The sequence below is a fragment of the Lepidochelys olivacea genome (genome assembly GCF_965140295.1).
Source record: "Lepidochelys olivacea isolate rLepOli2 genome assembly, chromosome: 23".
NCBI lineage: Eukaryota > Metazoa > Chordata > Testudines > Cheloniidae > Lepidochelys > Lepidochelys olivacea.
This window is the reverse complement of record NC_140433.1, coordinates 6,968,545-7,029,492: the sequence shown is the minus strand read 5'-3', so window position 1 is coordinate 7,029,492 and position 60,948 is coordinate 6,968,545. Positions and strand designations below refer to the sequence as shown.

Here is a 60,948-nt window from a genome sequence, read left to right as displayed (position 1 = left end):
GAGAAGAGGAAAACAAGTGGAAGGAAATTCTAGCCCTATTAAAGTCAAAGGGAAAACTGCCATAGACTTTTAATAGGGCCACAACTTCACCCCTAAAGATTTTCTACAGGGCCTGGCTGACTGTAGAGAGCTTGGGGTTGGCCTGTGGAGATGATCTGTGGTATGCTCAAGCTGTATGGCCTGTTAAAGAAGAGGCAGTTAAATAGGCCTGGTTTGCAGATCCCATTCCCCGCTCACTGAGTATGGCTGGCAAGGGACTTGACTCATCCCGCACATACAGGCGTAAAGCATGAAGGGTTGTGAACAATTATTCTCCAACATTCTTTATTCAGACTGACAAATTACTAGCAAACAAAGAAGACATCTGTGCCTTCTCCTGGGTTAGATGTACACCCTGTCTCACGGTGTACTACCAGCGTACATACAGCTATCAAAATAAATATTTTCTTGTATAAATTATGTAGTTTAAAAGTGTGTTTCACTATGGATTGGATACTTTACATGTATTTACAGAAATCACAAGGCTTTGCTTTATTTGCTTGCTTAGTTTTGTTCTCTAAAAACAAAATTGCTATATTTCAGCTGAGACAATCATCATATTACATCAATGCACCCTCTTCCATCGGTTTTTAAGGCCAGAAGGGACCATTGTGATCACCTAGTCTGACCTGAATAATAACATGCCAGAGAATTCCATTCAGTAATTCCTGCAGACAGCCCAACAACTTGTGGATGAGCTAGGACAGATTGTTTGGAAGGACTTGATTGCAGTCTATGTGTACCCACATATGGAGAAGATATTTGATAGGAAAGGGCCTTTTAATCTAGCAGGCACAATCATAAGAAGATCCAATGGCTGGAAGATGAAGTCAGCAATGCTCAAACAGGATGTAAGACACACATTTTGAACTATGAGCATAATTAACCATTGCAACAGTTTGCAAAGGAATGTGAGAAATTCTCCATGACTTATGTCCTTTAAATTCACATATGGGGGTAACATTTTCAAAAGTGCCTAAGTGATTTAGTAACCTAAATCCCATTTTCAATGATATTATGGGTAAAATTTTCAAAAGTACCCAAGTAATTTAGGATCCCACTCCCCACATATTGAAAATGGGACTTAGGCTCCTAAGTTACGCAGGCACTTAGCAAAGTTTTACCAATTGTCTGCTAGATTAAATATCTTCTCATGTAGAGGCCACGGTCAAATCACGATGTGACCTTCTTTTCAATAGGCTAAGTAGATTGAGTTCCTTTAGTCTCACTGAGATTCTTATAGCTCTTTTCTGAACCCTCTTTAATTTTTCACCATCCTTTTTAAAGTGTGGGCACAAGAACTAGACAAAGTATTCTAGGACTGCTCTCCTCATTGCTTTATACCACCTCCCTCTTCCTACTTGAAATTCCCCTACTAATACATCCACACGTTGTGTGATCTCTTTGCCACAGGATTGCACTAGGAGGTCATGTACACAAATCTGTACATCTGTGACCTAAATTTTCCATTTCCATGCTATAATATTATATTCTAATACCTGACAAGTTCTATGCAATGAAATCAAGAGAGCCTTTATTTGAATGCACGCACTCAGCGAGTTGAGACTGATCATTTAACCTTAACTTTGTATTTCCTGATTGTAACATGCTTCCTCAGCAGTGCCCTGCCACAATGGACAATGGGAAACCTGCAAAAAAAAGTTCTTTAACAGAATCACAGTTCTCTGCTCCTCCTGGGTGAGTGTAACATCCCCATAGGGGCAGCACTACTCCACAGAGGGGACAGGCTGCTGGTGCTCCTCAGATCTGTACCAGTGGAAGATAAACAGTCAAACATCCAAAGGCTGGGAAACTGATTGTTGGAACAACAGAGAAAACGAGAGTATAATAAAGTAGTAAAAGAGTAGAAAAACTTGGGGACGGAGCTTTGTGTAGCTTTAAATCAGCAAAATAACCGGCCACATGATGGCATTATAAGGCAAGAAATGAGACACTCTGGTAGGTGTTCTATACAGAAGCCTGACTGAGACTTGTTTCACTCTATTCATCTAAATTCAAAGGGAGAGAGATGCAGAGATGGAGCTAATAGGTGACTATAATGTTAAAACCAGTAGAGAGCTATAATTCCATGCACCTAATGCCACACTACGACACCTCATGCCTACGGGCTGCGCAAATCACTGATGCCAGCTTACGTAACTCATGGTGGTGCGCGTGCACACTCAGCTCATACCTTCACAGCTGATCATCATTCGACCAGCACACTCGCACCATAATTACAACACTTGGCACCTTCATCCTGTACCTGCATACTAGCATCCCTTCAAATTTACCAACCTTCGTAGTCACGGACTTACTTATCACCTTTGCTATTACACACATGGATCACTGCCTCCTGCTCCATTGCAGGGACACATCTCCATACACCGTACCCGGTAAACTGATTCCCATTGACACAGTGCTCTGGCAGTGTAAAGGGTCCTTATCAGTTTCTCCCACTTTAGGCCCCTTTATACTGCCAGAGCACTGTAAAGTGGCCTGAGTATACATGAGAATTCAGACAAGTTACCGCTCACTTACACACCCCACATCTGGTCAAGGGCACGTTCTGCTCAATACTTCATCCAAGAGGGCCAAACTGTGTGGGAGTGGCTAAGGGAAGGCTTCGGCTTAGTATTTACAATACTAGAGGAAACAATTGGTGTTTGTCTAGAGCCTGGTTTTGAAAAGTTGCTTCCAAATTTACATCTGCAATTTTGTGGGGGACAAGAATTGTGAGTGAAATTTTATTGCACGTAAATATTTAGGGAAAAGTTTTCAAAAATGGGCCCTGACTTTTGCTACCGCAAGTTTTGGGTGCCCAGCTTAAAACACCTAAAGTTGAACACTCAAACATCCGATGAAGTGAGCTGTAGCTCATGAAAGCTTACGCTCAAATAAATTGGTTAGTCTCTAAGGTGCCACAAGTCCTCCTTTTCTTTTTGCAAGTACAGACTAACACGGCTGTTACTCTGAAACCACTCAAAAAAATGTTGGCTTTAGCTATGTGGCTGCACGCAGGTAGTTAGAATCACTGTGCTGAGATGAGGCCACAATTATCTGGGCCTGCAATGTCAGAGGCCAGCTTTAGACTCTCTTAAAAAGGAGGACTTAGTCTGTTATTTTGGCTCAGATGAGCACTGTATTCTCTCAAACGTGAGAGATGGCAGCATTTAAGTAGTTTTGACTTAACTACCTAGGTGAGGGTAGCTGCAAATTTAGTCAATAGAAGCACCGGACTGATTTTCACTGAATCATTCAATAGTTCATAGATGGTAACTTTTTCCTTTTTTCCTTTCTAAGGCAAATAAGGGAAGTCTTTTCAATTGTTTAACTGCATTCCTCTAAACCAGAACACTGCACACCCTTAGACACCTGGGCAGACTTAGTTACGTTTGTATCATTGGCCTTATTCAGTGAATTAACTGCTCGAATTAGACCCAATTTTTGCCTTATTGAATGGTCCAGATTGATTGTGGACTTTAGAAAGGTGTTGGCCTCCTGTACTGTGAAAGGAAAATCATGAGACAAAAAATTCTCAAAGAGTTCTGGGTCCCCATCCAAGGCCAGGATATTCTCGAGGACTTTGTGCATGGAGTACAGCTCTTTACAGTTTTCCACGAAGATTCCCCATAGGGACTGGTACCTGAACTCCTCCTCCATTGGTCGAATCTGCTGCCTGTCCTGAAGGCACTGCAGCACCCAACTCAAGCGGCATGGCCATTGATTAGCCATGACCACCCATGCAGCCACGGACCTTGCAGACATTGTGTGTCTCATAACGTTCTGCTGGAGCATGAGTCTGATGGTGATGGGAATTGTGTTGACTATCCTTTTCATTTGGATAATGCTGTCTGGAATGTATGCATAGAGACAATCAGTCTCATTGTGCAGAGCATGAAATGCTTCATGAATATACCTCATAGCATGAGCATCGATTTGGCTTTGGTCCATTTCACTGGACATCTCCATATCTTCCAGGTTTATCATTTCCCCCTTTACGTTCTTGACTCCCCTTTCCACGTTTTTTGTGATGATTTTGTACATCAGGTCCTCCCGGCTCTGGACAGCATCCTGCAATTGCTGGATTTTGGACTTTGTGCCCATCTCTGGCATTGAAAAAGGCAAAGTCACCGTGCGGTTCAGGAACAGGTACCCATTGTCAGCCATTCCTTTCATGCAGCTGGTTTGTTCCAAACACGATGCAATGATGCTGGGATCTATCACCAGGATGAAAATGAATGGGGCGTTCGTGTCCGAGAGCAAAGTGTTTATTGCATTCAAAACCCCAACGACCCTCTCTGGGTAGCACATATCCAGACTGGTGATCTCCAGCACTATGCGCAGCCGCCGTCTCTGATAGATCTCCATGTAATACACAAAGCTGGTCAGCATCTCAATTTCCTTCTTCACTTGGCTCATGAAGCCTAGGTGGCTGCTAAACTTCTCGCTGTTTGTCATCTTCTCAATTTTCTGCTTCTGGCTGATAACCACGTTCTTAACCACAGAGATAACAGTCACTAATATTCCTGATCCAGACAGGGTGGTGGTAGTACTACCAATGACCTTTAACGCCCTGCTGTCTTTTAGTCCTGGTACAAAGATTGCCACTGAGAGCAGACTTATGCCTGCCACTAGGACAAACACGAGGCCTCCTAGTGTAAGGCAGGTCCGCCTGTTGAGAAGCCATTCGTCTTGGCTAAAGCCAGAGGCATATCTGGGCCTTTTCCCCATCACGTGGTAAAAGCTCAAAGGCAGGGCACCAAAGTGCTTGCGGATGCTTTGACAGAGCGTGGTGACCAGCCCTGCCCACAGCTTGTCGCTGCCAGCATATTGCCAAGCACTAAACCTGATGAAGATGAACTGAATGTTCTCCCTCCTCAGGTGGACCTCAGTGATCACAGGCTGGTAGAAGACCAGATACCACAGGAGAAGAAAATAGCCCCAACCTTCAGGTCTTCTTGGCTTTAGTTGTGATTTTCTCAGCTCCTCTTCTTCTCTCTGAAGGGATTCTTTGAGCATGCAGGCTGGAGAAGCAGAAAAAACAACTGGTTACCCTGCTGTATGGTACTGTGTCTCATTAAGGGGAGGTGGGGAGGCCCTACCAAACAGGTCATGTGGCCCGGATTTGTTGTCTTGCTGGGTATCTGAAATAAATTGTTTAATAGGGTGCCATAGGGATCTGTGCTAGCTTTGGTCTTACTTAATTTAACATCTTCATTAATGATCTGAAGAAAGGGGGCATATTAGAAAAAATGGCAGATGATTTTAAACAGGGAGGCGCTGCAAACTTGGAGGCCAGAGAAATAACATGAAAGGAGCTAGGGCGATTTGGAGAAGAGTCAGAAAAAATAAAATGGATTCAGCTTGAAAGATGCAGCCAGTGCATCCCAGGGAAATTATCCCAAACACACATACTGCAAGGGTGACAAGGAAGGTTGGTGTGTGGCAGTGGGCAGCAAATTAGACAGGAGCTTGAAATGTTATAAGGCAGTAGAAGAGACCATTGCAATGTGGTGGGCAGCATACACAAAGAATCACACTGCAGAGCAGGGGGACATGGCTTTGATGCAACTGTCCCTGGGACATTGTGTTCAGTTCACAGGTGTGCAAAGTAGCTGAATTAACTTTGCTGCTGGAATCTTAACTGTGGTGTTTCCTGACCTTTTGGAGTTTTAATGGAGGCTTTTTAAAAATATTTAACTTCCTTGTTTTGCTTTTGAGGAAATTGCATGTAATATGTGAGGTCCTGGGGTCTTGGACTCCAGTGATTATTTGTCTGAGTGAAAATTGAAAGAACTGAAGTCTCCAGGATCTGGGTCCCAGCATAGTATTTCCATGGCCCCATATAGCTCTGAAATGTGCATTTTATTCAGGTGAGAAAGGTGGGATGAGCTCCTGTCTTTGCTGCTGAAATGTGATGTCTTTGGGGACAGATTGCTGGAAGGCAGCTGCCCAAGTAGTTTCCATGGGGATCCTGGCAGTAAAGAAGGCAGAACACAGTTTGTTTATAGAAATGAAAACAGAGACTTTGCAGAATATAGTAGGTTGAAACAAAAATCACTGAAAAACCCAGAAAGACTGGGGGCTGTGATTGTCACCTGACTCCGATAACAGGGTGTTTAGGGGACTGTTAGTTATGTATTACAATCCTCCCCATGCGAAGTGTCCGAGTAACCTCCTTTCTCTGTTCGGCCCCCTTGCCAGAGACTGCAGCATCCCTGAACCTTTCTAACTGGGCAGGAAGAACATACGTTGTGGCGGCACAAACCCAACCATGCCAGCTCACTAGCTGTCTGTGTATGGGAGCACGAAGGGGCATACAAATATTTAGTATATCTGGCACGTAAATACTTTGCAAGCCGGCTACACCAGTGCTGTATGAATGCCTGTTCTCACTTTCAGGTGACATTGTAAATAAGAATCATAGGCCTTGTCTACACTTGCAAGTTGGAGTGCATTAAATCAGTCCTCGGTGCCCTGACTCATGAGGTGTCCACACTGGCAAGGCACGTAGAGCACCTGGACTCCACGGCTGGAGAGCCCTTGGTAATCCACCTCCACAAGAAGCATAGAGCTTTCTGCGCTCCAGTGTGGACGCCCTGGTCTATTAATGCACTCTGATCGGCCTCCAGGAAGTGTCCTACAATGTCTGTTCTAGCCACTCTGGTCATCACTTTGAAGTCTACTGCCCTGCCCTCAGATGACCAACCATCAGACCCGCCCTTTAAATTCTCTGGGAATTTTGAAAGTCCCCTTCCTGTTTGCTCAGCAAGGCGTGGAGTGCTGTCAGCGCATCTTTCCAGGTGACCATGCCTCCACGCGCCAGGCGATCCCCAGCGTGGAGCTATGGCGAGGTGCTGGACCTCACCAGTGTTTGGGGGGAGGAAGCTGTCCAGTCCCAGCTGCACTTCAGCCATAGGAATTACAATACCAATGGGCAGTTATCAAGGGCCATGATAGAAGGGGGCCATGACCAGGATGCAGTGCAGGGTTAAAGGGAAGGAGCTGCAGAACGCCTACCACAAAGCTGTCCCCACGACCTGCCAGTTCTACAAAGAGCTGGACGAGATACTTGGGGGTGATCCCACCTCCACTCCGAAGAGCACCATGGACACTTCAGAGGCCGTGGCAGCCCAGAATGCAACAAGACAGAAGGAGGAAAGCGGGAGCGAGGGTGCAGAGGAGGACGGGGGCCAGGAGCCAGAGGACAGCTCGGCATCCATAGATGCATGCAGCCAGGAGCTGTTTTCAAGCCAAGAGGAAGGTAGCCAGTCACAGCAGATGGTGCTTGGGGAAGAACAAACAGCAGAGGATGTGCCCGGTAAGCAGCTTTTATTTTGAGAAGGGAGTTGTTGGGTGCGGGCTGTTGGGGCAAGGAGGGTTGCAGAAAGAAGGGTTAGGTCTGCATGCATGCCTAGATGCGGAATAGGGCAGTGGTGTAGTCTCTCACATCGCGGTAATCGGCCTCAGGGATCTCACTGAAGGTCTCATCCAGAAGCTGGGCAATCCGCTTATGCAGGTTCCTTGGCAGAGCTACCGTGCTCCTTGTCCCAGTAAGGCTAACGTATCTGCACCACTGTGCCATGAGGGGGTGGGGGGCACCATCGCTGCACACAGGCAAGCAGAATATGGGCCAGGGCGGAAGCCGCTTTGTTGTAGAAGACCCTCCCTTGCTTCCCAGGTCACCCTCAGCAGTGAGATATCTTCCAGGACGAACCCAGCCTGTGGAAAATGTGGGGACAGTGTTGAGTATAGGGGCCCCCTGCAGCTGTTGGCTCTCCCCAAGGCACAGGACCCCAGAAGACAGTATGGCCCTGGATCAATCAGTCCCCCCTGTCCCTGTGGTTACTCACCATTTCGGGGCTCTTGTGGGTTATGTGTGCTCACTTTGGGATGGGCAAATTATGCTGTTGTGTGCACTGTGCTTGTCTTTACGTTCAGCCAAATCATTGCTCTGACTAGTGTGACCAATGCTGCCTCTCTTAAATGTTGCAGATGCAACCTTGAGATCCCAGCCGTCCTTGTTATCAACGGCTGAATGGCTGCGCAGCCTCAGGGAGCGGCCACTAAGAAGCAAGGACCTTCTGCATGAAGTCATTACTGAAAATCAAAAAGTACAGGAGTGGCGGGAGACCAAAAGGAGGGTCCGCCAGGACAATGCGGATCGCTGGCAACAAACCACAGAGCGGCTCTTAAGCATTACGGAGCGCCAAGTGGACTCAATGCAGGCGCTCATAGCACTGTGAACAAAGCAGATCTGCGCCCCCCCCCCCCACATCCCTTACCCCAAAACTCTTTCCCTTACGCCCCCATGTCACCTCCAACCCATTTTCCCCAACATCCGGTTTCTTATCGCCACCAGCTGCCTCCAACACCTGTAGCTTCACCACCCAGCCCTGAAAACTAGGACCCTGAGCCACTGCACTCAACCCCCATCACCATGCATTTTAGCCAGCCTGAAGAGCAGCACTCATTGCACAGCACTCCAGACAGGAAGGCTGAGTATGATAACAGGATATACACAAATCTGTGACTCTTCCGTTCCCCACCCCGCCCCCTTCTCTCCTCCCACATAGCACAGATGTGTCAGGCCATGTGTGTTTCTCCAGCAGTTGTGTTTCTTTTCAATAAATGAATTATTTTGGTTTTGGATACATTCTTCATTAAGTAAAAGATAGCACAGCCCAGGAAAGCAACAGGTGCTGCTAGTCAGTGTATCGTACGTAGCAAACACAGATGCCTACTAGCATTGGAACCACGGCACTTCACTCCCGTGCAGGGCACCAAACATTACTGGTGGCTTTCAGCATTGAATTGCTCCCTCAAGGCATCCCTAATCCTTACCGCCCTGTGGTGGGCCCTTCTAATAGCCCTGGTCTCTGGCTGTTCAAATTCAGCCTCCAGGTGTTGAACCTCAGCGGTCCATGCCTGAGTGAAGCTTTCACCCTTCCCTTCACATATGTTATGAGGGGTACAGCACGTGGCTGTAACCGTAGGGAATGTTGTCATTGGCCAGGTCCAGCTTCCCATACAGACAGCGCCAGTGGGCCTTTAAATGGCCAAAAGCACACCCAACAGTCATTCTGCACCGACTCAGCCTGTTGTTGAACCACTCCTTGCTGCTGTCAAGGCTCCCTATGTAGGGTTTCATAAGCCATGGCATTAAAGGGTAGGCGGGGTCTCCAAGGATCACAATGGGCATTTCCACTTCCCCTATGGTGATTTTTTGATCCGGGAAGAAATTCCTGGCTTGCAGCTTCCTAAACACGCCTGTGTTCTGAAAGATGTGTGCGCCATGTACCTTTCCAGACCAGCCTACGTTAATGTCCGTGAAACACCCACGGTGATCCACAAGTGCCTGGAGAACTGTCGAGAAATGCTCCTTCCGATTTATGTACTCAGAGGCTAGGTGGTCTGGTGACAAAATTGGAATATGCGTGCCATCCATCGCCCCTCTGCAGTTAGGGAAACCCATTTGTGCAAAGCCATCCACAATGTCACACATGTTGCTCAGAGTCACGGTTCTTCTGAGCAAGATGCGATTAATGGTCCTGCACACTTGCATCAACACGATTCCAGCGGTAGACTTGCCCACTCCAAACTGGTTAGCAACCGATCGGTAGCTGGAGTAGCTAGCTTCCAGATTGCGATTGCCATGCACTTCTCCACCGGCAGGGTGGGGGTGAGCTCAGCACACAGTCCCATAAAAGTGGCTTTCCTCATCCGAAAGTTCTGTAGCCACTGCTCGTCATCCCAGACTTGCGTGACGATGTGATTCCCACCACTCAGTGCTTGTTTCCCAAGCCCAGAAGCGGCGTTCCATGGCGGTGAGCATGTCCATGAATGCCACAAGCCATCTCGTGTCGTATGCATTCTGCGAGTTGACATCATCTTTGGACGCCTCACTATCACTTTGGAGCTTAAGGATTAACTCAACTGCAATTCATGACGTGCTGGCGAGACCGATCAGCATGTTCCTCAGCAGTTCGGGATCCATTCCCGCAGACCGAAAGGGAAGACAGAGTGCGCCGTACAAACGCCGTTGAAAGATGGCGCCAAACGTGGACGGAAGCACAGGGATTGCTGGGATGCAAAGCGATGCATCATGGGACATTGGGACAGGAGCCAGGATGCCCTCCATCCCCCTTCCCACAAGCCTCAGCGCCAGAATGGGAAGAGGTGCTCTCTAAAAAAGCGGCCCATAATGCACCACTCCGAATGCCGCTGCAAATGCTGCAAATGTGGCCACGTCACTGAGCTTGCAGCTGACAGAGTGAACATACGGAAGCGCTTTCCCTGCTGCTGTCTCTGAGGGCTGGTTTAACTCCCAGCACTCTACATCTGCAAATGTAAACAAGGCCATAGAAGATTAGGGTTGGAAGAGACCTCAGGAGGTATCTAGTCCAACCCCCTGCTCAAAGCAGGACCAACACCAACTAAATCATCCCAGCCAGGGCTTTGCCAAGCCAGGCCTTAAAAACCTCTAAGTATGGAGATTCTACTACCTCCCTAGGTACCCATGCTAGTGCTTCACCACCCTCCTAGTGAAATAGTGTTTCCTAATATCCAACCTCCCCCACTGCAACTTGAGACCATTGCTCCTTGTTCTGCCATCTGCCACCACTGAGAACAGCCAAGCTCCATCCTCTTTGGAACCCCCCTTCAGGAAGTTGAAGGCTGCTATCAAATCCCCCCTCACTCTTCTCTTCTGCAGACTAAACAAGACCAGTTCCCTCAGTCTCTCCTCATAAGTCACGTGCCCCAGCCCCCTGATAATTTTCATTGCTCTCCGCTTGACTCTCTCCAATTTGTCCACATCTTTTCTGTAGTGGGGGGCCCAAAACTGGACATAATACTCCAAATGTGGCCTCACCAGTGCTGAATAGAGGGAAATAATCACTTCCCTCGATCTGCTGGCAACGCTCCTACTAATGCAGCCCAATATGCCATTAGTCTTCTTGGCAACAAGGGCATATGGCTGACACATATCCAGCTTCTTGTCCACTGTAATCCCCAGGTCCTTTTCTGCGGAACTGCAGCTTAGTCAGTCGGTCCCCAGCCTGTAGCGGTGCCTGAGATTCTTCCATCCTAAGTGCAGGACTCTTGAACTGGTCTTTGTTGAACCTCATCAGATTTCTTTTCGCCCAATCCGCCAATTTCTCTCGGTCACTTGGATCCTATCCCTACCCTCCATCATATCTACCTTTCCCCACAGCTTAGTGTCATCTGCGAACTTGCTGAGGGTGCAATCCATCCCATCAGCCGGATCATTAATAAAGATGTTGAACAAAACCGGCCCCAGAACCAACCCCTGGGGTACTCTGCTTGATACCAGCTGCTAACTAGACATCGAGCCGTTGATCACTACCCGTGGAGCCCGACAATCTAGCCAGCTTTCTATCCACATTATAGTCCATTCATCCAATCCATACTTTTTTAATTTGCTGGCAAGAATACTGTAGGAGACCATATCAAAAGGTTTGCTAAAGTCAAGATATATCATGTCCACTGCTTTCCCCATATCCACAGAGCCAGTTATCTCATCATAGAAGGCAATAAGGTTGGTCAGGCATGACTTGCCCTTAGTGAATCCATGTTGACTGTTCCTGATCACCTTTCTCTCCTCCAAACGCTTCAAAATGGTGGAAGTGGGCAGCATTATCTCTAAAGTTTCACACTGTTTTGTTTTTGAGTGTGGTTATGTAAAAAAAATTCCTACATTTATAAGTTGTACTTTCACGATAAAGAGATTACACTAGAGTACTTGCATGAGGTGAATTGGAAAATACTTCTTTTGTTTCTCTTTTTTACAGTGCAAATATTTGTAATAACAAATATAATATAAAGTGAGCACTGTGCACTTTGCATTCTGTGTTGTAATTGAAACCAATATATTTGAAAATATAGAAAAACATCCAAAATATTTATAATAAATTCAAATTCGTATTCTATTATTAAGTGTGATTAAAACTACAATTAATTGCAACTATTTTTTAATCTAGTTAATTTGCTTTGCATTAATTGCTGGCCTTAACTGCAATTAATTGACAGTCCTACTAAAAGTCTTTAAAAATTTGGGCCTAGCAACCTATCTGCATGTTTAGGTGCCTAAATAGCTTTGGAAATCTGGCCCTAAGTGACTGAGGAGCCTAAGTCCCATTTTGAAAGGTGACTTGGTAGCTGATTAAAAGTGTTTATATTGGTAGTGTGTATTTTGGCAAAAATAAGCTATAACTAATAAAGAAACTGATACAGAAAAATCAGCAATACCTCCTTTAGGAATGGATGTAACTATATTGATACTTCCCTCAGCACGGCTTCAGTTACACTGATATAAAATTATAACTTTTGTTTACTGAAATAAGTTTTACCATTATGGACACTTTCAAAACCAATGTACACTGGAACACCAGAGTTACAAACTGAGCAGTCAACCACATACCTCAGCTGGAACCAGAAGTATGCAGTATTGTGTTTCATTTGTCTGGTGAAGCCATCGTGCCCAGGGCAACAGCACCTTTGTGCCCAGAGTCCCAGTCAACGTTCCCTCTAATTTTTGACAGGCCGTGTGCACAAAAAATTTCTTCTGTGCAAATTGCTGGTGTTTCGCTGTGTGTGCGGGGTTGGGGATCTGTGGGCGTGCGCACACACACAGAGCTTCGAGGGAACAGTGGTCCCAGGACAGTACAAGTATATCAGAGCGATAAATGCCGGGGAGGGAGAGGAATTCTTTAAGCTCAGTACCAATGTGGACACAAGAACAAATGGATATAAACTGGCCATCGGGAAGTTTAGACTTGAAATTAGACGAAGGTTTCTAACCATCAGAGGAGTGAAGTTCTGGAACAGCCTTCCAAGGGAAGCAGTGGGGGCAAAAGACCTATCTGGCTTCAAGATTAAACTCAATAAGTTTGTGGAGGAGATGGTATGATGGGATAACATGATTCTGGCAATTAATTGATCTTTAACTATTCATGGTAAATAGGCCCAATGGCCTGTGATGGGATGTTAGATGGGGTGGGACTGGAGTTACTACAGAGGATTCTTTCCTGGGTATCTGGCTGGTGAATCTTGCCCACATGCTCAGGGTTCAGCTGATCGCCATATCTGGGGTCGGGAAGGAATTTTCCTCCAGGGCAGATTGGAAGAGGCCCTGGGGTTTTTTCGCCTTCCTCTGTTGCATGGGGCACGGGTCACTTGCTGGAGGATTCTCTGCACCTTGACGTCTTTAAACCATGATTTGAGGACTTCAATAGCTCAGACACAGGTGAGAGGTTTATTGCAGGAGTGGCTGGGTGAGATTCTGTGGCCTGCGTTGTGCAGGAGGTCAGACTAGATGATCATAATGGTCCCTTCTGACCTTAATATCTATGAATCTATGAATCCTCGCTCCGACGCGCAGCATGCCTACGTTCTGGGGAACCCCCTGAGGACAGGGGCCTGTAGAGCCCCTTGCTGGGAACACTCACTGCCCTTGCCTTGGAGCACGCTACCAGACACCGAGGAGCTGACCTCCCATAGCATGCGGGGATCAGGTACAGGTCACAGGCTGCAGCACACAATGACCTGTTCACTACCAGGCTAGGCGGGAGTACACTGGTGTTCCTCTCTCGCTCTCTCCCAGCAGCCTGTCTCGTGCCAGCCTACCGTGTTCCACCCAGTGCCCCCTAGGTATTCTAGCAGGTCTGAAAGCACCAGTTCTCCTGCGGGGAAACCCCAAAGCATCCCTGAGCCCACCTGTAATTTTATCAAGCAGCGAATTAAAACGGCTCCCGACGGGACAGTAGAAGCCGATGGTGACGGGTGTAGCGGTGTGCAGCAGTGTCTTGGAGAGGCAGCAGCAGTAAATATCATCTTCAGTCAGAAAATCTGGGGAAGAGGAGGCATCCATAAACACAGAGAAATAAACATATCTGCTGCCCCTCCTCCCCCCCATCTGTTTGGCTGTTTGCATTGTAATCAGGGAGTGGCTGGGCTGGACAGGATGTGTGAGAGCCCTTGGGAATGCACAGGGCCAGTAGCTGTGACCCTGTTCTCAGTCTCTTTATTAGCATCAGAGGCTCCACGCAGCAAATTTTTTTCCAGGGACACATTTTACTCTTTCTTCAGAGCAACAAATGTTTTTAGCTCATCCTTCAGGGATCCTCAGCTCAGCACCTGCTAACCAGCCAAGGGGCCCATTCTCAGTGCCCAAGCAGTGCAATGGGAGCAGAAGCCTTCAGTAACTCCCCAGCTGGTACAGCTGTCTCCTACACCTCCCTCCCTGGAACCCCCTAGTGCAGAAGGCATGTCAGTAGCCAGGAGGGGCAGGCAGGGAGAGTGGCAGGAGCACAAAGTGCCCGGGCAATCCCCACATGGCGTAAAGTCCCTAGGGAGCCATGACCAGTGGGCTGCACTAAAATGGGCCTGGACCGAGGATCAGGGAGCTGGCTCCTTGACCGCTCCCACTGCTGCTGTACCCAATATAAGCTGGATGTAGAAGAGAATCTGGCCCTGTGGGGGGGGGGGAATCCTCCCCACCAGCCCACACACAGGCAATGGCTGTGCAGCAGCTCTGCAGAGTTTGCTTAAATCCAGAAGCTATGCTACTGCCCTGGGCCTCAGAGCTATGAATTTAGCAGGTGTGTTGTTCTTAGGGAGCCTTGTTTGCTTTCTGGGATAGAGTGAACTTTGGAGCTGATCCCTGCATAGGCAGACAGGCTGGGTACAGAGATCTTTGTTTGCACAGCATTTACTATGGTTATGAAAGTCTATAAATGAACATCAGTTGTAATGAACACCTTGATCTTGATCGCCACTCACCACAGATAGGGAAAGGACTTTGAACAGACTTTTGATTCTTTTCTACAACCTACAGAAACTATATGAGTTATGCATCTGTTGTGTATCTGCCAGAATTCTCCCATGAATGTGGGAGAAGAAATCTGTGTTGTTTTAATATGCAGTTCCACTCTAAAGAGTGACTCTCTTAAATGGCCCCTTCTTAGCTGATCTGCTCCTTGGGCTGCATTTTCTGTTCCTGTTTGGCACAGAAGTGAGTATACTACCCTGCGCCCTGATGTAGGTTAAAGCAGCCTGGGGGCTGCTCCAATCTATGCCAGCTGGCTATAGTCCCTGTGCGACCATATAGAAGCTGAGAATAACTGCAGGGAAGCACAGCCCTGGCCATGCACCCTCTTCACTCTGTGCCCAAGAGGGGTGGCTCAGTGACAGGCTATGCTGGCTGCTTGTCTGCTGAGAGCTCCCTCATGTCTGGGGAATTCTCAGGTGGGCAGATCCAAATGTTTCCTGGATGCTTTGCTTTGTAACTGAGAATCTGGCCCCTTGTGGTTATCAGTCAGCTGCACACTTCAGTAACTCATACTTCTTTATTGTTTTTACCAGTCAGCATCTCCAAGCGAACACAGCTTAAAGGAGACAGTGGGATTCTTCTCCTTGTGCGTCATCAAGAGACTTGAGCACTAAATCTGAACAGACTACACTTGAGCAAACCCACTGACCAGGTGTCACTTGGGGAGAAGGAAAGTGCCCTGATAGATTGTCAGATCCAAGGCTGGCACATTGGATCTAGAGCCTGAGAACTGGGCTGACCCGGCTGGAGCGGAAGACTTCTGCCCTCTCCCCGCAAGAGCTTCTGCCACTGCTCTGAGCTTCCTCCACCAGTGTCTCCAGCCAGGGCAGCCCGGGCTCAGGGCTTCTGCCCACTGCTGCCCAAGCCAGAGCTCAGGGCAGCCCAGGCTCGGGGCTTCCACATGTGCACACACACCCCAGCCAGGGCTTGGGGCAGTCTGAGCTGAGGCTTCCGCCCTGGGGCTTTTTCTGGGGCTGGGGCACCCATTTTTCCAGGGGACCCACCCAGAGTGGCCGGGGACCCCTGCCTTCATCTGTCACTGGCCTGGACTAGCAGCTAGGAGCCTCCAGCTGGGGCTCTCCTAGCAGCATAGGGAAGATCCTACTACCCACCTCCACCTCTGGGATCCTACTCTAACTGCAGGAGGTTCAGAGGCTGCTGCCTAGGCAGCACAGAAGTGAGGGTGGCAATCTTGGGACTCCCCCGCACAACCACTCTGCAACACCCCCCCACCCACACACACACAATCCTGTTTTGGGTCGGGACCCCCATAGTTACAACAGGGTGAAATTTCAGATGTAAACATCTGAAACTGTGAAATTGATCAATGAAAAAACCCTCTGGCCATGACTTTGGTGGGGCCCTATTTACATGTTAACCCTGTAATGCTACTTATTGCTCCGTCAGCCCCGCCCAGCTCACAGGCTTTTCCTTTATATATGTGTCCATTACTGATTGGGGACTAAAGGCAGCTATTGAACTAATTGCCAGGATTGTTCTTTTCCCCAGTCCTCTGCCTACCTGGAAAATCTTTGTGCTTACCCACTGGACGAGGAGCAGCTACTAGATCAGTGGTTCCCAAACTTGTTCCGCCACTCGTGCAGGGAAAGCCCCTGCCGGGCCGGGCCGGTTTGCTTCCCTGCCGCGTCTGCGGGTTTGGCCAATCGCGGCGGCCGCGGTTCGCTGCTCCGGGCCAATGGGAGCTGCTGGAAGTGGCGCGGGCCGAGGGACGTACTGGCCGCCGCTTCCAGCAGCTCCCATTGGCCTGGAGCAGCGAACCGCAGCCACTGGGAGCTGCCATCAGCCGAACCTGCGGACGCGGCAGGTAAACAAATCGGCCCGGCCCAGCAGGGGCTTTCCCTGCACAAGCGGCGGAACAAGTTTGGGAACCGCTGATCTAGATGAATGTCATACCAATATCATCATCAGGCCAAACATATGGTTACTCTGCTCCCCAGTGCTGGCTGGCAATGTTTCCTATCCTGTTAGCAGGGTGTGATTCGGAGTGCTGTCTTGATGAGTCAACAGGTGGCTTATTACCCCATTTGGAGGGGTCTCTGGAGTGAGGGGATCTGGAGTGTGAGCTGAGGGAGGTCACAGCTGAACCCACAGATATCCTGCTATTAATGTCTTCATTAATAAAACCAAACCCAGGGCGGCTGAAGTTGAGAAAGGCTCTTGCTCACATAAGGTGTCAACGGTGGGGTTTGTGTTCAAAATGTCTCTGCACAAAGGAGGAGGGGGAGAGTGGGTGACATCCGGAAAGGATGATGGAACAGCAGAAACAGCATCATGCCCAGACTCTGCAGCATCAGGTGTCACTACAATTTCCGGACAGACAGCAAGCCCAGGCTGTGACCCAACAGGAACAGGAGAGGCAGTTCCAAGAGCGGCTGTTCTAGAGGTTCATGAACCATTAGTCTCTCACTGCCTCTTTGCTATTGGGAATGGCAGAAACAGACTCAAAACCCTCTATATGTCCCCTAGCCACTAGGGAGGGACAAAGATACACATGGTTTTAGCATGGGTTACATAAGGAGATAATTTGGCCCATTTCACCTGAAAGGCAGGACAGTAAAGATTGTGGGTTCTCATTTTAGAGACATGGGTTCTAATCTCAGTTCTGCCTATCCAACCTATTACTTATGTTATCTGTAAGATGGAGAATGAAATGTTTTCCTTATGGCCAGGAAATGAGGCCCTTTCAATAAGGATTGCACAGTGCATAGAAGTAGTAAAAACAGTCACTAGAAGGGCTTGTGGTAAAAGCTCAGGCTTTTAGATCTAGAGATCCTAGCTTCAGTTCCTGCAAATGGCCCAAAGAAGGGTGGCATTACTGCAGATTTAACTATCTTGTCTCTAACCACTGGAACATATTCTGCTGCCACAAGCAAAGCCCAAGAACCCTGGTACCCAACAGCTAGTTCTCCGATCGTGGTGTCACTTTCTCTGGACTGCTCCTTGCAGCCAACAGGACTGTATCACCCACTAAGCTTGAATTAATATGCAATCTAGCTACCATTAACTTGGGTTTGAATAGAGACTGGGAGTGGCTGGGTCATTACACATATTGAATCTATTTCCCCATGTTAAGTATCCTCGGACCTTCTTGTCAACTGTCTAAATGGGCCATCTTGATTATCACTACAAACGTTTTTTTTCTCCTGCTGATAATAGCTCATCTTAACTAATTAGCCTCTTACTCCACCTTTTCATGTTCTCTGTATATATGTGTATATATCTATCTTCTTACTACATGTTCCATTCTATGCATCCGATGAAGTAGGCTGTAGCCCATGAAAGCTCATGCTCAAATACATTGGTTCGTCTCTAAGGTGCCACAAGTCCTCCTGTTCTTTTTGCGGATACAGACTAACACGGCTGCTACTCTGAAACCTAGCACAGAAGTGTAGGCTGTCTATGCTGTGCAGTTGTGGTTTGAACCTTGATGATAACTCATGAAAGTCTCTGTAAGCTACTGTGAAGGCCTGGGAATAATTCTTAAAATGACTTCATGTTACAAAGTGTATTATTAAGTGGGGAATTTGGATGTTGTGTTAGTGTTCATTTTATTGTTGCATTTGTAGTGTCTGTGTTTTGGTTAATGGGAGCTGTCCCTTTAAGAAGAGGACAGGGCAGCTCTGTTACAGGGTTTGTATAATTTGAAGTACTGGGGATGGGTGAGTGTAGGCCCGCCCAAAATTAAAGGTTCTCCCCTTCAATTAAGGGGGAGGAACCGCTGGACCCAGGCATCAATTGAATACGCGGGGGACAATAAAAGAAAAAACAGGAGCGGGGCGAGGTCAGAGGTAAAGAATCAGGGATCCAGAGGGTGACATCGAGCAAATAAAAAGTTGTTCTCCTTTAATGGATGTTTAGTGGCCTCTACATGAGATGTGTTTGGTAGGTTTCAGTTCCACCTCCAAACTCACCACTGGGCTCTGTACCAATTTGCAGACTCAGCAGAGAGGCCAAGAACTGCCGGGGCCATGGGGAGTGATCAACCTTGTGATCCTTAAAGGAAGTACCCCCAGATCAGGGATGGGGCACACTGGGAGGGCCATTTGTGTGGGAAGCTTGCCTTTCTCCTCCCCTGTAGAAAAACCGAGGGTTTCACTCACGAGGACTGCATGAGCACTAAATCCACACAGCTTTCATAAAGCCAGAGTTTATGGTTATGTACAAATTAGTTCATTGACTGATTAGCATACAACGTTGCACATGGAGCTGCACAGAACTTGGCAGCTCTGGGGCTGTAACTCTGCCTTCCCTGTTTTGTCAGTGCCCACAAACCACAGGTGTTCACACCCGCAAACCCCAGGAGGTTCACATGCCCAGATACAGCCTGCAAGGTTCCCAATGAGGGGATGAGATAGCAGAACTCCTGTTGCTTCTTACCCTTGTTGCTTCTTACCCTGGCTACAACCTAAAAATACATTATCCCCCAGGCCTGCTGCTCCCCAGACTCCCCTCCCACCAAAGTAGAGGATGACCGATCATGAACATGGATTCTACAAAACCTCAGAGGGCTTCTTAGTGCCGAATCAGCCAAAATTGTCTCCTAAACTGTCAGCCAAAACAGACTGTAGCTGGGAAACTGAGCACAGAAAGTTTAAACAACTTGGATAAGGTCAAATGGGGAATCAGGCACAGAACTGAAGTGTGCTCCAGAGTGTGGGTGTCTTTAAACAGACCTCAGAAAGATTGTGGTTTAAGTGATTTGCCCAACATCACATAAATAATCTGCAGCAGTACGCCGGGGTTCTGTATCCCCATCCAGTCCCTTCACCACAGAATCATATTTGCAGCCCTTCTCTTCTTCACTGTACACAAGCATTACTTTGATATTCAGTCACAGGTGACTAGCTGATCTAGCCCATGCATTGCAAAAGGCAGTGTGGCTAAGTGGGCTAAGTCTAGGGACTGTCATCCCTGGATTCTAGTCCTAACTCTCCCTCAACTGACCTTGCAAAATCTCTTCTCTGCAAAATCTGGGACTGGTGCTTGCCTTCCTTTGGGAATACAAGATCATATTGGATAAAAGGAATCTTTCTGTTTGCTTCACAGCTAACAGTTGTCAGTAGAAGGACAATCAAACTCACAGTCTCCAAGGCCAGTGGACTTTCCCCAAGGCGAGAGGATATTTTGTAGGTTGCTTGTTGAGCTGGTAACTATGTGGAGTTCAGTGTGGAGCCAGCTCCCAGCCCAAGCCAAAAGTGGTTTGCTCAGCAGAAGTTACCCAAACAACTAGTAACTTTTAATAATGACTGTTTGGAGCTGAGCCTGGTGCGGGCACTAGCTCACCGCAAGGGCAGTCCGGCGATATACGTTTGGATCTTCCCCTCTGTTGTCTCTGAATCCCTCTGCACAATGTGTTGTTAGAAGATGATGAGGTTTGGAGGCCCTGTATCTTGGGAACTCCCTGGTCAAATGACCCTAAATCTGCACCACAAATTTTAGGGCGGCATGGCTATTTTCAAGGCAATCTACCTATGGATGTGGATTTTAGAGCAATTTGAAAAATCAGCTTTAAGCAGAAACCTTGGTGGAGCCTGCACTGCGGAGTCGCAATCACTCCTCCAGACTTGGAGCAGTTTACAAAAGGAAGAAAGGAAAACTCCCTAGATACGCAGGCAAGGACCCATTCGTACCATCTTTGCCCTCATCCTGTCCCCAAGCCCCTGCCTGTATTGTGATCTTCTCCTGTTTGCAAACTTTGCCTTTGCTTTTTCTGGCACTGAGGGTAAGACATATAAATAGTAATGAGAAGAAACAAAGAGTCTGAAAAGTTGATGCTAATGGATGGGCTCTTGCACGTGACAGCCAAAGCATGTAAAGTCACTCAGCTTTCTCCTGGACTCCCATTTCCCAAACACAACAGAGACACGGCATTACAGCATATCTGCATCCTGATGTACCTTGGCTGTTGGTTTCCTGATCCCTGAAGTTGATCTGCCCCTTCGAGCCTTTACATTCCACTCCAGGAGGTTCCTCAACATGTTCTAAGCAGCAGTTTTCTTCATCATTACCACTCATTGGTGTTAGATCAGGAGATCTGTCCGCAAGATTTTCCAGGTAGGCAGAGGACTGGGGAAAAGAACAATCCTGGCAATTAGTTTAATAGCTGCCTTTAGTCCCCAATCAGTAATGGACACATATATAAAGGAAAAGCCTGTGAGCTGGGCAGGGCTGACGGAGCAATAAGTAGCATTACAGGGTTAACATGTAAATAGGGCCCCACCATAGTCACCGCCAGAGGGTTTTAAATTGATCAATTTCACAGTTTCAGATGTTTACATCTGAAATTTCACCCTGTTGTAACCATGGGGGTCCGGACCCAAAACGGGATCGTGTGTGTGGGGGGGGGGGGGCGTGTTGCAAAGTGTTGTGCAGGGGGGTCCCAAGATTGCCACCCTCACTTCTGTGCTGCCTAGGCAGCAGCCTCTGAGCTTCCTGCAGTTAGAGTAGGTTCCTGGAGGTGGAGGTGGGTAGTAGGATCTTCCCTATGCTGCTGGGAGAGCCCCAGCCAGGGGCTCCTAGCGGCTAGTCCAGGCCAGTGACAGATGAAGGCAGGGGTCCCCGGCCAATCTGGGCGGGCCCCCTGGAAAAATGGGAGCCCCAGCCCCAGAAAAAGCCCCAGGGCGGAAGCCTCAGCTCAGACTGCCCCAAGCCCTGGCTGGGGTGTGTGTGCACGTGTGGAAGCCCCGAGCCTGGGCTGCCCCGAGCTCTGGCTTGGGCAGCAGGGGGCAGAAGTCCTGAGCCCGGGCTGCCCTGGCTGGAGACACTGGTGGAGGAAGCCCGAAGCAGTGGCAGAAGCTGTCGGGGGGAGAGCGCAGAAGTCCCGATCCCGGGCTGACCCAGCTGGAGCGGTGGTGGGTGCCCTAAGCCCCAGCTGCCCCAGCCGGAGTGACAGGGAGCAGAAGCTCAGAGCCTGGGCTGCCTTGGTTGGGGGGTGGAAGCCCCCAGGCTGGGCTGCCCCAAGCCCTGGCTGGAGTGCAGGGAGACCCTAAGCCCGTGCTGCTCCAGCTGCAGCTGGCAGAAGTGGAAGCCTCCAGCCCCGGGAGCCACCGGGGAAGGAAGCCCTGAGCTCGGTGCCCGGAGCCATGGCAGGAGTCGCAAGGTGTGTGTGTAGTGGGGCAGAAGGCCAGAGCCCGGGCTGTTCCAGCTGCAGCCGCCGGGAGCAAAAGCCCCCAGCCTGGCAGGAGCTGCTGGGGGAGGAAGCCCAGGCCTTGGCGCTGGGAGCTGCGGCAGGATCCACGGGGAGAGGGGGGAGGGAACGGATGCCCAGAGCCGTGCTGCAGCGCAGAAGTGAGGGTGTTCCACCCTCATTTCTATGCTGCTTCTGGAGGTGGGTCTGATTTCCTCACCAAGAGCAGCCATGCAGGGGAAGGGCAACTCGTGTCCCTCCCCAGCATGTCCAGACTAGCAACTAAGAGCCCTGGGCTCCCAGCAGCAGGGGAGATCAGATTTCACGGTCCGTGACATGTTTTTCATGCCGTGAAATTGGTCGGGCCCTACACATAAACTAGATTGTGACGGAACTACAGTATGACGGCATGAAGGGAAGGCAGTAGCTAGAATGAAACTAGGTTTTAACAAAGTATTTGATACCTCTCCTCACGAAATCCTACCCGCAATGTGAATTCAGACGGGGTCAGCTGTGTGTACTGCCCCATGCTCTGCAAACTGGCTAAAGAGCCAGCTCTGGAGGGATTGAGAACAGTGTGTTGAGTTGGGTGGGAGGGGCCTAGCAAGTGTCAGTGTTGGGCCTGGTAACATGTATTTTGGGTACATCTTCACTTCGAGATGTGGGTGTAATTTCTGGCTTGAGGAGACATACCTGCTGTGATCAAGCTAGCACGCTGAAACTAGACTGTAGCTGCGGCCGAATGAGCAGAAAGGAGCAGCTAGCCGCCTGAGTACGTGGCTAGAGTCTTGGATGGGTATGAACTTGGGTGGCGAGCCCCTCCTGCCGCTTGCACCGCTGTGGCTACGTGGTATTTTTAGTGCATTAATTCAATCAGAGTTACCGAGGGTCTGCCTCCTAGAGCCAGGAATTACGGCCTCAGCTTGACGTGTAGACACACCCAGAGATTGGGGGAAGGGGTGAAATCATAGCAATTACATTTCCAAATGATACATACTGGGTGCAGCTGCAAACAGCAGTGTAAGCCAGGTTGGCAGCTAACAGGCAGCTGCTATTGCGGCTTCTCTTCCTGAGGAGTGTCGTCTCATTTTTCCTTGTGCTCCCCCCTCTCTCTGTCTGTCTCCAGCTATTGTCTCTTGTCTTATTCTTAGCTGCTCATAGAGCAGGAATCATCTTTTGGTTCGGTGTTTTGGACCATGCCTAGGGCCGTGGGGTCTGGTCGATGTCTGGGGCTCCTATGTATTACTGTAAGAATTAATAATAGATAATAATAATACAGTGACAGTGCACTGTCTGTGGGGACCATTGTGTGAAATTTATGAATAGTTTCAGTCTGATTGTGCTCCTACAAGAATGACAAGCAGTAGGGTTGTTTGTGCCTGAAATTGTAAACAGCTCTGGAGAAGCCCCTGTGGCCACCCTCGGGGATGGCTTGCATGTATGAGTTCAGGTTTGGGGCAAGTCTGCCCAGCGCATCTGGTGCATCTGGTGAGGACGTGTTGTGCCAATGGGAGAGTGCGAGAAGCAGAAGCTATGTTGGTGGGAGAGGGTCTCCCACCATCACAGTGTGGTGTGGACACCCGGCTTTAAGTAGATGTAATTTACATCACTAAGCGGGGTGTTGTTTTCACACCCCTGAGTGACATAAGTTACATCGACTTCAGAGGTAGTCTCCTAATTAGAGATGGGCTGGATGCAGTACACAACATCTAACCCTTCCAATTTGGGAAAGACTATATTCTGATTGGGAGTCAGAACCAAACCTCACAACTGAGGCCATATCTGTCATGGCTTTGACTCATAACCCTTGACCTGAACAATCCTGGAAATCTGTACATATTCAAGAAAGAATCGGTATCTAGCTGTGAAATCCACAGCTTGGACCCAAAATATGTTCTAGTTCAAACAGAGCTTGATTCACGGAAATCCTATGGACTCCGTTATACAGGTGGTCAGACTTAAATTCCCTCTAAGCTGCACGACCACGCAGCAGGCTATCGAGGGCTGCACAGGTGCGCAGTGGGGAGAGGCGCCTCTGCCCCCGGCTCAGGCCCCGGCCCCAGAGCTGCCATAGCCGGGGAGAGGGCTGAGGGGAGTCCTCTCTCCCCACTGCAGCCCCAGGGCAGCCTGCACTCCAAACCCCTCATCCCCAGCCCCACCCCAGAGTCTGCACCCCCAGCCAGAGCCCTAACTCCCCCAACACACTCCAACCTTCTGCCACAGCCCGGAGCCCCCTCCCACACTCTGAACCCCTCGGCCCCACCCCCACCACACCACCTCCATATAGGTGCGCATAACAAAATTAATTCCGCACATGGATGTAAAAAATTAGAGGGAACATTGGGTCAGACTAGATGATCACAACGGTCCCTTCTGGCCTTATAATAACTGAATGTATGAATCTATGTCTAGTCCTGCCCACTGATTCTGGAACTGTTCTTTGAAGCACAAATGTGACGAGTTTATGATTGCCAGCCCCAAAGTCCCTCCCATCCTCACATCTACTGTGTTGTAAAATCAGGTCAGCCTCACCCCATGTTGGTTCTCTCATGTTTTGGAATTAGAAATTATTCTTCACTAGGTGTAAAAATATTTTTAAAACAAATCTTCTGCGTTGTATACATGGGCCAAAAGCGTCCTGGCAATTAACAAAGGCCTGTACCTCCTTATAATGTTACCTTCACACTTAGGCATTCTCAGTTTCTGCACCATATGTCTACTTTTCCTATACTCCTCAGCTAGGAGGCCTGTAATGTGCTGCACTTTGGCCTTTATATTTCCATTTGCTCTTTGCATAAAGCCACAGAGTTTGGGCCCAGAATCAGAGTTGACTCTAAATACCCGGTGTGACAAAGTGGGACTGTTCTTAATGTTTTCTCTGAATATTGTGGGCATGGTTCAGTTTCCCCTATGCAGTTCTTAAATATCTAAGTATAATTGTTGCAGAGCCCTAGAGGGCAGGTGTGTGCAGGGGTCTGAACACAGAGACTGGCCGACACCCTGTTTCCTGACAACTGGTGGCAGCGGTGGGATGTACTGCACCCCGTGGATGGTGCTTCCTGCAGTAAGTGACTGGGGAGCAGTAAAACGAAAGGGGATTGATGAGGACCAGGCGTGCTGAAGGCTCAGAGAGGAGCGGTTTCGGGGGGCGGTTAACCCCTGGGAGTGTGTGACCAGCGAGAAGGACTGTGCAGTAATGGGGTCACCCTGGGGACTGCAGTGAGCAGTCTCAGGGGCGGAGGAGCCTGCGGCTTGGCCCTGGGAGAGAGAAGGACTTTTGCAGTAACAGGGTTCTCCTAAGGATTGCAGCAAGCGGTCCCAGGGGCAGAGGAGTCTGCAGCTCGACCCTGGCAAAGAGGTGGTGACCTCGAGAAGGGATGGCACACTAGGGGTTCTCCCTGGAAACTGTGAGGAGCTGAGAGCGCACAGGCCTGTGAGTCCACAGCAACGTGGGAACAGCAAAGTGATGGCCTATCACCGTCTCCTATCACCGTTGTCAGGCAAAAAGAGAGGGTTGAGCGTTGGAAAGTTCACCAAAGCAGAGTTAAATGTGCAGCTGGAGGAGGATGACCGCTCTAAGGAACAGATTCCTGACCCAAATGGGGCTATAGCAGGATCTGGGAGCAGCTGGAGTGGTAGCCAGGCATCCCCAAGACTCCTGTCCCTGACCAGACGGGGGTCTTCACGATCGGATTCCCCATCGGGGGATCGGAGACAGACAGGACTGGAGCTGAGTCCGAGAGAGCAAGAGGACCGTGGGAGACAGCGAGAGCCCGAGAAAGAGCTGCAGAAGCAGCAGCAGCATGAACTCGCGGTGGTGGGGCGGAGAGGCCTAGGGGACCTCCCCGGGGTGAGTGGGGATAGACCCTGGGGGGTCAGTTCCGCAGGGAACCTCGAGACTAAATTGCTGTCCCTGGGTAAGGAGGGGGGGATATGGATGCCCACCTCACTGCCTTTGAGCAGGCTGGCGATTTGAACCAGGGGGACCCTGCGGAAAAGCCCCGGTGTCTAGCTCCCTTGCTGGGTCCCAAGGCCATAGACTCTGTCAGCCAGATGGGTGGGGAGGTGGACAGGCTCCCACTCCTGACCCCAACCTATATGTCTGTGTGGAGTTTCCTGGGGTCAGGCCCCTTGGACCTCCAGTGGGAGTGGAAGGTGATGGTCAATGGGGAGACATTTCTGGGGTGGTGAGATCCTGGGACAGAGAGAGCCATTGTCAGGCCCTGGGTGGTGCAGCCTCAGATGCTGAGGGGCTGTGTGAGCTGGGTGAGGGTCCCAGGGACAAAGCCCCTCACCCTGCCTATGGCCCAGATCCCTGTGCAGACATAGGAGGGGTTGGGCTTGCTGGTCGTTGGGGTTCTCCAGAGTATTAGCTGTGAGACCCTGTTGCGGGGTGACTGTCTGTTTGGGACAGGATCCAGACCCTGTTCCTGTAACAGCCAAGGATTTGAATTTGAATCCAGGGAACCAACTGGCTAAGATGGAAATTGTCAGTGAAAATGCAAATAACCTGGCTGGCATGAGGGAGGAGCTGCTAGGCTCAGGATACCTGCCTGCCTGTAACCAGCCCCCTGAGGCTGGGTGGGACAGAGAGATGCTCCCTGCCCCCTTGCACACCGGAGAGGGGGCTCACGCTGGCTCTGATGCAGCTCGCTGCTTTCCTCCACTGGGACAGCGAGGGCAGCGCTGAGCATGGGGGGAGACACAGGCAGGGCAGGTCGGCTGCCAACCAGGTTTCCCTGGTCCAGAGGCGCTGCTGGGAAGTGAGTCCACGGCAAGGATGGAGCGACCAGGGACAGGGCTCAGCAGAGCTGTGACCCCTGGCCCAGCCAGCGAGAGGGAAGACTGGGTAGCTGAGTCTGCAGAGCAGAACAGCTGGGTAGTTAATCTCTAGAGAATGCAGGGGATGGCAGGTCTACTCTCATCTCTAGACACTTTGGATAGGACTTGTAGTCTCTCAGTGAATTTAACATCTAGTTCCTTGTGGAAGCAGAGGTTGGTAAGGGAAGGACAACAAAACTTTGAGAGCACAGCTTGTAAAAGTGAACCTGAGATGGCGGGGTACTACTGGAGGTTTGTACCCCGCTGGAGCTCCCTAGCTGCCCCCATCACTAAGCTATGTAAGAAGGGGAAGCCAGACGAACTGGTCTGGACCAAGCAGTGCCAGGGGGCTCTCTGTGCATTGAAGGAGGCTCTAATCCAGGGCCTGGTAAATCTGGTAAACCCAGACTTTGCCAAGGCCTTTATAGTGTTCACCGACGCCTCAGACACAGGGCTGGGTGCGGGGCTGATACAAGCCGATGCTAAGGAATGGGAGAGATGTTGGGGCATCCATGGAAACTTCGGTGGGGTTGAACTTCCCCAGGTCACTGGCTAAAGTGACCTCGCTCAGTTCGGGCTCGAAAGGGGGAGAGATGTGACGAAGTGGGACTGTTCTTAATGTTTTCTCAGAATTTTGTGGGGGTGCCTCAGTTTCCCCTATGCAGTTCTTAAGTATCTAGGTGGTGGGATAAGGGTGTATGATCATTGCAGAGCCCTAGAGGGCAGGTGTGTGCAGGGGTCTGGACACAGAGAATGGCCAACGCCCTGTTTCCTGACACCCGGATATTCAAATTGAGCTCTAACTTTAATGATAGATGATTGCCAATCCTGAACTCTGGATCTCGGCACCTTCAGATCCTAGATCTGCTGGATACCCACCACAAAGACCCACTCCTCAACCCCCACACTGAATGTTCCATAGAGGCGACAGCCAGCCACACACTGGCATTTCTCCTGTGTGATTGTGTCAGGGATATAGAAACAGGAGGATAATTGGTGGCTCAGAGCTGTAGGAGGAATATCACTGAACATATTGGGCTGATTGTGGGGGTGCTGCACTCTGGGGGTGAAACATGGACAGGGCAAGAGTTGCTTCGGGAGGCTGAGCTGTGGGACACACTGACAGGGCCGGCGGTACTGCGGGGGGCTCTGAGCTGTGGGACCCACTGACAGGGACAGCGGTGCTGGGGGGCTCTGAGCTGTGGGACCCACTGACAGGGCCGGCGGTACTGCGGGGGGCTCTGAGCTGTGGGACCAACTGACAGGGACAGCGGTGCTGGGGGGCTCTGAGCTGTGGGACCCACTGACAGGGCCGGCGGTACTGTGGGGGGCTCTGAGCTGTGGGACACACTGACAGGGCCAGCGGTACTGTGGGGGGCTCTGAGCTGTGGGACACACTGACAGGGCCAGCGGTGCTGGGGGGCTCTGAGCTGTGGGACACACTGACAGGGCCGGCGGTACTGCGGGGGGCTCTGAGCTGTGGGACCCACTGACAGGGCCAGCGGTACTGCGGGGGGCTCTGAGCTGTGGGACCCACTGACAGGGCCGGCGGTACTGCGCGGGGCTCTGAGCTGTGGGACCCACTGACAGGGACAGCGGTGCTGGGGGGCTCTGAGCTGTGGGACCCACTGACAGGGACAGCGGTGCTGGGGGGCTCTGAGCTGTGGGACACACTGACAGGGCCAGCGGTGCTGGGGGGCTCTGAGCTGTGGGACCCACTGACAGGGCCAGCGGTACTGTGGGGGGCTCTGAGCTGTGGGACCCACTGACAGGGACAGCGGTGCTGGGGGGCTCTGAGCTGTGGGACCCACTGACAGGGACAGTGGTGCTGGGGGGCTCTGAGCTGTGGGACCCATTGACAGAGACAGCGGTGCTGGGGGGCTCTGAGCTGTGGGACACACTGACAGGGCCAGCGGTGCTGGGGGGCTCTGAGCTGTGGGACCCACTGACAGGGACAGCGGTGCTGGGGGGCTCTGAGCTGTGGGACCCACTGACAGGGCCAGCGGTACTGTGGGGGGCTCTGAGCTGTGGGACACACTGACAGAGCCAGCGGTACTGTGGGGGGCTCTGAGCTGTGGGACCCACTGACAGGGCCAGCGGTGCTGGGGGGCTCTGAGCTGTGGGACCCACTGACAGGGACAGCGGTGCTGGGGGGCTCTGAGCTGTGGGACCCACTGACAGGGCCAGCGGTGCTGGGGGGCTCTGAGCTGTGGGACACACTAATAGGGCTGAACTGCAGGACACTGACAGGACTGGGCATGCAGGTTTGTTGCTCTGCTGGATTTAGCGTGTCCACTTATGCATCCCCGGGACATCCCCTTTATACTGCTTCTTCCGCCTGCATGACCCCACCACCTCTGTTCATGTGTGCAGGGCCAAGTTATTGGGAGCATGTGATGCCTTCCACAAAATGACCTTCTCTGTGTGTAATAACCACATCTGGTTTTATAAGTACTGGTCAGGGGACAGACTATTCTAAAACAAGACGGTACATCTTAAAACCAGACAAATGCGCTGCGATGCTTTGCTGATCAGATTGCTGTGACACATCCCTTCTTGTAGCCTCCACCCATGTGTTGTGTGTGAATTGCATCAGCACCCTGAAACCTTCTCTGACCAGTTTCCTGTTGTCTCAGTCTGAACTGGGAGTAGGTTCACACGCACTGTTCAACTGGGCTGAAATCGGGAAAACCAGAGATGCTAAACTAATTCTGTTGATTGACCTGTTACCAAGAAGCCCCCTTTCTCCTGCCACTCCCCCAGTTGTTAAGCACTTGTGTATTTCAAGTATTCCTCTAATCAGAGGCGAGTTTGCCGTGGCATACATTCCAGGAAAGCATTACCGGCTCATTATCAAGGTCAGACAGAAAGCAGCATCTTCAGAAAAGAAAATGCCAGAAAAACACTCAACATCAAATTTCCAAGTGCAAATAAGCAAATAACTTCCGCAAAACTGCTAACTAAGGAAGCTGAACAGAAAATGCTTCCATCGTGAGTCTCCAAAGTGCTGCTACCATCCAGCAGGTGACTGGGGTTTGGATTCTGGCACCGGAAAATAACATTTGCTCTTGTCTCTCTCTGGTATTTGCAGGCGACCATTCACAATGGTATCCAGGGTTGCTGACTGTCTAATGGCACAAACCCAAACACCGTTGCCTCGCCCCTTCCCCCAAGGCCTCGCCCTTTCTCCAAGGCCTCGCCTCCGTTCACTCCAACCCCCTTCTTCCATCACTTTCTCTCCCCAACCCTCACTCACTTTCACCAGTGTTGAGGTGCGGGAGAGGGCGCGGGCTCCGGGCTGGGACTGAGGAGTTTGGAGTGTAGAAGGTGGCTCCGGGCTGAGCCTGGGGTAGGGGGTTGGGGTGCAGGAGGGAGTGCCGGGTGTGGGCTCTGGGAGGGAGTTTGGATGCAGGCCAATGGGAACTGCGCAGTCAGCACTCGGGGTGGGGGCAGCGCACGGAGACCCCCTGCCCCCAACCCCCAGGACAGTGCTGGCTGCTTCCAGGAGCAACACTGCGCTGCCAGACTGTTAGCACCCTAAATCTCCCAGTACGGCTGCAGTAGCCTCTGGGAGAGAGGGCCTGATTTTTGCAGCCCTAAGCTATCTAGGCCTCCATATCTTTAGCTTCTTCCATCCCAGGCTCTGAAAACATTTCACAAACATGAATGAACAGAGTCTCATGATTCTCCTGTTCAGCAGGGAGATATTACAATAACTTAAGACACTTCAAGCAAACTAAAGTCATTGTGGGATAATTTAGAAACTACCTATGCTTGGTTCCTCAAGTAGATCCTTATGGGTGGCCAGAAGGTCCCCAGGAGTAGCTCTGGGATGGGAAACATCAAGGAATCTTTCCTGGCCCATTGAGCAGAGTTTTGTGTCTCTCACTCAATCCTCTCCCATTCTCCAAATAATGTATTATAAAATTAGCAGGGACTCCTTGACGGAGTAGCTGCTGTGTGCGCCTACCTTAGACTTTGGTGTCAGGTGTCTCTCTGCCTCTGAATACATCCAGTGAGCTTTGCTTCTCTTCAGTCTTTCTTCTCTGGCCACACTTACGGTTCCTTTCATGTTTCTGCTGCGCTTCTGAATTTATACATAGTCTCAAGCTGGCGTCTTTTAATTACTATTACACCTTCTTTGTTTTCCCTCTGGGGAATTGTATGACAAACACCTGACAACACTCAAAGGAAATAATTAGCTGGAGTTTAGGTAGAAATTCTGGTTGTGCAAGTGGAAGCATAGAGTGCTGAGCGCACAAAGAATTCCCCTCCTCTGAACTTGAGTCAGGAGACAGAAATGTCTCCATTAGGGGACATCCCCTTCCACACCATGTGCTTCCCACAGCAAGTCCGCACAGGCGGGGCTCCTGGGGAAGCCAGTGGGCCCTGCCCCCCAACTTCGCAGTCAGACGTGACTCTCAGCCAGCCAGTAAAACAGAAGGTTTATTAGTCAACAGGAACACAGTCCAAAACAGAGCTTGTAGGTACAGGAAACAGGACCCCTATGTCAGATCCATCTTGGGGGCAGGGAGGCCAGACCCCAGGTCTGAGCCTCCCTCTCTTTCCCCAGCCAGCTCCAAAACTGAACTCTTCAGCCCCTCCTCTCGCCTTTGTCTCTTTCCCCGGGCCAGGAGACCACCTGATCTCTTTGTTCTCCAACACCTTCAGTTGGCACCTTTGCGGAGGAGGGGCCCAGGTCGTCAGTTGCCAGGAGACAGGGTGTCGGCCATTCTCTGTGCAGACAGCATCACACTGGCCCTCTAAGGCTCTGCAACAATCACACAGCTTATCCCACCACCTACATACTTAAGAACTGCATAGGGGAAACTGAGGCACCCACACAGTATTCAGAGAAAACATTAAAAACGTTCCCACTTTGTCACAAGGGGAATTGCAGTCGAGACTACACCGCTAAATTTGGATACCTGGTTTGGCCCTCTCCTCCTCTGACTTTATGAAGAAAGCTCCTTTCCTCCCACCATTCATCATGGGCGATCTCTGTCCAGAGGGGGGATGTCTGGAATTAACTGGAGTTGTGAGACTTGGGAACAGTGGCCATTTGTCACAAACAAATTTGGGTAAGAAACAAGAAGAATGGGAATCGCTCATTTATTAGCATCGATTGGATCAGGCTGGTATTACTGAAACCGGCTGAGATGAGTCCCATGACTGGAATGTTAAAATCAATGTTATAATGTATTTAGAAAAGATAAAATGGGCAAGGGGGGGCACTGTATATCAAAAATGGTATTACTTGTTTCCAAGTCACTGATAACTCCCAAGAAAATGACCTTGAATGCTTATGGATCCATGTCCTAACAGATAAAGCACAAGATGGGGTATTAGTTGCTGTCTTCTACAGAGCACCAAATCACACTAGGCAACAGGATGACCAGCTCCTTGCATGCCTATCAGTAATGTGTAGGGAAAAAATGTTGAGTGATCAGAGGGGACTTCAATTTGAGTGACACATGCTGGATGTCTCATGCTGCCAATACCAAAACATCTTTAGAATTTCTAAATATTATAGATGACAATTTCCTAATACAAGAAGTATTGCTTCCAGCATGGGGGATTCTGTTAGATCTTCTCTTGACAGATAAAGAGGAACTGATTATAGAGCTAAAAATTAATGGTAATTGAGTTATAAGTGATCATGACTGGATCACATTTAGAACGTGCAAACGGAATAAAGACCAGAACAGTGATATAGATACTAGGTGCTTTAAGAGGGCCAGTTTCACAAAGCTGAAAACAGCTATGAGCCAAATCAGCTGGGAGGAACAATTTAACCAGAAAAAAGTGAATGATAATTGGTAATTGTTTAAGAACACTTAACTAGAGACCCTAAAAGCCACAATTGAGGGAGAAGGCCATATTGGTTAAAATTTTGACCTGGTTTAGAGGGAAGTGAAACCAGCTATAAAAAATTAAAAATAACAAATGCAAGAATGGAGAAGTTGATAGTAAAAAAAAAATCAGAAGCTAAGAATTGTAGAAATTTGATAAGGGAAGCAAAGGGACACAAGGAGAAATCTACGGTCAGCAGAGTCCTTAAGGACCATATGAAAGAGGTTTTTTTAAAGTATATTAGGAACCAAAAGCATCCTAACAATGGTACTGATCCGTTACTAGATGGTGGACCCAAGAACCTCATAATACCGACTGACAAGGGGGTACAGAGGGATTACAGGAATCTCCTGATTCTGGTATGTACATGCTGGTTCACCAAAGAATGTCAAAACATGCCAATGGTTATAATTGCCTGCTGCATCCTGCATAATATTTGTGAGGCAAAGGGGGAGAACTTGCCACAAGGGTGGAGGTGGGGCGGCTGTCTGCTGAGTTTGAACAGACAGACATAAGGGCTATTGGACGGAGCTGAACGAGGAGGTATATGGCTTGGGGAGGCTTTGAAAGAGTACTTTGACGGCAAGCCACAGTAACGTGCTGTGGCTACTGTGCTCAACCTGGTGCTGCAATTTGGGAACCTACTGGGAACAGTTTTGGTGCTTCCAGCACTTCTGTGCATATATCAATGATAGTACAGCTACCACACCCCACTCCAGGAAAGAGGCAGTGAAGGCGGGTTCTCCAGACTTGCCTAGAAAGACTTCAGGGAAGCAGGGTGAGGAAAGAGAGGAGTCGAGATCTTCAGCCCTGAGTAAGGGTGAAGAGGAAGGGGCTACACAGGAAGTGGCCCAGGGAATAGCAGCAGCAGCTATTACAGGAAGCAGCACTTGGCTGCTAATTGTAGGACCCTGGGTCAGGACCTGGATTAGTGGGTGGGCCCAAGTTCCCCCACCCCCTGGCCACTGGCAGGGTGGCCTAAGCCCCAGGAAAGAGATAAGGCTTGTTTAGAAGCCCAAATGAAGGGCGGGACTTAAAGAGTCTCCAGCGAGGAAGCCCTGGGGGCACGGCTCTATACCAGGGCAGACGCGAACTTAAAGCTAGCCCAGAAGGGGCTGAGGACGGAGCCCCGAGACAGGGCTAAAGATAGTAACAAGGGCACAGAGACAGGCCCTGTTGGACCTATTACCCTGGAAGGGATTCCTTCATGTGTTTAGACTGTGTGTGACTCAGCTGGAGGGCTGAGGCATCACCTGACGAGGGCAACAGCTAGCAGGGGACACCATGAGCAGAGAGTGCAGGTTGCACCGACCGACAAGAGGCACTCATGAGAGGTGTGCACCATCACATACCAGCTGTATATTTATGACACTGGTCCGTCCCATGGGCTGTGAGCGTACAAGACCATTACTTTCACTGCCAACCGTAGTAGAAAGAGAGAGAGAGCCTGGAGCACTGGGCCTGGTGCAGGATCAGAGGCCATGAAACAACTTCAGACCATGTAGGAAAGCAGATGCTTCCAAGTTCACTCTCCAGTACATGAACTTGGCAAAGTTTGTGCTTGTGTACTAAGCACTTGCTGTTTACGTAAATATATTCCAGCTAGTACAGCTATATCCCAAACTAGTACAAGATGAGATGGTTTGACAGAACAATGAATAGGGATGTTTTGTCCGAGATACCAGGAACAAGGGGAGGTAACAAACAGAGGTCATGAAATACGTAAGGTTGTGTGTGTGTTGTGTATTCCAGTTGTTTGCCTCAGCCTGTAAATGGCAGGGTACTTGGCCTTAACCCTTTGTCCAGACGAGGGGGCAGCGAAATGTCCCGCTGCTGACTGAGCTGAGTCCACTGTAATGGTCATACTTGTAAAAAGAAAAGGAGGACTTGTGGCACCTTAGAGACTAACCAATTTATTTGAGCATGAGCTTTCGTGAGCTACAGCTCACTTCATCGGATGCATACCGTGGAAACTGCAGCAGACTTTATATACACACAGAGAATATGAAACAATACCTCCTCCCACCCCACTGTCCTGCTGGAAATGGCCCAACCTGATGATCACTTTAGATAAGCTATTACCAGCAGGACAGTGGGGTGGGAGGGGGTATTGTTTCATATTCTCTGTGTGTATATAAAGTCTGCTGCAGTTTCCACGGTATGCATCCGATGAAGTGAGCTGTAGCTCACGAAAGCTCATGCTCAAATAAATTGGTTAGTCTCTAAGGTGCCACAAGTCCTCCTGTTCTTTTTGCGAATACAGACTAACACGGCTGCTACTCTGAAACCTGTCATACTTGTGTTACTGTATCTGTAACCACGGAGCCAGGGCACTAGGACCATGCTCTGTTTACAATCAACTTGGTCGAGCACCCTTGCCACTGAACTGTGCCTGTGGTCTTTCTTTATGAGTAACATCAAGGTCTGCTGAATTAACATGCTGTACTATCTACTAATAACATCGAAGCTTGAGGGACAGAAGCACTGAGCAGCCTGAACAGCGTTGGGCTGGGTAAGACTATTGAGGTCGGCTGAATCAGCTCTCTGCGCAGAGCTGGACAGCCCGTGGAAAGGACATACACACATGCAAGCTAACTGACAACACCAGCAGGCACTGTACACCATGTGTTGTAAACTAATAAAGATGAATCTCATTCAGAAATAAAAGGGTTTTATTCAGTTATGAAAACAGCACCTGACAAACAGTCCAAAGAACATACTAGTAAATACATTTTAACTTAATTTTTTTTGGCACCTGTGATGGGGTGGGGAGATCCCATCCAGTACGGGATGAGTTCACCCCGTCCTTCGACCTGCCCTCTGTCTCTAGGCAGTGAGACCTAAGGGGTAAAGTCAATAGAGTTGCCCTGATCTGCAAGACTGTAAGGCCCAATGGCTGGAGTCTATGTAATCGCCCTGATCCATAGGGTGTTAGGGTCTCATGACCTACGTCAATGCCCTTCTCTGTAGGGCAGCAAGGGCTAGCAGAGATATCCTGGGTCCTCAGGGTAGTAAGGCCTGGCTGGCGGCCAGAGTCCATAGAGATTCCCCAGGTCCTCAGGGCAGTAAGGCCTGGTGACCCATTGGGGTATGTGGACCACAATCAGGGGGGAGGTGTGGCAGCCAGAGTAGGGGAACCTGGGCCCTGCCTGCTCCACCAGGTCCCAGCCCAGGGCCCTGTCAGTGGGGAGGGTGCCTGCCACTGAGTCAGCAGGGATCCGTCTGCAATACGCTGACTAGCATTGGGACAATGGCTATTCCCCCGGCTGCTTCCCACTGTGATATCTGTGGTAGTGGTCTGTGCAACTTCGGGGTCTCTGGGTTCCTCAGCCAGCGCAACTCCCTGTAACTCAGACCTCCCTGGGGCGTCCACAGGCAGCTGAGCATCTGCTTGGGTCTCAGTGCCTCTGGCTTCCTCGGTCCGGGGTTCCAACTCCCAGGTGGGAGCCTACAAGGAACATCCTTCCTCTCCAGTGGTTAGCCCAGACTGAGCTGGGCTGCTCACTCTTATACTGGTGGTACATCTGGAGCATGCCCAACAGGGACATGAGGGCATGACTTCTTCCACCCACAGCGAGGAGTTAACTCTTCCCCATCCAGTGCAGGGTGAGTTCACCCTGTCACAGCACCTTAATAAATAAACAAGGGAAAGGAACAGTGTAGGTACACATCCATCAACCATGGCTCTCGCAGGTCAGAGTATGTGCAGCTGCGGTTGTCCATGCTTTCTCCCACGGTGGAGTGGTAGGCGGAGGCATACTGACCCTGAGACCATGTAGAATCCTGAGTGTGTAGGGAAGGGCTAAGCTGCCATTCTCTACCAAGTGTGATGGAAGTCGGGCCCACAATTTTTGAACCTGGAGGTCCACAAGGGTCTGCTGCATTGCATTTGCTGTCGGAGAAGCCCCATTATGTCCTGGTGCATCTCCTTCTCCTGGGCCCCTCTCCTCTCTGCTCTTTCCTTCTCCAGACTTTCTGCAATGTTCACCCTCCAGGCCCTCTGTTCAAGGGCTGATGCAGCTCCCTCTTGCAGGATCTCAAAGAACATGTCCTCCTAAGTCCCCTTTTTTCTCCTCCTTATCCAGGTGAGTCATTCTGCTGATGTGGAGGAGGAACCCCTCAATGCCACAACTGCAGATAAATCACACAGATTTATGTTCAGCATAGTATGAACAGAAAGCAAAACTTAAGATTCATAAATCCCCCCTTCTCTTGCTCCCCTAAAGTGTTAAATAAGACATGCTTATTGGTATTGCTGCTTTGGAGTGCTTGATCATGACACTACTCACAGCTCTAGACATGGTGAGTATGACCTGCCACCAGTGGTGAAAAAATGGTGAGGGAATTGCAGGGATGCACACAATGGAGTATAGGACATTGGCACCATTTTCCACAGGTGGGAATGGAGGTGGGAGCTGTCACCTCCCTCCTGAGGGTAACACAGGCAGAGAAAGCGTAGCTGCTGCTGGTGTACCAAGGCCACCCGGCCCTGTGTGCTGCTAGCCTGTGACGGTGACTGCTGAAGTTATCGCTGACTGTAGTGGGAAAAACAACGAGGAGTCCTTGTGGCACTTTAGAGACTAACAAATTTATTTGGGCATAAGCTTTCATAGAACCCACTTCATCAGATGCATGGAGTGGAAAATACAGGAGCAGGTATAAATACATGAAAGGATGGGAATTGCCTTACCAAGTGTGAGGTCAGTCTAACGAGACAATTAAATTAACAGCAGGATACCAAGGGAAGAAAAATAACTTATGAAGTGGTGATGAGAGTGGCTCATTTCAGACAGTTGACAAGAAGGTGTGAGTAACAGTAGGGGGAAATTAGTATTGGGGAAATTAGGTTTAGGTTTTGTAATCACCCAACCACTCCCAGGCTTTATTCCGGCCTAATCTGACGGTGTCCAGTTTGCAAATTAATTCCAGTTCTGCAGTTTCATGTTGGAATCTGTTTTTGAAGGTTTCTTTTTGAAGAATCACCACTTTTAGGTCTGTTACTGAGTGACCAGAGAGACTGAAGTGTTCTCCTACTGGTTTTTGAATGTTGATTCCTGATGTCAGATTTGTGTCCATTTATTTTTTTGTCTCGAGACTGTCTGGTTTGGCCAATGTACATGGCAGAGGGGCATTGCTGGCACATGATGGCATATATCACATTGGTAGATGTGCAGGTGAACAAGGCCCTCATGGGGTGGCTGATGTGATTAGGTCCTATGATGGTGTCCCTTGAATAGATATGCAGACAGAGTTGGCACTGGGGTTTGTTGCAGGGTTCCTGGGTTGGTGTTTTTGTTGTGTGGTGTGTGATTGCTGGTGAGTATTTTCTTCAGGTTGGGGGGTTGTCTGTAAGCAAGGACTGGCCTGTCTCCCAAGGTCTGTGAGAGTGAGGGATCATCCTTCAGGATAGGTTGTAGATCCTTGATGATGCGCTGGAGAGGTTTTAGTTGAGGGCTCAAGGTGACGGCTAGTGGCGTTCTGTTACTTTCTTTCTGGGGCCTGTCTTGTAGTAGGTGACTTCTGGGTACCCTTCTGGCTCTGTCAATCTGTTTCTTCACTTCAGCAGGTGGGTACTGTAGTTTTAAGAACGCTTGATAGAGATCCTGTAGGTGTTTGTCTCTGTATGAGGGATTGGAGCAAATGAGGTTGTATCTTAGAGCTTGGCTGTAGACAATTGATCGTGTGATGTGGTCTGGATGAAAGCTGGAGGCATGTAGGTAAGTATAGCAGTCAGTAAGTTTCTGGTATAGGGTGGTGTTTATGTGACCATCGCTTATTAGCACTGTAGTGTCTAGGAAGTAGACCTCTTGTGTGGACTGGTCCAGGCTGAGGTTGTTGGTGGGATGGAAACTGTGGAAATCTTGGTGGAATTCCTCAAGGACCTCCTTCCCATGGGTCCAGATGATGATGTCATCAATGCAGCGCAAGTGGAGTAGGGGCATAAGGGGATGAGAGCTGAGTTGTTCTAAGTCAGCCATAAAAAATTTGGCATACTGTGGGGCCATGCAGGTACCCATAGCAGGCCGCTGGCTTGAAGGTATACATTGTCCCCAAATCTGAAATAGTTGTGGGTGAGGACAGACAGACTCCAGTGTGAAACTGCAGAACTGGAAGTAATTTGCAAACTGGACACCATCAGATTAGGCCGGAATAAAGACTGGGAGTGGTTGGGTGATTACAAAACCTAAACCTAATTTCCCCAATACTAATTTCCCCCTACTGTTACTCACACCTTCTTGTCAACTGTCTGAAATGGGCCACTCTCATTACCACTTCAAAAATTATTTTTCCTCCCTTGGTATCCTGCTGTTAATTTAATTGTCTCGTTAGACTGACCTCACACTTGGTAAGGCAACTCCCATCCTTTCATGTATTTATATCTGCTCCTGTACTTTCCACTCCATGCATCTGATGAAGTAGGTTCTAGTCCATGAAAGCTTATGCCCAAATAAATTTGTTAGTCTCTAAGGTGCCACAAGGACTCCTCGTTGTTTTTGCTGATACAGACTAACACAGCTACCACTCTGAAACCTGTAGTAGGAAAGTGTTCTACTGCGGAGGAAGAAATAGGCTGCCATCCCTAGAAACATTCGGGAGAATATTGCAGGTACCTGCATAGAAGTTTCATTGAGATCTTTCAGGAGGATTCAAGGGACATCCCTGTATCCATAAACAAACTGCTCTGCATTCCTCCGCCCGCCTACACCTAACTCTAGAGGGGAATGAAAAGCAGATAAGAACTTTACTTTTCTTTGTTGTACCACTACTTCTTCTAGTATGAGTTAATTAATGAAAATTGGCTGTCAGTGTCCTGCGAAGCTGGGGGTACCATCCCTGTAATAAGAAATTTATTTACACACTTACCCAAGGTTCCTTCCCCTGGTTCAGTCTCACTTGTATTTGATGGGCTGGACTGCAGTGCCGTCAAAAACAGGTCCTGGCTCGCTGCACAGCAGGATCCCCTCAATCGCCTGTGCCCCATACCCTTCTTCATCCACCTTCTCCTCCTTGCTGTTCACAGCAGGGGCCTGTGCCTCAGGCTTCTTGGAGGTATCCACGGTGCTGTGTGTGCAGGGGTGTTGGGGTCTCGCCCACCACCATGCAGCTCTTGTAAAAGTGGCTGGTCCCTGTCCTTCCCCTTTTCCTGCATCTCCCAAGCAATCTGCTCATAGACGTTGACGTTTCTACAGTTGGTTCAGAGATGGACCAGCACCGCCTCTTCTCCCCACAGGCCAGGAGATCCAATATCTCCTGTCTACTCCAGGCAGGAGACCCCCTGCAGCATGTAGCTGGCATGGGCAGCTGGGCAGTTGTACACAGTGGAGAGCTGCTAGGTGCTTGCCAAGCTGGACAATCAGAAAAAGACATTTCAAAAATTTGCAGGGGTTTTAAAGGGGTGGGGGTGCTTTCCAGTTTACGTTACCCCTGCGCAGTGGAGGTCACGATTGTGACCAGAGCAGTCAGTGTCAGGCATTGTGGAACAGTGGATGGAGGACTGTTAGGGTCAACACAGATAACACATTGTCCACACTTATGCTGCGTCAACGTCTGCACATCAGCCATGTCTCAACGCCACTTGGGGAGGTGGTATTACTGTGTCAGTTTAATGGGACACTTACATTGGTGGGAGACAACTTAAAGTGTTGACAGGCGTACAATTAGGTTGATGCAAGGTGGCTTACGTTGACCTAACTTTGTAGTGTAGACCAGGCTTCAGACAAGAAATGTAAATTAAGTATTGTATGTTTCATGGTAAGCCCCCTATCACCAGTCTGGATTGAATGCAATTGAAGGATTGTATGAATTTTTAAGAAGAAACTAAATGGGAAGAAAAAAGCAGCTGTGGGGTGAGTGTGTGGAGACTGACACCCTAGCTGTAGGTGGTTTATGAAAGGGTTTACAGGAAGGATAAGCAGTGAGTGTGTGTGTGTGTTGGGGAAAGACGGAGATGATGACAGACACATCTGTAGGTATATATCTTATGTTCTTATACATTTCTTATGTTCTTATGAATCTTATGTTCCTATAAATTCATAGAGGATAGGTCCATCAATGGCTATTAGCCAGGATGGGTAGGAATGATGTCCCTAGCCTCTGTTTGCCAGAAGCTGGGAATGGGTGACATGGGATGGGTCACTTGTTGATCACCTGTTCTGTTCATTCCCTCTGGGGCACCTCGCATTGGCCACTGTCAGAAGACAGGATACTGGGCTAGATGGACCTTTGGTCTGACCCAGTAGGGCCGTTCTTATGTTATTATCTACAGCTTACAGGAAGGGTAACAGCGGGGTGGATGTGGAGACGGAGACAGTTATGGTGACGGACACCCTATCTGTAGGTATACATCAAAGATTTACTGGAAAGAAAGAAAACACCCTCGCACCTTCATTGGGGGAATAACAGGACAGTGCTTTTGCTTCATGGAAAAGGGGTCTTAGCCAGGCTTGGCTGAAAACTCCGAAGAGAACTTTGGGTGAGATACATGTTTTTGGACAAAAGAGTAATGTATTAGTTAAATATAGTCTCTAGAAAGCATGTTATGATTTTGTTTTACGTATCACCATTTGTTTCCAATATTCGTACTCAGTGTCACTTACATCTCTGTTCTTTGATAATAAACTTACCCTTGTTTTCACTATAAATGTGTCGAAGTGCTGGTCCTCAGCTGACTCTGGTGTTGTGTGGCAAATCGCCGGCACTACTACGATGGGTCTCGCTCTTTCTCTTCTTGCAGGGGGGGGGGTTCAGGGCACCATTTCTTACCCCTCACCTGGGGTATTGGAGGAGGGGAGTGGAGAGGGTGGGAACCGGACCCGCCCCCTACTCTGGGTCCCAGCCCAGGGGCCCTAGGGATAGCGGTAAACCGCTTGAATTAGCGGTTCCTTCCCCTGGGCTACTTCCTTCTCCTGTCCTTCAGCTTGTGGGGCTTCCTGCCCTCCCTCTGCACAAACCAGGTGTCCCTTTACCGAGGGTCTTGGTCTTCTTAGCCCACCGCAGCACTTCTCCAAACTGTCCTCTGCTTCCCTCCAAACTGCTCTCTGCTCCACCGCCAACCCACTCTGCTTCAACTCCTCCAAACTGCCCTCTGCTCCACCGCCAACCCACTCTGCTTCAACTCCTCCAAACTGCCCTCTGCTCCACCGCCAATCCACTCTGCTTCAACTCCTCCAAACTGCTCTCTACTCCACCGCCAACCCACTCTGCTTCAACTCCTCCAAACTGCCCTCTACTCCACCGCCAACCCACTCTGCTTCAACTCCTCCAAACTGCCCTCTGCTCCAACGCCAATCCACTCTGCTTCAATTCCTCCAAACTGCTCTCTGCTGCACCGCCAACCCACTCTGCTTCAATTCCTCCAAACTGCTCTCTGCTGCACCGCCAACCCACTCTGCTTCAACTCCTCCAAACTGCACTCTGCTCCACCGCCAATCCACTCTGCTTCAACTCCTCCAAACTGCCCTCTGCTCCACCGACAATCCACTCTGCTTCAACTCCTCCAAACTGCCCTCTGCTCCACCGCCAACCCACTCTGCTTCAACTCCTCCAAACTGCTCTCTGCTCCACCGCCAATCCACTCTGCTTCAACTCCTCCAAACTGCTCTCTTCTCCACCGCCAACCCACTCTGCTTCAACTCCTCCAAACTGCTCTCTGCTCCAACGCCAATCCACTCTGCTTCAACTCCTCCAAACTGCCCTCTGCTCCACTGCCAATCCACTCTGCTTCAACTCCTCCAAACTACCCTCTGCTCCACCGCCAACCCACTCTGCTTCAACTCCTCCAAACTGCCCTCTGCTCCACCGCCAATCCACTCTGCTTCAACTCCTCCATTCTGCTCTCTGCTCCACCGCCAATCCACTCTGCTTCAACTCCTCCAAACTGCCCTCTGCTCCACCGCCAATCCACTCTGGTTCAACTCCTCCAAACTGCCCTCTGCTCCACTGCCAATCCACTCTGCTTCAACTCCTCCAAACTGCTCTTTGCTCCACCGCCAATCCACTCTGCTTCAACTCCTCCAAACTGCTCTCTGCTCCAACGCCAATCCACTCTGCTTCAACTCCTCCAAACTGCCCTCTGCTCCACCGCCAACCCACTCTGCTTCAACTCCTCCAAACTGCCCTCTGCTCCACCGCCAACCCACTCTGCTTCTACTCCTCCAAACTGCCCTCTGCTCCAACGCCAATCCACTCTGCTTCAACTCCTCCAAACTGCTCTCTGCTCCAAAGCCAATCCACTCTGCTTCAACTCCTCCAAACTGCCCTCTGCTCCACCGACAATCCACTCTGCTTCAACTCCTCCAAACTGCCCCCTGCTCCACCGCCAATCCACTCTGCTTCAACTCCTCCAAACCGCCCCCTGCTCCACCGCCAATCCACTCTGCTTCAACTCCTCCAAACTGCCCCCTGCTCCACCGCCAATCCACTCTGCTTCAACTCCTCCAAACTGCCCTCTGCTCCACCGCCAATCCACTCTGCTTCAACTCCTCCAAACTGCTCTCTGCTGCACCGCCAACCCACTCTGCTTCAACTCCTCCAAACTGCCTTCTGCTCCAACACCAATCCACTCTGCTTCAACTCCTCCAAACGGCTCTCTTCTCCACCGCCAACCCACTCTGCTTCAACTCCTCCAAACTGCTCTCTGCTCCACCGCCAATCCACTGTGCTTCAACTCCTCCAAACTGCCCTCTACTCCACCGACAATCCACTCTGCTTCAACTCCTCCAAACTGCCCTCTGCTCCAACGCCAATCCACTCCGCTTCAATTCCTCCAAACTGCTCTCTGCTGCACCGCCAACCCACTCTGCTTCAACTCCTCCAAACTGCCCTCTGCTCCACTGCCAATCCACTCTGCTTCAACTCCTCCAAACTGCTCTCTGCTCCAACGCCAATCCACTCTGCTTCAACTCCTCCAAACTGCTCTCTGCTCCAACGCCAATCCACTGTGCTTCAACTCCTCCAAACTGCCCTTTACTCCACCGACAATCCACTCTGCTTCAACTCCTCCAAACTGCCCTCTGCTCCAACGCCAATCCACTCTGCTTCAATTCCTCCAAACTGCTCTCTGCTCCACCGCCAATCCACTCCGCTTCAACTCCTCCAAACTGCCCTCTGCTCCACCGCCAAACCACTCTGGTTCAACTCCTCCAAACTGCCCTCTGCTCCACCGCCAATCCACTCTGCTTCAAGTCCTCCAAACTGCCCTCTGCTCCACCGCCAAACCACTCTGCTTCAACTCCTCCAAACTGCTCTCTGCTCCACCGCCAACCCACTCTGCTTCAACTCCTCCAAACTGCCCTCTGCTCCAACACCAATCCACTCTGCTTCAACTCCTCCAAACTGCCCTCTGCTCCACCGCCAATCCACTCTGCTTCAAGTCCTCCAAACTGCTCTCTGCTCCAACGCCAACCCACTCTGCTTCAACTCCCAGACGATGCTATGGAGGGCTGGACCTTAGTCCAGGGGAAGCGAGGCAAGCGGAAGGCTCGAGCTCTGCTGCACCCATCCGATGCGGAGGCCCGCCGGAAGACCAGGAAGGGAGGCACTGATACTGAGCCTTCCGCTATGCCCACGAGTGAGATCCATCCGCCCGTGTCAGGACGGGAAGACAAAACAGCACTGGAAGGTAGAATCTCCCCTCCACGGGAGACCCTCCCCTCTGAGACCCCTGAGGAAGCCCCTTCTGCCCGAATATCACCTGAACCCCCCACGAACCCCGAAGCAACCGTCATAGCGGGCGCCAGAGGGGAGACCCCCCGGGGTGGCAGAAGATGACCTCTCCTCCATGTATGAGGAGATCGAGGCCCTAGGTTTGACCCCGGTCACCCAGGGAGAGAATGACCTACTGCTGGCTGGCCTCGATCTGGGCAACCTCACCCCAGTCCCCCTTTCCCCATGCTCCCTCCCCTTAACCGCCTTCCTGCGCGGGGACCCTACAGAAGGTGGTCCACCACCTGATGCCATGGCTGCCAATTCCACCACAGAGCCTGCGCCTAGCATCACTGGGAGCTCCCTCCCCACCCCCTTAACCATTGAATCTGTTCGGGAGGCACCACCTCTCAGCTGCTTGCCTCCTGAAGCCCACGGCCTCGCCTCTGCCCCCGCCCCCACCCGCACCCCCATCCCGTCCCTGCCCAATCCACCTCCTTTTTCAATGCTATTGACACCCCTGGGGTTATTTCTTTCCCGTTTTTTGCAGATCCCCCCCAGGGAGCAGCCTTTGCGTTTTCCTGCCGCGACCCATTAGGAGCTGCAATTTTCCCTCCGCCATCCCCTTCTACCCCAAGGCTTGAGACAGACCTAATAACGTTAGCCTGTCAGACGCCCCGTCGGTGGTCCGCACCCTGCCTGCCCGCCTCAGCAGACCACGAGGCTGCACCAAGAGCCCCACCAGGGAATAACCCGGAAATCGCAGCCCCACCCCCCCATGAGCTGCGAAAAGTGTTGCGAGAGTTTATAGAAGACATCCGTGGCTCCTGCAACAGGGTACAGCTAGCTCTCCAGCTATGGGGGGACTTTGATCACATCCTCCAGGCCACAAGGGTCCTTATAAAGGAGGGTAAAGGGAAAGGAAGGCACGGTGCTGTGGCCTACGGGCGGGCCCGCAGCTTCCGTGACGATTTACTCACTTACGGGATGGGTCACGGATTGTTGCACGACCTGCCGGGGGCTGCGAACACCCCCGCCAAAAAGGAACCCCCACCCCTCCAGCCCTCCGCATGACGCCCCTCATTATTGCAACTTTGAACACCAGGGGCTGTAGGATGGCTCTCCGCAGGTCCCAGGTGCTCTCTTACCTTCGGGAAGGGGGGTACTCTGTGGTTTTCCTGCAGGAGACCCATACGGATCCGACCGCGGAGGACAGCTGGCGGCTGGAGTGGGGGGATGGGGTCTACTTCAGCCACTTCACGATTCGACAAGCTGGAGTGGCGACCCTGTTCTCCCCCAACCTACGGCCTGAGGTGCTAGGGGTCATTGAGGCCGTGCCGGGCCACCTGCTGCATCTCCAAGTCCGTATGGAGGAACTCGTGGTCAACCTCATTAACATCTATGCCCCGACAATGAGCCCGAAGCGGCCGCAATTCTATCAGCGGGTGTCCGACTTCCTCAGCACCCTAGATTCTCACGAGTGCTTAGTCCTGGGACGGGATTTTAACACCACCCGCGAGGAACAGGACCGCTCAGGGGCCGAGCTGAGCCCGGCCGTGGCGAACATTCTCCGAGAAATAGTCAAACATCACTCCCTAGTAGACGTCTGGTGTGACCATCACCCAGATGACACTTCCACGTTCACCTTTGTCAGAGTGGAGGCCCATCGGTCACACCACTCTCGGTTGGACCGTATTTATTTATCCCGTTTCCATCTTTCACAGGCCCACTCCTCCAACTTTCGGCCGGCCCCATTTTCTGACCATCATCTAGCCACTATAACAGCCTCCCTCCGTGCAGAGAGGCCGGGGCCAACCTATTGGCACTTTAACAACAGCCTGTTGGAGGATGAGGGCCTCGTGATGTCCTTCCGGGAGTTTTGGCTGGCCTGGCGAGAGCAGCGGCGTGCCTTTCCCTCGGCGCGGCGATGGTGGGATCTAGGGAAGGTGCACGCCAAGCTCTTCTGCCGTGACTACACCCGGGGCACCAGCCGACAGAGAAATGCAGCGATAGAGCAGTTGGAATGGGAGGTCTTAGAGATGAAGAGGCGTCTGGCTGCCAGCCCCGAGGACCCGTTCCTCTGCGGAGCGTGCCAGGAGAAGCGGGAGGAGCTCCGGGCCCTCGAGGACCATCGGGCCCGAGATGCCTTTGTTAGATCCCGCATCCACCTCCTTTGGGAGATGGATCGCGGCTCCCGTTTCTTCTATGCCCTGGAGAAAACGAGGGGGGCCAAGAAACACGTCACCTGCCTTCTAGCAGAAGACGGCGCCCCCCTTATGGATCCAGTGGAGATGTGTGGGAGGGCCCGTGACTTCTACACAAGCCTTTTCTCCCCGGATCCGACCGATCCTGGAGGTTGCAGGGTGCTCTGGGAGGAACTCCCCACGGTCTGCTTGGGCGACCGAGACCGACTAGAGCTGCCTCTCACCCTGGCCGAGTTCTCGGAAGCCCTCCATCGCATGCCCACCAATAAATCTCCGGGCATGGACAGGCTGACCGTGGAGTTCTACCGCGCGTTCTGGGACATCCTTGGCCCAGACCTAGCCACTGTCTGGGCCGAGTCTTTGCAGGGCGGGGTCCTCCCTCTTTCGTGCAGGTGAGCAGTGCTCACCTTGTTGCCAAAGAAGGGAGACCTCCGCGATTTACGAAACTGGCGTCCCGTCTCACTCCTTAGCACGGACTACAAAATCGTAGCGAAAGCAATCTCGCTGCGGCTCGGGTCCGTGATGGCGGACATGATCCACCCAGACCAGACCTATACTGTCCCGGGTCGCAGCATTTTTGATGACCTATTTCTAGTCTGAGATCTTTTGGAACTCGGGCGTAGAGATGGTCTGTCGTTCGCCCTCCTGTCTCTTGATCAGGAGAAGGCGTTCGATAGAGTGGACCATGGGTACCTCCTGAACACTCTGCAGGCGTTTGGATTCGGACCTCAGTTTGTGAGTTTTCTCCAGGTGCTGTGCGCCTCCGCGGAGTGTTTGGTTAGGCTCAACTGGGCCCTGACCAAACCGGTCAGCTTCGGGCGAGGAGTACGGCAGCGGTGCCCCCTCTCGGGCCAGCTGTACGCTCTGGTGATCGAGCGCTTCCTCTGTCTCCTCCGCAGGAGGTTGACGGGGTTGGTGCTGCGGGAGGCGGAGCTGCGGCTGGTCCTGTTGGCGTACGCCGATGACGTGCTCCTCATGGCCCAGGACCCAGGTGACTTGGCGCGGGTAGAGGCTTGCCAGGCCATCTATTCAGCAGCCTCCTCCGCCTGAGTCAACTGGGTCAAGAGCTCTGGCTTGGCGGTGGGGGACTGGCGGCAGGTGAGCTCCCTCCCACCCACGCTTCAGACCATCCAGTGGAGCGCTGGTCCACTGCTCTACCTAGGCGTTTACCTTTCTGCCACGCACCCTTCTCCACCGGAGAACTGGTGGAATTTAGAAGGCGGGGTGATAGAGCGACTCCGGAAATGGACGAGGCTACTCCGATGTCTCTCCCTCCGAGGGAGAGCACTGGTGCTTAACCAACTAGTCCTGTCCACGCTCTGGTACCGGCTCAACACTCTGGTCCCGGCCCCGGGTTTCCTGACCAACCTCCGGACATCGATTCTAGAGTTCTTTTGGTCAGGAATGCACTGGGCCCCTGTTGGGGTTCTTCATCTACCCCTGAAGGAAGGAGGGCAGGGCCTGAAGTGTCTGCACACTGAGGTCCGTGTCTTCTGCCTCCAGGCCCTGCAGAGGCTCCTTTATAGTGCAGGTAGTTCGGCATGGAGCATACTGGCGCACGCCTTCCTGCGCCGCTTCCAAGGGCTCCGATACGACCAGCAGCTCTTTTATCTCTGTCCGAGAGGTTTTCCGCAAGACCCCTCCGGGCTGCCAGTCTTCTACCAGGACCTCCTCCGGACCTAGAAACTGTTTTCAATGACCAGGTCCGTGGTGGCCACCGTGGGAGCAGATCTCCTCGCGGACCCCTGCTACACAACCCCCAGCTCCGTGTGCAGGCGGCGGAGTCCCGCTCGGCGCGCCAGAGTTTGGTCCTGGCGAAAGTCACGAGAGTCGGAGACCTCCTGGACTATGACTGGGGAGACTGGCTGGATCCCCTAATGCTCGCTCAGCGCATGGGACTCTCCAGACCTCGTACCCCCCAGCTCGTACTTCAGGAGGTAAAGGCCGCCTTGACGCCTGCTGCTCGGGCTTATCTCAACCGAGCCCTGTGCGAGGGCACACCCATCCACCCTCTACTCCAGGCCCACCGGACCTTTCAATTGGGTCCCTACCCCGTAGATCCCAACAAACCCCTCACCCTTTCACTGCGAGCTGGCTGCATGAACTGCAGCCGATCAGCTTCCAAATCGCGCCACGGAAATATCTATACACACTCATGCTTCACACCCTTCACGCCCACACCCTGGTGTCCCGCCCCGATACAAAGTGGCGGGACCTCCTGCCACCTTTGGAGGGTGAGCAGCCCCGGTGGGCCAGCCTGTATTCCACCTTGGTCCCGAGGCCCGTCGGGGACATTAGTTGGTGGCTCCTTCATGGAGCTGTGAGCACGGGCGTGTTTTTGACATGGTTCACCCCCATCCCGGATACTTGCCCTTTTTGCAATGTGAGGGAAGCCCTGGCGCATGTATATTTAGAGTGTGCCAGGCTGCAGCCCCTTTTTCGGCTCCTCACGAATATTTTATTATGCTTTTGGCTACAATTTTCCCTTCACCTTTTTATCTACACACTCCCCATCCGTGGCCCCACAAAATCGCGAGATCTCCTGGTTAACCTCCTCCTAGCCCTAGCTAAAACAGCCATTTATAAAACCAGAGAGGGGAGGTTGGCTAATGAAGTGTCCTGCGATTGTAGGGCCGTTTTCCGATCCTCAGTACATTCACGTATTTGGGCGGAGTTCCTCTGGGCGGCGTCCACCAACTCCCTTGACGCCTTCGAGGAGCGGTGAGCGCTGTCCAGGGTTCTCTGCTCGGTGACCCCGTCCAGTTCCCTCTGTCTGACCCTTTGATTGAGGGGAAGAGTGAGAGACCCCAGCCCCAGCCGTTGCCGCTGTGGATACCATCATCACTGTCACCTAGGAGGGGTCCTATCACACGTGGGTGTACGTCCCCCCCACCCCCAAACCGCCCACCCCACAGCCGTGCCCATCTTGTCGGGCACTCTCAGGAGAGGAATAATCGGTGACACTGGGCGTGGCACTAGGTAACTCAAGGGGGTGGAAGACCATGAGTGTCGAGGAAGCCCCTCCGCTCTAGGCCACCAGGTAACTCAGGAGGGTGGAAGACCACGAGTGTCGAGGAAGCCCCCCTGCTCTGGGCTCAGGCTAGCCTGAACACTCCTCCCTCCTAAAGTCTGCTGTGTTATACCTTATGTTTGCTTTTGTTTTGTTGCATAGTTTTGTTTTATCCTTTTTGGTGATTCTTTGTAAGTGTTACACAAATAAAATTCTTTTCTGCTTCAAAAAAAAAAAAAAACCAAAACACTCTCCTGCTGCCCTCTGGCCATGCTGTATCACAGTGTACTATTCTTTTAGAAATAGTAGAGCTGGTACTTTTCTGAGTATTCGGTCAATAAGGGGCTGGACACTGCGGGAAAGCGCTGAGTATTTGGGGGTTGGTGTATGCCTGTCACCACCTGTACAGAGAGAGCGAGTTTTGAGGAGGCCTGGAGGCAGTGCTTGTGTTGCCAGAGGCTATTGGTTTCAGGGAGCTGATCCATACACAGCAGGGACAGACAAGACCACCTCATACTAAGGGCAGGTAGTGATGAGGTGCCCCGCAATCCTGGATACCCTTGAGAAGCAACACAGATAGAAATGGTGGAATTATCAAAACTAATGCAGAAGAGGCAGAAGTGTTCAATAAAGATTTCTGTTCTGTATTTGAAAAAAAAACAGAAGCCCAAAATGTATTATTATTTTTCAAATATCATGATAAATATTAAGCTAAACTCATGATTTTAGGCCCAATTCATAATATTTGAACACCTGGGCTTGGTGATAGTGTATAAAAATCCAGTGTCACTTAACTAAGAGACAAGAAATGTGCTGTCATGTAGCTTTTGCTTTATCAAGTTTCACTTTCCAGAATTACTCCCATCTAAGTAATAATGATGTTTTATTTCATACATTTATAGTGTTTAAGGCCACATGGGACCATTACATTGCCTAGTCTGATCTTTTGTATTTCTTTGTGTCTGAATCATTGCACTCAGCCAAATGAAGAAAAGAATTGGAGGTTGTGTCAATTGTCTAGCGTCACGGTTGCCTGTCATGGTTTGGCACTGTGTAATATTTGATTTCCCGGTGTAGGTGTCGCTTGTAGGCAGCAGCTACCATCGCAGACACAGTTTCGGGCTTGTTTATATTAAGAAATTTGGCCCTGACATGCTGCAATCCCCTAATTTAGACAGACTGCACTGGTGCAAGGTGGGGCTCATGGCGGCGTAATTCACCGAATTACAGTACATTGGGCATAAGCTCATTTTGCACTGGTGCAGCACCTCTAGGACTTTGTACCAGGGTACCTATTTTGATGAAGTGACACCAATGCACATTTATTCAATGTGGATGAGGCCTTAGGCAGAAGAGAGAGGGTAAGGCAGAGAGGTATCATGACTGGTATCTCCTTTTCTGGTGTCTGCTAAACCATGATCCTTAGAGGTGCTGCCATGGGGCTTTATCATGGTTTCCTCCAAAAGCTGGTGGCCAAACTCCACTGTAACTGTACTCTCTTGTTTGAGCTGCCATAGTTAATTTCCTTGCATGAATAACCTTCCAGCTTTCCTTTCTTGCAGCAGGTCCTTGCTTGAATGGATCCACCTACTTATTTATATCACAGTATGGAAATATGCCTGCTTTTCGGCCATTATCTGCTTTTCCACATCTGGCAGAGAGGGAGAATTGAACCTGGGTCTCCCACATCCTAGGCAAGTGCCCTAACCACGTGACTAAAACCTATAGGCATGGTGGCACCACGACCACCGCCTCCTTCTCTTCCTGTCTCAGTTTGGTCAAAACTATTTGGCTAACTCAACACAAACACATGAACAGTGTTGGGATTGTTTAGTCTGCAGAAGAGAAGAATGAGGGGGGATTTGATAGCTGCTTTCAACTACCTGAAAGGGGGTTCCAAAGAGGATGGATCTAGACTGTTTTCAGTGGTGGCAGATGACAGAACAAGGAGTAATGGTCTCAAGTTGCAGTGGGGGAGGTTTAGGTTGGATATTAGGAAAAATGTTTTCACTAGAAGGGTAGTGAAACACTGGAATACGTTACCTAGGGAGGTGGTGGAATCTCCTTCCTTAGATATTTTTAAGGTCAGGCTTGACAAAGCCCTGGCTGGGATGATTTAGTTGGGGATTGGTCCTGCTTTGAGTAGGGGGTTGGACTAGATACCTCCTGAGGTCCCTTCCAACCCTGATATTCTATGATTCTATTAACTCTGTCAGAGCTTCCGAGTTAACTGGACCATTGACTCTCCTCCTGGTCTTCCTGCAGGGCACCCATTTAAAGGATTCAGGCTTCCCAGTCATCACCTCCCTTGGGTGGGGGCCCTCACGTGGTCTGTCCCTCCAGAATGGGTTTTAGGCTTGGAACCCCTCTTCACCTCACTGTAATTTTCCGAACAGGTCTGACCGAGGTCCAGCACCTATGGCTAACCTTTCTCCAGGGGCTATACCAACTAGCCTTTAGAAAGCAAAATACATTTATTCTTAGGGCAAAAGCATCACAGAAAAAACATATAAACATTCCTATACACCTGCTAAAACCTTACCACAGGTCGCCCATCAGTCTTATGGGCCCTAGTAATCCAAAGTCTTTCCAACACTTCTGCGAGGGTTGCGCCCCCCTTGGACAGAAGGTCATGCCTGTTTGCTGAATCAGAATAAGGCCTTGTGTCAATTTAAACTCAGCTTTTTCATACCAAAAGCACTTCCTTTGTCGGTTAGTCTCTGAGAACCCAGTAGAAACCAGTATTTGTAAACCATCCCACAGCGTGGTACATCTCTGGGGTTGTTTACAGTTTCAGCAACTAGCCTTAATCAACTCCCTCTTGTTTTTAGTTCCTGAAGGGGCTGTGGTAACTCTTCCACCCTGGATTTGCATACAAACCCTGACCAACAGTGATATACCTAAACCATTCATAAACCCAATGCAATCTGGTTCCCCAAAGATACTACAGGCAGCTGCTATACCTGTCACGTCTCACCCATAAAGAAAAATAAATCACTCCTACTCTCAGTGTCTGCCTCTTCCCCACAGAAACCCCCCCGCCCCGCATAGGGACTAGCCACCCCTGCCCCATGTATCCTCCCCTCCCCATAGGGATGAGCCACCATGACTCAAACTGTCTGGCTGTCTGGAACCCCAGGGGTGATTTATTTCCTGGACAGAGCATCAGCAAACAACTTTGCATTCCCTTTTACATGAATCACTTCCATATCGTAATCTTGGAGTACCATGTTCCATTTTAGCAACTTGGCATTAGTCCTTTCATTTGATGCAGTCAGGAAAGTGGTGAGTGGGCAGTATAGACAGCGAAATATTATACAAATAGATAGGGCTGTAATGTGCGGAGGGCCCACATCATGGTTAAACAGTCTCTTTTCAGTTGTTGCATCATTTTTCTCTCAGGGAAGCAATTTTCATCACTTTGCTTCAGCACAGCCCCAAGTCCCATGTTAAGTGGCTTGTCAAAGTCGGGGCTTACCAGAACTGGGTCAGTACTTAGGGCTTTCTTCAGTTTGCAGAAGGCCCATTGACACTGCTCAGACCAGATGACCGTGTCTGGCTCACCCTTTTTACATAGATCAGTAATAGGAGTGGTCAGGATGGATCTCCGGGAATAAAGGCTTGAACCTGTTTTCTTATGTAGGGAGTTGGCTGGTTCTGAAGACCATCAACTTTTTCAGGCTCTTGTTTATGCAGCCTTCCCACCCTATAGCAAAATAGCCTACTTCTGCCATCTCAGCCTTGCATTGCTCCATCTTGAGAGTCAGGCCTGCTGCCCGAATGCTGTGAAGCACCCTCCTTCCATGGGTCATGTACTCTTCCCAAGTCTGACTGAAGATACAAATATCTTCTTTCTATACCAGGACATAGCAGATTTAGATTAAATCTCAGGAAAAACTTCCTAACTGTAGGACAACCTCTGGAGGTTGTGGAAGCTTCTTCACTGTAGGTTTTCAAAAGGAGGCTGGACAGCTATCTGTCTCAGATGGTTTAGACACAACAAATCCTGCATCTTAGCAAGGGGTTAGACTAGATGACCCTTGCCGTCCCTTCTAACCCTATGGTTCTATGATCTTCTCGCTCCTCTTCCTCCCAGTGCGAACACACAGCCAGGAACCAGACTCTCTGTCATAATATGGTTTCATCACATTCCCATGATACACTTGGTGCCAGTGGGAGTGATTAGACAGCTCAGTCACACAGTTTACCTCATTGAGCCACTTAAAGATATTAAAGGGCCCTTCCCAGGCAGCCTGGAGTTTATTTTGCCATACTGGAATAAGCACCATAACTTGGTCCCCTCTCCCATGTGTCTGAGTACGCACGGTTCGGTCATACCCGACTTTCTGTCTCTCCTGACCTTTAACTAGATTCTCCTGGGCAACACGCAAGAGCTCAGTGAGTTATTCTGGGAAGGCCAACACATACTCCACCACGGACTCCCACTTGTGAGAGGCCATACCTTTCTAACCCACCCTCATTAAGTCTAGGGGGCCCCTGTACCCTCCTCCCAGAGAGCACTTCCAAATGGGAAAAGCCTGTGGAGTCCGGGGGAACAGCAGGTGAGGGAAGCATTTATCCCAGTCACCAGGGTGTTGGTCAAAAAAAGTTTTCCACATAATTCTAAGGGTTTTGTTAAATCTCTCAAACAGCTTGTTAGACTAGGAGTTGTAGGGAGACGATTGGAAGCGGTGAACCTCACATTTCTATAAATCTTCATGCAGGGCAGACTTAAATTTGCCCTCTGATCAATCAAAAGTTCACAGGAGAAACCCCACACAGCTGAATAATTCTAGCAAGGCATCAGCCACCTTATTTGTCTGTATGGAGAACAGAGCTGCTGTTTCTGGCTAGTGGGTGGTATAATCTACTACCACCAGAATATACGTTTTCCCCATACAAGTAAATTTGCTAAGGAGCCCCACAAGGTCCACAGCAACCCTCTGAAAGGGTTCCTCTATGATGAGAAGGAAGATCAAGGCAGCTTGACCCTTGCCCAAGCCAATCCACAACCTCTGGCAGGGGTCACAGGACTTGCAATATTTTTGCACTTCCTCAAAAACCCTAGCCCAGTAGAAATTCTGGAGTAAGTGCTGTTTAGTGAACTGTATTTCCATGTGTCCTGAGGCGGGTATATCATAGGCCAGGCTGAGTGGCCTAGGATGGTACTTTTATAGACCCCGCAACTGTCTCCATATTCCCCATGGCTCAACATTGCTGGGGGGGGGCATCCACTGTCTGTAAAGTAGCCCTGGACTCCAGAGAAACACTTCCAGGCGCCCTGCTGTCGGGGGCTGTCTGGAGGCAGCCAGAGGAGACAGCTCTTGCCCTAGTTTTTTCTCTGGAGGGGGTCATTCAATTGTTCCTGCTTCAGTTGCACACAAGGAGCTGGAGGCTAGGCTCAGGCTTCTCCCTAGGACCAAGGGTGCTGGAGCCTTTGTAGAAGTGGGAGGGCCACTGGCACGGGAACCAGGGGGAGGGCAGGGGGCCATGCTCCCCCCTCTTTAACATGGGTGTAGTTTTGGGGGCAGGGGGTGGCATTGCTACCCCCAACTGCAAGCCTTGGGCAGGCACAGAGCAGCGCCGGCTCCGCTTCGTGGCAGGGGAGCGGATCATTATTGTCAGCTCTGCCGCCTCAAAGCGCAGTCCCTGCTGGCGTCGCTCCACTCCTGCCGGAGGTTTGTGGGGAGCCATGTTAGAAAGTGGGGAGCCATGCGCCCCCCCAGTTCCAGCACCGTTGTTTTGGATCCACTCCCAGGTCAGTTCATCAGCAGGACTCTGCTCAGCCCCAGGGCATGCACCCACATTGTCTGGCAGCGCCCAGGGCTGCTGCTTTCGGCTCCAAGTAACCACACCAGGAGCCTGGGGCCAGAATTAAATCATTCCCCCACAGCACTCTACCGGTAGCTGTGCACTGCCACATCCTTAGGCCCTTGATTTTCACCCCATTTCAGATGGATCTGAGCCACCGGGATTTGGAAAGGACTCTATCACAGATCATTCTCGAGGGGTCCACCACCTCTGGGCACACCAGACTTGCTTGGTCCCCAGTGTCCCTCCAACCCTGAACCTTACCCCATCCACCTCCATCAGGAAACAAAGTTTTGTTAATTTCCCTTTTGGGTCTGACATGGTCAGGTTACTAATTGGACTATCAGGGCTGGATCTGGTTCCATTATCAGTGGGCTCACTGCCATATGGAACTGCTGGAGGTTACCACTCATTCTGCTGTCCACAGCACTGGACAGTGTTTCACCTTATGACCATTCTTGTGGAAATCAGAGCATTTCATATCCTCAGGTTCCTTTTTTGGGCACCGATTGGGGTTTGGCTCCTCACACAGGTCTAAGTTTAGCCCATTCTCTGTCCTGGGGAGGTCCTGGTTGGAGGTTACCTTTGTGCCACTCTCCTTGAATTTTTTATCAAACCCAGGCCAACTATCCACAGAATTGTCAGTCTATTTCCCCATGGGTGCTGACTCCATGGGTGCTCCAGGCCTGGAGCACCCATGGAAAAAAATTAGTGGGTGCTTAGCACCCACCGGCAGCCAGCTACCCACTCCCCCCAAGCACCTCCCATCTGCCATTGGCCACGCTGATCAACTCCTCCCCTTCCCTTCCAGGGCCTCCTGCACTCCACGGAACAGCTGTTCCACAGCGGTGCAGGAGGCGCTGGGAGGGAGGGGGTGGAGCGGGGATGGGGCACGCTTGGAGGACAGGGTGGGAAGAGGCAGGGGCGGAAAGAGACGGGGCGGGGATAGGGGTTTGGGGGAAGAGGCGGAGTGGGGGAGGGCCTGAGGTGGGGGGAGAGGGGGTCGAGCACCTCCCAGATAGAGAGGAAGTGGGAGCCTATGCATTTCCCAGCTACGGTTGTATCTCAAGGGCCCTTAGAGAGACAAGATGGGTGAGGTGAAAGCGGGGGAATGGTTCCGCTATTATGGGGAACTTTCCTGGTTTATACACTACCACGGTGAAGTGGGCAAGCAAAAGGATCTGCGTCCTAACTCCCACTTCCTTTACTCAGAGGTCTGCCTGACCTCAAGGGCTCCCCTTCCACGCTCCTGTGTGGCAGAGTCCTCATAATCCCCACAAGGCTGGGCCCAGGATCCTTGGGGGGCTCGACCCCCAACCTTGTTGTGGTCACTTAGGGCAGGAGCTAGGGTGTCCCCACTCGGGGGTGCTCTCTCTGCACTGGATGCTTCCCTGATCCGCTGATCATTACATACAGTTCAAAGCAAATACAATTTATTAAAGAGCAACTAATTTAAAAAAATGAGGAAAAAATGGGAAAGGTTAAAGGAAAACATGTCACCCCCCCCTTCTGTGGCACGGGGACATAAAGGAGCATAAACACTGCCAAATTAATGTAAAACATGTAATCAGAAAAGCCAAAAAGGAGTTTGAAGAACAGCTAGCCAAAAACTCAAAAGGTAATAACAAAATGTTTTTTAAGTACATCAGAAGCAGGAAGCCTGCTAAACAACCAGTGGGGCCCCTGGACGATCGAGATACAAAAGGAGCACTTAAAGACAATAAAGTCATTGCAGAGAAACTAAATGAATTCTTTGTTTCAGTCTTCATGGCTGAGGATGTTAGGGAGATTCCCAAACCTGAACCGTCTTTTGTAGGTGACAAATCTGAGGAATTGTCACAGATTGAAGTGTCACTAGAGGAGGTTTTGGAATTAATTGAGAAACTTAACTGTAACAAGTCACCGGGACCATAGAATCATAGAATATCAGGGTTGGAAGGGACTTCAGGAGGTCATCTAGTCCAACCCCCTGCTCAAAGCAAGACCAATCCCCAACTAAATCATCCCAGCCAGGGCTTTGTCAAGCCTGACCTTAAAAACTTCTAAGGAAGGAGATTCCACCACCTCCCTAGGTAATGCATTCCAGTGTTTCACCACCCTCCTAGTGAAAAAGTTTCTCCTAATATCCAACCTAAACCTCCCCCACTGCAACTTGAGACCATTACTCCTTGTTCTGTCATCAGCTACCACTGAGAATGGTCTAGATCCATCCTCTTTGGAACCCCCTTTCAGGTAGTTGAAAGCAGCTATCAAATCCCCCCTCATTCTTCTCTTCTGCAGACTAAACAATCCCATTTCCCTCAGCCTCTTCTCATAAGTCATGTGTTCCAGTCCCCTCATCATTTTTGTTGCCCTCTGCTGGACTCTTTCCAATTTTTCCACATCCTTCTTGTAGGGTGGGGCCCAAAACTGGACACAGTACTCCAGATGAGGCCTCAACAATGTCAAATAGAGGGGAATGATCATGTCCCTCGATCTGCTGGCAATGCCCCTACTTATACATCCCAAAATGCCATTGGCCTTCTTGGCAACAACGGCACACTGTTGACTCATATCCAGCTTCTTGTTCACTGTTACCCCTAGGTCCTTTTCCGCAGAACTGCTGCCAAGCCATTTGGTCCCTAGTCTGTAGTGGTGCATGGGATTCTTCCATCTTAAGTGCAGGATTCCACACTTGTCCTTGTTGAACCTCATCAGATTTATTTTGGCCCAATCCTGTAATTTGTCTAGGGCCGTCTGTATCCTATCCCTACCCTTCAGCGTATCTACCTCTCCTCCCAGTTTAGTGTCATCTGCAAACTTGCTGAGGGTGCAATCCACACCATCCTCCAGATCATTAATGGAGATATTGAAGAAAACCGGCCCCAGGACCGACCCTTGGGGCACTCCACTTGATACCGGCTGCCAACCAGACATGGAGCCATTGATCACTACCCGCTGAGCCCGAAAATCTAGCCAACTTTCTATCTACCTTTTCATCCATTCATCCAGCCCATACTTCTTTAACTTACTGGCAAGAATACTGTGGGAGACCGTGTCAAAAGCTTTGCTAAAGTCAAGGAACAACATGTCCACTGCTTTCCCCTCATCCACAGAGCCAGTCATCTCATCAGAGAAGGCAATTAGATTAGTCAGGCATGACTTGCCCTTGGTGAATCCATGCTGACTTTGCGGATCACTTTCCTCTCCTCTAAGTGCTTCAGAATTGATTCCTTGAGGACCTACTCCATGATTTTTCCAGGGACTGAGGTGAGGCTGACTGGCCTGTAGCTCCCAGGATCCTCCTTCTTCCCCTTTTTAAAGATGGGCACTACATTAGCCTTTTTCCAGTCGTCCAGGACTTCCCCTGATCGCCACGAGTTTTCAAAGATACTGGCCAATGGCTCTGCAATCACATCCGCCAACTCCTTTAGCACTCTCGGATGCAGCGCATCCGGCCCCATGGACTTGTGCACGTCCAGCTTTTCTAAATAGTCCCGAACCACTTCTTTCTTCACAGAGGGCTGGTCACCTCCTCCCCATGCTGTACTGCCCAGTGCAGGAGTCCGGGAGCTGACCTTGTTCGTGAAGACAGAGGCAAAAAAAGCATTGAGTACATCAGCTTTTTCCACATCCTCTGTCACTAGATTGCCTCCCTCATTCAGTAAGGGGCCCACACTTTCCTTGGCTTTCTTCTTGTTGCTAACATACCTGAAGAAACCCTTCTTGTTACTCTTAACATCTCTTGCTAGCTGCACCTCCAGGTGTGATTTGGCCTTCCTGATTTCACTTCTGCACGCCCAAGCAACATTTTTATACTCTTCTAGGGTCATTTGTCCAATCTTCCACTTCTTGTAAGCTTCTTTTTTCTGTTTAAGATCAGCAAGGATTTTACTGTTAAGCCAAGCTGGTCGCCTGCCATATTTACTATCCTTTCTACACATCGGGATGGTTTGTCCCTGTAACCTCAATAAGGAGGTTTCCCCCTCATGTTATTCTCCCAGGGGATCCTGCCCATCAGGATGAGGTTGCTCCAACTCCAATCCACTCTGCTTCAACTCCTCCAAACTGCCCTCTGCTCCACCGCCAATCCACTCTGCTTCAAATCCTCCAAACTGCTCTCTGCTCCAATGCCAATCCACTCTGCTTCAACTCCTCCAAACTGCTCTCTGCTCCACCGCCAATCCACTCTGCTTCAACTCCTCCAAACTGCTCTCTGCTCCACCGCCAATCCACTCTGCTTCAACTCCTCCAAATTGCTCTCTGCTCCACCGCCAATCCACTCTGCTTCAACTCCTCCAAACTGCTCTCTGCTCCACAGCCAATCCACTCTGCTTCAACTCCTCCAGGCGTTGGAGCTCCCTGAGGTTGTCAAAGTCTGCTTTTCTGAAGTTCAGGGTCTGTATTCTGCTGCTCTCCTTTCTTCCTTGTGTCAGGATCCTGAACTCGACCATCTCATGGTCACTGCCTCCCAGGTTTCCATCCACTTTTGCTTCCCCTGCTAATTCTTCCCAGTTTGTGAGCAGCAGGTCAAGAAGAGCTCTGCCCCTAGTTGGTTCCTCCAGCACTTGCACCAGGAAATTGTCCCCTACACGTTCCAAAAACTTCCTGGATTGTCTGTGCACCGCTATATTGCTCTCCCAGCAGATATCAGGGTGATTGAAGTCTCCCATGAGAACCAGGGCCTGTGATCTAGTTACGTCCGTTACTGCAGGGCCCACAGCACCATGGGAACAGTAGTGTATCATGACAATATTAGATGCAGTGCTGGGGCAACTTCTGGTCACTGTTCTCGGTAGGATAGTATTTGAACAAGCCCTAAGGCAACTTGTAGCTGCATAAAAGTGGCCAGGCCATGGCCTGGGTGCTTCCCTCTAGATCCCCTCGGACTGTGTATGTCTTGCTGCCCCACTTTGTTCAATTGACATCCCATTTGAAAAGCATTTCGAAACACACTCATGCCATCCCCTTCCCTAAAGTGAGGAAACTCTTTGGAGTCTACGCCACCCTCCAGGACAGGTATATGAGGTCTGATTCTACCTACTGGAGTAGGTTCTGCTGGGGCACTCTCAAGCTGATACTGATGCACCTGGTTCTTTTCTACCTGCTCATGCTGGTGCTGCTTCTCCCAGTCTGCAATCAATTTGTCCCTCTCCAGATGTAGCTTCTCTTGCTCTGGCTGGAGATCTGTCCAGACCTCTGCTGCAGTGATGCATGTGAGCTGAATGGAGCACAGTTGCTGTGTCTGTCAGCCTCTCCCCTGCACCCGTCTATGGGGGTGTCTCCACGATTTCCCCCACCTGCTGTGCTCTCTGAACTCTGGGCTGGATGTTCCCTGTGATCCTGGACCTTCATTCCTTTTCTGTTCCTCAGAGTATGGCAGGTCACTATCTGAGCCTTTATCTGTTCCTCAGTGCTGAGCTGCCTTTCTCTGCATATCTCAACCAGCTGATTGTTTTTCAGTTGTCTAGAGTAGCTCATGAGTGTGAGTGATAACCTCAGGGCAGACTGACAAGGAACAGGGCACAAACCTCAAACTGGTGGTATGGTGTAGAATTAGATTTCACTAACCAAGTAACAAGCATGA

General features: G+C 50.5%; 1 protein-coding gene across 1 annotated transcript; it reads right to left on the bottom strand.

The window, feature by feature from the left end:
* Positions 1-320: 320 nt before the first annotated feature.
* Positions 321-30,871, bottom strand: NKPD1 (NTPase KAP family P-loop domain containing 1). The gene is made up of 4 exons (XM_084612415.1): positions 30,832-30,871; positions 20,812-20,980; positions 13,780-13,911; positions 321-5,066 (listed from the first exon to the last, which is right to left on the bottom strand). Exons 2-4 carry the CDS (start codon positions 20,927-20,929, stop codon positions 3,370-3,372), a joined length of 1,947 nt encoding a protein of 648 aa, XP_084468541.1. The 5' UTR covers positions 20,930-20,980; positions 30,832-30,871; the 3' UTR covers positions 321-3,369.
* Between the last annotated feature and the right edge of the window lie 30,077 nt (positions 30,872-60,948).

What these genes read in the sequence shown, in the direction of transcription:
- NKPD1 (XM_084612415.1), bottom strand. Translation starts at nt 20,929, where the DNA reads ATGAGTGGTAATGATGAAGAAAACTGCTGCTTAGAACATGTTGAGGAA. An exon ending in TCAGGAAACCAACAGCCAAG is followed by an intron (nt 13,912 to 20,811) that starts GTACATCAGGAT and finishes CCTCTTCCCCAG; the next exon opens with ATTTTCTGACTGAAGATGAT. An exon ending in GCTGCTTGATAAAATTACAG is followed by an intron (nt 5,067 to 13,779) that starts GTGGGCTCAGGG and finishes CTGCTTCTCCAG; the next exon opens with CCTGCATGCTCAAAGAATCC.